Here is a 72,089-nt window from a genome sequence, read left to right on the forward strand (position 1 = left end):
CTCACACACGATTATTTCATTTAAAGTGAATTATAAATATTCACGTAGTTGGATGTAATTCATCTTTTTTTCTGAAACGGCACCACCTGGTAATCAAAGTTACTAAATCACAAGTAACATTTCAACTGGACGAGTGCTGGACGAGTGCCTGCTCTTGCAAATTTTAGCAGTTTGCTGTAGATGCGATTTCCAGGTGAGATATGTTTTTTTCCTTTGAAACATAGAATTACATGTATTGTGTTAGAACAGTATGTTGTAAAGGGAAGTGCAGTGCAAACCTTGTAAGGAGAGAAGGCCTGTGCATAAGCTCTCATAATGAAGCGGGCCATTACTCGAGCAGAGGAGAACAGGCAATGGTGGTTGTTGTTCCCATACTAATAAAGGCCCCAGCAGCAGAGAGCAGGCCCGGCTGTGGTTCCCTCACAGAGGCAGGCTGTGCCCAAGCAGAGGAGAGAAGTCATGGCTGCGGTGGTCCCCAACTGAGGCAGGCAATTCCCCCAGTGTAGGAACCAGAGGAGGTCCCAGAGAAGGACCCGAATCAGGCCCTAACCGTAGACCCAGGGTCAGGACCAGATCAGGAGGAGGTGTTGGTGAGTCCAGGAAAGATGGTGGATCAACTTGGACCACAGAGCAGAAATAGGTAGTGCACCTGGGATATGACACTGGGTGGCGAATTCTGTGTGGTCAGCACTGGTGAGGCCGCTGTGTCAGCTCACAGTCACGTCGTGGGTTGAGTCCAGCGTTAGCAGGACAAGGACTGGAGGTGGGTCAGGTGGTGCATGCTGGAGAGAGGCATCCTGGACACCCCAAATGGGAACCAGGTCTGTGGCTGGGTCAGTTGAAGCTGTACTGTCAGTAGCTGGTGACAGTGGTGTGGGCCCAGATCAAGGCTGGACCAATCATCGGAGGTAGCAGCGTTCCGGTGCTGCTATAGGGTCTTCTAGTGCAGGAACAGGCTGAGAGTCAAAGGTAGACAGGGCTTCTGTCGCTGGCTACGGCTCGCCAGGTAGCTCTCGCTACTGGTGGTCTAGTCAGCAACATAGGCTCACTACCGCATGGAGTTGCTGCTGGAATCGCATAGGCCACCCGAGCCGGGGAGGGGGTCCCCCAGATTCCACAGCAGTGGAAGGGGAATCAGCAATGACATCTGGTGTGGGCTCAGTCTCCATAGCAGACAACTGCTGAGGTCCAGTGGGGGCCGAGGTCTCAGTCGCAACCGTCCCCGACAAAGGTGCCGTGGCTGGAGCGGCAATATAGTCACACCGAATGGTCACAGTAACACCTGGCAACACTGTCGGTGTCCAAAAGACAACTTATTGCTGCTTTTTCTCCATATGACTGTCCCATGTTTTCCACGCAACCTGTTGGAGAGGGTTCCACTGACAGGAGGAAGCCCAGGATCTGGTCTTCTGCTGCATAATGCACCTAAGGCTCTGTATATTCTGCACAATACGTACTCCAGTGGAGTATACTGCATATATGATATATGCAGCGATGTTCACGGTGCTGCAACTCCCTGGTACACTAATGTAGAAGAATAATCCACACGCTGGGATGTTGGGAATGCGTTACCACCAGGTGCTGAGTAGTATCCCAAAACAATAGGGTCCATCCTGCACCGTCTGCAGGCCATAATTTACTGGGCCACAGGTGGGTAGTGTTGAAAGCAATAGCAGTAAATAGGTAATTGGGTAATTTAGAAATACTGAAATATCTTATATACATAAATATACAGACATTTTGCTATGAGACTCGAAATTGTTTCTACAACTTGATTGGAGGCCACCTGTGGTAAATTCAATTGATTGGCCATGATTTGGAAAGTCACACACCTTTCTATTTAATGTCCCACAGTTGGCAGTGCATGTCAGAGCAAAAGCCAAGCCATGAGGTCAAAGGATTTGTCCGTAGAGCTCCAAGACAGGATTGTGTCAAGGCACAGATCAAGGGAAGGGTACCAAAACATTTCTGCAGCATTGATGGTCCCTGAGAACACAGTGGCTTCCATAATTCTTAAATGGAAGAATATTGGAACCACCAAGAGTCTTCCTAGAGCTGGCCACCCGGCCAAACTGAGGAAGGACAACCATCTCTGCAGCACTCCACCAATCAGCATCTTGCTGTGGGGATGTTTTCAGGGACTGGGAGACTAGTCAGGATCAAGGGAAAGATAAACAGAGCAAAGTAGAGAGAGATCATTGATAAAAACCTGTTCCAGAGCACTCTGGACCTCAGACTGGGTCGAAGGTTCACCTTCCAACAGGACAATGACCCTAAGCACACAAACAACACAACGCAGGAATGGAATTGGAACAGGACTCTGCATGTCCTTGAGTGGCCCAGCCAGAGCCCGGACTTGAACCCAATCGAACATCTCTGGAGGGTCCGGAAAATAGCTGTACTCGCGGCGATGCTCCCCATCCAACATGACAGAGTTTGAGAGGATCTGCAGAAGAGAATGGGAGAAACTCCCCAAATACAGGTGTGCCAAACTTCATACCCAATTAGATTCAAGGCTTTAATCGCTGCCAAAGGTTCTTCAAAAAAGCTGAGTAAAGGGTCTGAATACTTATATAAATGTGATATTTCAATTTTATTTTTGCAGAATTGTATAAAAACATGTTTTTTTCTTCGTTGTTATGGTGGATTGTGTGTAGAATGATTATGGGGGGAAAATATTTAATCAATTTTAGAATAAGGCTGGAACGTAACAAAATGTGGAAAAAGTACAGTAACAGACAGTTCCATGTCCAACAGCATAGTCAAGCAAGTACATTCTTCCCCCCATTTTCAGACCACTAAACAACTGTTGATTTAGAACCACAGAGAGTAGTCACACGTGGCATAGAAAACAGGAGCTGCCTCCACTATTCAACCACCATTTCGACTTCAACATTTCAACATTTCACATCACGTCTGCTTAGTCTAATACAGTGACAACTAAAAGATTTGAAAAATAATTTAGTCCAATCAACATAAGCCTAATATGATGTGGCTGTCCATGGTTCTGGTTTCTGTGTGTGTCTGGGGGGGTGCATGCTCATTCGTGCAAGTAGAAAAACTTGTAGAGAAACACCAATGCCATCCTCCTCTCTTGCATGTTGAGGAAATGATCTATCAATCTGCCATACAGTACATGCTTTTATTTATTTATTTGTCCTAGGCTACCTGGCTAGAATGCTTGCTCGCTAGCCTAACTTCCATTCTTGGGCAACGTTAACTTGTTAACATTAGCCTATTACATTTAACTATATATTGAACTTCCATTCTCTCAGGTACAACAATGTATGAATTAATGGTTGGATCAGAATCGCTCTTGTAATCATTGGCCAGTACGGAGAATTAAGAAAAACCACAAGTACATTCTCTGTTAAAATATATTACATTTCTTAACCCTTGTGTGGTGTTCGGGTCTGTGGACCCATTTTTTATAATTACTAATAGAAACATTATACAATAAATAATGTTTTCAACCTGAAAATCATTAGTCTGGCTAATTGTCTGTGAAGAACATGTAAAAGAACACATTTTCATTGAGTTCACACTGTGCACCCACCTACACATTTATATTACATATGTGGTGTTCGGGTCCACTGGACCTGAGGGTAATAAAAGTGTGGAATAGTGTGTAGGTGAAAACAAACTAAAATGAAATCAAAAGGTTTGCTGTGTGCATTCACTCTGTCTTCCTCCTTCCTGGGCCTGCTGTTTCAACATAGCACCAATAAAAACTACACAATGTTATTACAATACATTATTTTGATACATTGTAAAAAATGTAGTATATTCCAAGTGTCACGCCTTGACCTGAGTATTCTTTGTTTTCTTTATTGTTTTGGTTAGGTCAGGGTGTGACATGGGTGATGTATGTGTTTTTTTGTGTGTTTTTTTTGTACTGTCTAGGGGTTTTGTAGGTTTATGGTGTTGTTTACCATCTAGATGTTTATATATGTCTATGGTTGCCTAGATTGGTTCTGAATTAGAGGCAGGTGTTTATCGTTGTCTCTGATTGGGAACCATATTTAGGCAGCCATCGTCTTTGTGTATTACGTGGGTTATTGTCTATGTTATGTTGCATGTTTGCACTGAGTTTCCATAGCGGTCACGTTGGTCTTATTAGTTTGTTTGTTTGTTTTGTTTAGTGTACTTCGTGTTTTTTTTCGTCAATCATTAAACAATGGATTCACATCACGCTGCACTTTTGTCTACTCTATACGACGATCGTGACACCAAGACTCTACCCCAGCCAGGTGCAAATTGGGGGAGGGACACAACAAATAAATAGCTTTGCATGTGTAGCTCCTTACCACAATCAATTAGTATGGCAAAAATCATCTCTGCTCAGAGGGCCTTTGACTTTTTTTTTGCAGAGAGAAGCTCTGGAAGGAGGGTCTTCAATTTTGGAATAATCTTCAGAATATGAGGATGTCTCTGTCAATTCGGAGTCTGACAGTGAGTTGGAAGAAGAGGATGAGATTGACCCTCATCCAGCTCCAGGACCAGCCCGTCAGCAGCCAGCCCCAGGACCAGCCCGTCAGCAGCCAGCTCCAGGACCAGCCCGTCAGCAGCCAGCCACAGGACCAGCCCGTCAGCAGCCAGCCCCAGGACCAGCCCGTCAGCAGCCAGCCCCAGGACCAGCCCGTCAGCAGCCAGCCCCAGGACCAGCCTGTCAGCAGCCAGCCCCAGGACCAGCCCGTCAGCAGCCAGCCCCAGGACCAGCCCGTCAGCAGCCAGCCCCAGGACCAGCCCCTCAGCAGCCAGCCCCAGGACCAGCCCGTCAGCAGCCAGCCCCAGGACCAGCCCATCAGCTACCAAACTCATTTACATGCATGCTTTGGGGTTCTTATCCTTGCTGGTGTTTCCAGATCCAATGGGGAATCCACAGAATCCATGTAAGATACAGAAAGTAGCAGAGAACTTTTCCATGCAACAATGTCTTGGAACAATTCCACAATATTTCCAGGATTTTAACTTCGATAACCGAGACACCAGATCAGTGGCAGAGAGACACGCTAGCTGCAATCAGGTCAGTGGGACAAGTAGAGGCAGTAGAGAAGCTCCATAACAGACTGGTTGATGGTGAAGATCTCCTGGTTCACCAGGACAGAAGGGCCGTCCTCCACCAGCCTCAGGTACAGGTGTTGGTGACCATAACCAGGAGGCAATTTAACACCTCTGTTCCCAGGTAGACTGGCAGACATCTGGGCCACACCCAGCACCAAGAGTCAAAATAGTCAAACACCCAGTGTGGTTAAACCTGACGGGATGGGGGAAAGAGGAGTCTGGTTCCTACATTTCTACACATCCTCTGTTACTTTAGATTCTGAAGAATAGAAAGAGCTGTGTTCTGAGGGAGAGAGAGAGAGAGAGAGAGAGGGAGAAAACAAGAGGAGAGGTAATTAGTGGATCTGGAGAGGTTTAACACTTTTACACAGTGTAAAACAAGTTTTATAATCACAGGAAGTAAGCTAATATTCATGGATAGGCAATGTTATTATTACAAATTGATTGAAGTTACAGTGGTTTTTCATGACCAGGTAAGAAATGTAGTTGTAGTTCATTGTACCTTCTGCAGTTTCTTCTAATTGGGTGGGAATGTGTGTCTATACCTCTGTCCAGGGGTTAGAATGTGGCATCCACAGTATGGTTTGAAGAGTTCTCAAAACAAGATGACACTCATTAAGACTAGCATGTATTGACTTTTGAATTGACGTGCATCCGTCATTAAAATAGCTGATGCTAAAGAGAGAGTTCAGGAGGCTCTTTTTCTACTTCCTGAGCATTTGCATCCTATTTGAAGATTGGTAGAGGTAGTTTCGCAATCCAACGCTAAGTCGTAAGTCTTTGTGTACAGGTCTCAAGCTACCTACCTACAAATTCCTTCATACTGGATGCAGATACATAACAATGGTATCCACGGGTTCCTTTGACTCTCGATAAGTATATAAAGGGCATCATTACCAACATCCTGAACCATCCCTTTAACGTCAAGTGTGTCCACATTTCATTCCAGTGTGGATGGAGTCTAATGACTTTGTAGGAGTGTCCACTGTCAGGGCAAGAATGTTGTGTTTCAATAACAGCATTAACCATGTGTATGTGACCAATACAATTTGATTTGAGCATTAGCCAAATGTCATGCACAGTCCGTCCACACACATTTAATATCATAATGCAACCTTAGTGACAGACAAGGACCCTAAGTTCAAAGCATGTCATGTTCTGACCTTAGTTCCTTTGTTTTGTCTTTGTTTTAGTTGGTCAGGGCGTGAGTTGGGGTGGGCAGTCTGTTTGTTTTTCTATGTTGGTTTTTGAGTTTGGCCTGGTATGGTTCTCAATCAGAGGCAGGTGTCGTTAGTTGTCTCTGATTGAGAATCAAACTTAGGTAGCCTTTTTCCACCTGGGTTTTGTGGGTGTTTATTTTCTGTTTTGTGTGTACTCACAAGACAGGACTGTTTCGTTTGTTCGTTCTTCCTAGTTATTATTTTGTTTGGTGTTCAGTTTTGATTATATTAAATATCATGAACACGTGCCACGCTGCACCTTGGTCCTCACCTTCTTCCACCGACGACAGCCGTTACAAAGCAATTGATTAAACAAACCAGAATTCACTATAATGCTAAACAAGTGATGCAGCTTTACTGTGTTGTTTGGTTGCCCCTTTAACAAGAACTCTATTGCTACATGCCACCAAATTAAAACAATCCAAAGTATTTTAAAAACCTGTACTTTTAGTGCCTGCAACTGTAAGTCTAACATGTCTCTGGCCATCTTCAGCATGGTAGCATTCCTTCTCTGAGGCGTATCAGGGGTGAGAACATGACACTGAAGTTGTTAACAATTAGCAACAATGGGATGACATTGCAGTTGTAGTAAAGTCTGGATGACACAGTGGCGTAACCAACGACAACCGGGATGGAGTTCGCCAAGATGATAACAAGGTTGGTTAAGCTGATCCCAAAAGCCCTCATCTTATGTGGGTCTGTCGTCCCCAGTTTCTTCTCTCCCCCTCTGTCCCCCTCTACCTCTCCTGGACCAGGCTGCTTCAGCAAACGCAGGATGAAGAAGCAGCAGAGAGAAATGACGTCCAACCCAATGCAATAGACACTGATGAGCACATAAGCTGTGATTTTTTTTGATAACCCATTAATAAAGGGAGAGGAGAACATGCATAGGCTGACAGCAACACCCAGACCATGGTTGACCATGCAACACAGACCCAGCTCTGGATCAGGGGCCTGCAGGTCCAGGAGAGGATATAGAGGAAATAACCAGCCTTCTGTAAAATGATATTCTGGTTGAATAGGAAGCTGACCACATTAAGGAGACCCTGGACACAGAACACCAGCTCCACTGCATACAGGTTGATAGGGAAGACCTGGGTGGGTTTGAAACTTCCAGTGAGATTTCCACTCAGAAAGAACCAGAGGCACCAGACCAGAGATGGCATCCCCAGGAGGAAGCACGGAGCCTGGGCAGCACAGAACAGCACTGACCCATCATAGCCATGGTCAAAGCAAACATCCCAGTTGTCAAGGTAATTGTGGTTTACTGAAGAGGCATTCATCCTTGTGGAACAATATCCGAGCTCACTGAGATGTGAGAGAGGGGAGATGACAAGTTTCATGACTTTATGTTTTAATATATTGTTGCCAAAATACTGATACAATATACTGATGCAAATATTCATAAAAATACTTTGATATACATAGGTCTACCGTTGTCTATAACAACATTGCGCATTGTCTCAGAAAGTCTGAATTAAGACATGAATAGGAGATAATATACTCAGTGATGTTTAAATGTAAAAGAAAATACCCTCTTTTTTTGTGTAACTCGTACCTTGACGTGCAACTTTTCTCTCTCCTTCTCTCTTCAATGTACCTACATGTATAAGTGATTTCATGCAAAGCTCTCTGGCCTGTGTTCTTCCTAGCAAGTCACGTGTCGTGTTATTTACATACACACACCTGTGGGTGAATTGAACACCATTTTATTTTACTAGAAATCAAAATGTATCAGGAAGGAACAAAATAAAGATGTCTTTTTTTCTATTTAACCTTTGTTTAACTATGCAAGTCAGTTAAGGACAAATTCTTATAATTCTACCACGGCCAAATCCGGACGGGCCAATTGGCTGGGCCAATTGTATGCCGCTCTATGGGACTCCCAGTCACGGCCGGATGTGATGCCTATTGCACTGAGATGCAGTGTCTTCGACCAGATCAACAAAATGCAGATGCTTGCACACACACGTACACACACAGAGATGGAATTTCAACCTGCTCAGGGATTATCATTTTGGCCTGAGCAGAAATGGAGGCATCACCACTCATATCACTCATTGTCCGAATCCTATGCTTTCCCATAGCATAACCCTACAGCCACCATGGGACACACCTTGTTCACAACATTGACATCAGCAAAACGCCATACACTTGGTCTGCGGTTGGACGTACTACCAAATTCTCAAAAGTTACGTTAAAGGCTTATGGTAGAGAAATGAGCATTAAATTATGTGGCAACAGTTCTGGTGGACATTCTTGCAGTCAGCATGCCAATTGCACTCTCCCTCAACTTGAGACGTCTTTGGCATTGTGTTGTGTTATAAAACTGTACATTATAGAGTGGTCTTGTATTGTCCCCAGCATCACACTGTTAGATCAGCTTCTTGACCTGCCACACCTCTCAGGTGGATGGATTATCTTGATAAAGGATCAAATGCTTACTAACAGAGATGTAAACACATTTGTGCACAACATTTGAGAGATAAACATTTTGTGTGTATGGAAACATGGTACCAACAATTGACATGTTGCATTTGCCTTTTTATTCAGTTGATATAGAACATCACATAGAAGTAGAGGAGCAACTGCTATACAGGATGTAATACCAGTTCAAATATGACTAAGCAAAGTGAAAATAGTAGTATATGTTATTGGGGTTACATTTTGTCAAACCAAGCAAAACAGTCAGGAATAAGATGGAATGGTGAACATGAGTTGATAGTAAAATCTCACAATGTAACTCCCTAATTTCACCTACATTAACGGCTATACAACAATGAACATTTCACACCAATCAACCCCTTAATCCTCTTCCCCACTTCTCACACTGTTTAGTTTAACCAGAAACCACTTACTACAGATGTCAAGACCTCAAAATAGCATGACTAAAAGGAATGGAACAGAATGATAACCTGAGAAATGAAAGACAACCATGCCCCCACAGTGGTTATGCTTCTCTTTAACCCCCGATAAAGGGCAGTTTCCCAGCCCTATGGAGGTAGAGGAGGGGCTGAGTAAAGCTATCCAACACCCTGAAGGAGAAAGTAATGGGGGTCAGAATACACCTGAATGATCTCAAATAAATATGATCCTGAAGAATAGCCCTGATGATCGTAGGAGAGTAGTTCAGCATCAAGGTCAGCAGGATGATCTGTGCCCTCCCTCCTCTTTTTGACCCTTTCTCTCCATCCCTCCATCCTCTGGACCAGTAATAATGCTAAATGAATAGGCCTAATCTCCAATCTAGCCACCCCGTCCTGATACTAATTGTATAACTAATAAAACAAACAAACATTCACAAGTGATGACGCTTTAGTTAAAGGGGCAATCTGCCTTTGGGACATCCATTCTTGGACTTTCAAATTAATGATATATTCCCATTGGATCTTGAAATATATTACTTAGAAATGCCTCATGAGCTTAGTTCAACTGTCATACCCCATCAGAACCTAAAATAAGAGCTTGTGTAACTCCTTTGTTTGTCAAATAAAAAACAACATCAATGTAAACCAACATCTAAAAACCTGATGAAAACGATCATTTTGATATCATGGCTGGTCAGTCCTGGCAGCCATAGCTCTGTCTATGAATTAAAAGTTGCTTTTTACAAAAACAATGGTAGGGACTCTGACACTTTGTTGTTTGATTGCCCATTTAACAACAATTGTTAAGGTTATGCTATGTATCAAACAACACTCTATTGCTACAGGTCACCACATTAAAACAATCAGAACTGTTTATCAAATGAAATAGTACACAAATCCTTCTACATCTTTGCCATGTCTTTGTATGTTTAAACTACAGTTGCACTAAGAAGTTAGGCTGCGCCGCGGTATTGACGGAAGAATTTTAATTCAATGCGTATTTAACAAAACGCTTTATCATCTCCTAGCAATAGTGCCCACACCTGTAAGTCTACTGTGTCTCTGGCCCTCTACGGCATGACAGCTTCCCCTCTCTGTAGAGGTGCATCAGGGGTGAGACCAGGACACTGAAGATGTTAACCATCACCAAAATGTTGATGACATTGCAGTTGTATTCAAAACTGGATGACAGGGTGGTCAAACCAACAACCACCGGGATGGAGCTCGCCAAGATGATCACCAGGTTGGTTAAGATGATCTCAAAAGCTCTCATCTTAAGTGGATCTGTTGCCCTCTGTTTCTTCTCTCCCCCTCTGCCCCCCTCTACCTCTCCTGGACCAGGCTGCTTCAGCACACGCAGGATGAAGAAGCAGCAGAGAGAAATGACGGCCAACCCAAGGCAATATACACCACTGATCACAAAACCTGAGGTTTCTTCACAACCAAATAAAGAGATGATAGAACATGCAAAAGCGAGCGACAGCAGCCAGACCGTGGTTGAACACGCCACCCTGTACCTCCGGAGTCTGTACTTGAGGAAAGCTACAGGGTGAACCACCGCTAGGTATCTCTCCACACAGATGCAGCTCTGGATCAGGGGCCTGCAGGTCCAGGAGAGGCCATAGAGGAAATCTACAGCCTGCTGCAACATGATGTTCTGGGTGAGGTTGTTGACCACCTCAAAGAAACCCTCCACACAGAATACCAGCTCCACTGCAAACAGGTTAATAGGGAAGACCTGGGTGGGTTTGAGACCTCCAGAGAGACTTCCACTCAGAGAGAGCCAGAGGCACCAGACCAGGGCTGGCGTCCCCAGGAGGAAGCACATGGACTGGACAGCACCAGTAAGCACAGGCCCAACATAGCCCTTGTTAATGCAAACATTCCAGCTGAAGTGTGTGTGGTTTCCTGAAGAGGCATTCATCCTTGTGGAACAATATCTTAGCCCACTGAGATATGAGAGAGGGGAAATGACAAGTTTTATGACTTTATGTTTTAATATGTTGTTGGCAACATACTGATGCAATATACTGATGTCAACATACATAAAAAATACTTAGATATACGTAGGTCTACTGTTGTCATGTCAGTCAAAGTATTGTGCATTGTCTCAGAAAGTCTGAATGACAACATGAGATGTAAAACGGTTAGCCGAAGGTAACATGTTATAATGTAAAAATAACCTACCTTAGTTGTTTAAGTAAATCAGAGCTTTCCTTGTGATATTTGTGGTTCTCTCTCCTGCAGAAGGCTGAGTCCAACCTGATGGAAGAAAAAATGCATGAGTGATTATAGCTGAAGCCACTTGTCCTGTGTTCTTCTCAACAAGACATGTGTTATTTAAATACACACCTGTGGGCGTTCATGAATTGAGCACCATTGAATGATTAGTTGACAGCAGGTCATTTTATTTGACTAGAAATCCTATCAAAACATATAATGAACAAAACACACACACACACACACACACACAAACACACACACACAGAGATGCAATTTCAACTTACTCAGTGATTTGCATTTCGTGGCCTGAGCAGAAATGGGAGCATCATCACTCATATCACTCAGCACCTGTCTGTCCCAGCCACAGGTTAACCCAGCCACCTGCAAGGGCTGACTCTTTCACCTTACATAATCATATCATGTGGACTTCAGACATACACAGTATTAGTCTGTTTGGATTCTGGATCGCTCTGTAATTGCATAGCGAATACAGTGTAGGTTTGTACATTCTACATTTAAACACACATTATTTCTGAAACAAGTGAAAGATTTGTATGTCATGTATTCATCATTTAAAAAAAAACTCTTTAAAGATAATAGTAGAGTGTAAATACTATGTAACATATATAGAAAGTGTTAATGCTATGTAGCCTATATAGAAAGTGTTCATACTATGTAGCCTATATAGAAAGTGTTTGTACTATGTAGCCTATGTAGAAAGTGTTAATACTATGTAGCCTATATAGAAAGTGTTCACACTATGTAGCCTATATAGAAAGTGTTAATACTATGTAGCCTATATAGAAAGTGTTAGTACTATGTAGCCTATATAGAAAGTGTTAGTACTATGTAGCCTATATAGAAAGTGTTAGTACTATGTAGCCTATATAGAAAGTGTTCATACTATGTAGCCTATATAGAAAGTGTTTGTACTATGTAGCCTATATAGAAAGTGTTAGTACTATGTAGCCTATATAGAAAGTGTTCATACTATGTAGCCTATATAGAAAGTGTTTGTACTATGTAGCCTATGTAGAAAGTGTTAATACTATGTAGCCTATATAGAAAGTGTTCATACTATGTAGCCTATATAGAAAGTGTTCATACTATGTAGCCTATATAGAAAGTGTTTGTACTATGTAGCCTATGTAGAAAGTGTTAATACTATGTAGCCTATATAGAAAGTGTTCATACTATGTAGCCTATATAGAAAGTGTTAATACTATGTAGCCTATATAGAAAGTGTTAGTACTATGTAGCCTATATAGAAAGTGTTAGTACTATGTAGCCTATATAGAAAGTGTTAGTACTATGTAGCCTATATAGAAAGTGTTAGTACTATGTAGCCTATGTAGAAAGTGTTAATGTGTGTTGGTAATAGCTTCTACACAGTGAGTGAGGGGAAGACCTTAGCTAGGACATCCATCTCCCTTTCACCCCCTCCCTGTCTCTCAACCCAACACTGTGACAGCTGACTACCCTGAAGAAGCCCCCCATAGCCCCACCTTTCTTCCTCCACATGCCCCTTCCTCCCAATGCCCCGCATCCCACCATCCCACCCCCAGACCAAGGAAGTGCATCAGGGCATTCCTCCCCTGGCTGGTGTGAGGCCCCCTCTTCCTCCATGCTCTGTCAGCCTGGCCCTGACTGATGCACTTGTACCTCTTACTCAGCTGTCTGGCTGGAAGACGATACTTCACTTTCACATGGTTAAGGTCCCCTAGCCCTCTGCTTGACCTGGAATCCCCTCAACATATCCACATTGGCTGCCCCTTTGTAGCCACCAGTCCAGCAGCTTTTTGTCACATGAGGACATAAAGTGATGTCTATGTGTCTGTGATTATAGAATGAGGATGCAGTAGAGGGTCTGGAATGGTCTGGGTAGGTTCCCTGTACTAAGCTTACACACGGGGTCAGCATTGGGTCTTTATTAGTTTCCATCGAGCTCTGTATCGTATGTATGGTTGTGTCAACAGAGCTACGTAAAACAGCTGGGGCTGAGAGTGTGAACAGGAGGGAGGGAGGAAGGGAGTGAATGAGTGCCAGTGAGAGAGGGACATTAACAAAGAGAGCGAGAGAGACCAAGCAAGGAAGCGGGACGAACAGCGAACCATGGTCACTTCATCATGAACTGCTTTGGTTGCGCGCGGATATTTCTCAACGGAAATGTTGCAGACGGAAATCTCTGTTCTCCAAACATGAACTAACGTTGTTAGTTCTCATTTTACCTCTTTTGTTCTAAATGTCCTCAGAGGCTGGACAATTCAACTACAACAAGACGAACATGTGTTCCCGAATAATCTAATTCTGTCTGAAGACTCTGAAGACTCAAGATTCTGAAGACTCAAGATTCTGAAGACTCAAGATTCTGAAGACAGCTATACGGATTACAATTACTTTGATCTGCCTGTAGTCATTATAGACCCGTGTTAACTGGACCTGTCCTGGATCGGCCTGTAGTCATTATAGACCCGTGTTAACTAGACCTGTCCTGGATCGGCCTGTAGTCATTATAGACCCGTGTTAACTGGACCTGTCCTGGATCGGCCTGTAGTCATTATAGACCCGTGTTAACTGGACCTGTCCTGGATCGGCCTGTAGTCATTATAGACCCGTGTTAACTGGACCTGTCCTGAATCGGCCTGTAGTCATTATAGACCCGTGTTAACTATACCTGTCCTGGATCGGCCTGTAGTCATTATAGACCCGTGTTAACTGGACCTGTCCTGGATCGGCCTGTAGTCATTATAGACCCGTGTTAACTGGACCTGTCCTGGATCGGCCTGTAGTCATTATAGACCCGTGTTAACTGGACCTGTCCTGGATCGGCCTGTAGTCATTATAGACCCGTGTTAACTGGACCTGTCCTGGATCGGCCTGTAGTCATTATAGACCCGTGTTAACTGGACCTGTCCTGGATCGGCCTGTAGTCATTATAGACCCGTGTTAACTGGACCTGTCCTGGATCGGCCTGTAGTCATTATAGACCCGTGTTAACTGGACCTGTCCTGGATCAGCCTGTAGTCATTATAGACCCGTGTTAACTGGACCTGTCCTGGATCGGCCTGTAGTCATTATAGACCCGTGTTAACTGGACCTGTCCTGGATCGGCCTGTAGTCATTATAGACCCGTGTTAAATGGACCTGTCCTGGATCGGCCTGTAGTCATTATAGACCCGTGTTAAATGGACCTGTCCTGGATCGGCCTGTAGTCATTATAGACCCGTGTTAACTGGACCTGTCCTGGATCGGCCTGTAGTCATTATAGACCCGTGTTAACTGGACCTGTCCTGGATCGGCCTGTAGTCATTATAGACCCGTGTTAACTGGACCTGTCCTGGATCGGCCTGTAGTCATTATAGACCCGTGTTAACTCGACCTGTCCTGGATCGGCCTGTAGTCATTATAGACCCGTGTTAACTGGACCTGTCCTGGATCGGCCTGTAGTCATTATAGACCCGTGTTAACTAGACCTGTCCTGGATCGGCCTGTAACTGTCATTATAGACCCGTGTTAACTGGACCTGTCCTGGATCGGCCTGTAGTCATTATAGACCCGTGTTAACTGGACCTGTCCTGGATCGGCCTGTAGTCATTATAGACCCGTGTTAACTGGACCTGTCCTGGATCGGCCTGTAGTCATTATAGACCCGTGTTAACTGGACCTGTCCTGGATCGGCCTGTAGTCATTATAGACCCGTGTTAACTGGACCTGTCCTGGATCGGCCTGTAGTCATTATAGACCCGTGTTAACTGGACCTGTCCTGGATCGGCCTGTAGTCATTATAGACCCGTGTTAACTGGACCTGTCCTGGATCGGCCTGTAGTCATTATAGACCCGTGTTAACTGGACCTGTCCTGGATCGGCCTGTAGTCATTATAGACCCGTGTTAACTGGACCTGTCCTGGATCGGCCTGTAGTCATTATAGACCCGTGTTAACTGGACCTGTCCTGGATCGGCCTGTAGTCATTATAGACCCGTGTTAACTGGACCTGTCCTGGATCGGCCTGTAGTCATTATAGACCCGTGTTAACTGGACCTGTCCTGGATCGGCCTGTAGTCATTATAGACCCGTGTTAACTGGACCTGTCCTGGATCGGCCTGTAGTCATTATAGACCCGTGTTAAATGGACCTGTCCTGGATCGGCCTGTAGTCATTATAGACCCGTGTTAAATGGACCTGTCCTGGATCGGCCTGTAGTCATTATAGACCCGTGTTAACTGGACCTGTCCTGGATCGGCCTGTAGTCATTATAGACCCGTGTTAACTGGACCTGTCCTGGATCGGCCTGTAGTCATTATAGACCCGTGTTAACTGGACCTGTCCTGGATCGTGTAGTCATTATAGACCCGTGTTAACTGGACCTGTCCTGGATCGGCCTGTAGTCATTATAGACCCGTGTTAACTGGACCTGTCCTGGATCGGCCTGTAGTCATTATAGACCCGTGTTAACTGGACCTGTCCTGGATCGGCCTGTAGTCATTATAGACCCGTGTTAACTGGACCTGTCCTGGATCGGCCTGTAGTCATTATAGACCCGTGTTAACTGGACCTGTCCTGGATCGGCCTGTAGTCATTATAGACCCGTGTTAACTGGACCTGTCCTGGATCGGCCTGTAGTCATTATAGACCCGTGTTAACTGGACCTGTCCTGGATCGGCCTGTAGTCATTATAGACCCGTGTTAACTGGACCTGTCCTGGATCGGCCTGTAGTCATTATAGACCCGTGTTAACTGGACCTGTCCTGGATCGGCCTGTAGTCATTATAGACCCGTGTTAACTGGACCTGTCCTGGATCGGCCTGTAGTCATTATAGACCCGTGTTAACTGGACCTGTCCTGGATCGGCCTGTAGTCATTATAGACCCGTGTTAACTGGACCTGTCCTGGATCGGCCTGTAGTCATTATAGACCCGTGTTAACTGGACCTGTCCTGGATCGGCCTGTAGTCATTATAGACCCGTGTTAACTGGACCTGTCCTGGATCGGCCTGTAGTCATTATAGACCCGTGTTAACTGGACCTGTCCTGGATCGGCCTGTAGTCATTATAGACCCGTGTTAACTGGACCTGTCCTGGATCGGCCTGTAGTCATTATAGACCCGTGTTAACTGAACCTGTCCTGGATCGGCCTGTAGTCATTATAGACCTGTGTTACCTGGACCTGTCCTGGATCGGCCTGTAGTCATTATAGACCTGTGTTAACTGGACCTGTCCTGGATCGGCCTGTAGTCATTATAGACCTGTGTTAACTGGACCTGTCCTGGATCGGCCTGTAGTCATTATAGACCCGTGTTAACTGGACCTGTCCTGGATCGGCCTGTAGTCATTATAGACAATTATTAACTGCAGCTTTTCACTGGGATCTGGACCCATTGGTCTGTGAGTCCCAGCCAGTCCGGCCAGGAGATGCAGAAGAACAATAAGAAGAACCTGGTCCAGAACATGGGCCAGCAGCAGAGAGCTCTAGCTTGCACAGCCTTGACAAAACCAGGCAACAAGTGAGTCAGGTCAGGGTTCAGGGGTCCGAGGATATAGTACAGGGGGTGAAGGGTAAGGGGACTCAGGGTCAAATGGGTGAAGTGCATTGTAAAGGGGGGGATGCTGTTTTGGTGCGCTCTGTAAATAATGCAGGCATCCGTTTGCTTTAGGCGTGTGTACACGTGTTTGTTGTGGGATGGCATTTGTGCTGAATACCAGCACAGCTTTTTAGAATGGTCTTCTATCGTGTTTGTTTGTGGTCTAGAATGAAACACTACCAGTACTACTCTACCTTTATTGCTACCTTTACTACCAATCACAACTGGTACTTGATTCATTTCTGATCCTTGAAAGAATGAAGTTTGCACAGAGTGTTTAATACAGTGACTTGGCTGACAGCGCGGGGTCGGCGTACTGTGACTCAGCTAGTAATTCTATACTCAATGACTGTGGTAGTGCAACGCTTTAACTCAACTACTAGAGTAATACTTTGTGGAATTCCTGCTGAATCTTCTATCAAAGTGATCAGGTCAAATTTAGCCCAAACCTTTTGCCATAACGTGGTGTAAAGTGTTGACGGGGTGGTTTATTACCAACTTTTTAATGTACTGCTTTTCTTTTATTTAAGTATTTTCTTGTTTCTGTTTAGAAATGACAAATACTGTATGTATATATTTATATAATAATAACATTTAGCATGGCCATGGCTGTCGTAATTGTAACACAAACATTGGGCTGTTTTGAACAGTTGTAGGGTGGTATGTCGTGAACTAGATGTTTTTATTTACTGCAGACAGCTGCGAGCCGAGGAGCCGTCCCCATAGGCTCCAACTTGTCATCACCCTTTTATTGTCAGTCCGACAGACAGTAAGTTCCTAATGTTGCCCCATCCAACGGCTTAAGTCAGTACATGCTTAGTGCGCATAACAGTAAATGCTTAGTGCGCAGTCAGAGGCGCATCACATAACAGTAAATGCTTAGTGCACAGTCAGAGGCGCATCACATAACAGTAAATGCTTAGTGCGCAGTCAGAGGCGCATCACATAACAGTAAATGCTTAGTGCGCAGTCAGAGGCGCATCACATAACAGTAAATGCTTAGTGCGCAGTCAGAGGCGCATCACATAACAGTAAATGCTTAGTGCGCAGTCAGAGGCGCATCACATAACAGTAAATGCTTAGTGCGCAGTCAGAGGCGCATCACATAACAGTAAATGCTTAGTGCGCAGTCAGAGGCGCATCACATAACAGTAAATGCTTAGTGCGCAGTCAGAGGTGCATCACATAACAGTAAATGCTTAGTGCGCAGTCAGAGGCGCATCACATAACAGTAAATGCTTAGTTCACAGTCAGAGGCGCATCACATAACAGTAAATGCTTAGTACGCAGTCAGAGGCGCATCACATAACAGTAAATGCTTAGTGCGCAGTCAGAGGCGCATCACATAACAGTAAATGCTTAGTGCGCAGTCAGAGGCGCATCACATAACAGTAAATGAGACCACTGACAGCCAACCCAGTCAGTCGGTGATGAAGGACCAGGGGGGGTAAATAAATAAACAGACTGGCAGAAAAACAGTTTTAGTACCGTGACCACATTCAATCAAATATCCAGATGTGGGACAACAGGAGGATTTTGCAGGACATTCACAGTTTTGGCCGCGTATGATATTTTATTTTTTTGGCTATTCAGCTAACCATCCTAAAGTCTGATAAGACATATGGTGGTGTGTTTGGTGTGACAGTAACGTTGTACTATGGTTGTGTTATGTAGAATACTAACTGATCATTATGTGATCTTCCAAGACATTGATTCAGCTTTGATCTAACTTGACTAAATGAGCACCATTGTGAGAAGTGGCTGAGCGACACTCTGGTGTACTCAGGCAGCACTACAGCCCTGGTGTACTCAGGCAGCACTACAGCCCTGGTGTACTCAGGCAGCACTACAGCCCTGGTGTACTCAGGCAGCACTACAGCCCTGCACCTAATGAGCTAATTGAAGCGAAGCTACTCTTTTGCCTCGTGCAAAATGTAGTGATGCAGAAACAAGAAACCACATGTGTTTTATGAAAATCTTGCAATATGCGGCCAAGGAAATTCTGGTTGGTCTCAGGGAATGTAAAACGGGATTGAGTGAAGTAGCAGTAAATATGAAAGCAACACAAATGTGAAATGACCGTATATCCTTGCAGTCTGATACAGCTATTTGCTTACTTTTGTAGCTCTTCATCGGTAGCACACTTTTTGTAAGTAGCATAACTGTCCTCTCCAAGTTTAGCTGGAATTTAGCCCCAAATCGTTTGAGAATTGGTTGATGTTAGGTCTATGACATTGGCTCAACGTCTGGTCTTGCACAGAATATCAGATCCCAACAATGCCTGGAGAAGTGTTTGACGTCAGCAGTACCACATCCAGATCATATACAGTGCATTCGGAAAGTATTCAGACCCCTTGAATTTTCTATATTTTATTATGTTACTATGTTATTCTAAAATGGATTAAATTGCTCCCCATTCAACCTGACAGAGCTTGAGAGGGTCTGCCGAGAAGAATCGGAGAAACTCCTGAAATATAGGTGTGGCAAGCTTTTAGAGTCATACCCATGGATGGGGAGTGTCGCTGCACAGCTATTTTCAAGTCTCTCCAGAGCAGTTTGATTGGGTTCATGTCTGGGCTGGGCCACTCAAGGACATTCAGAGACTTCTCTCAAAGCCACTCCTGCGTTGTCTTGGCTGTGTGCTTAGGGCCGTTGTCCTGTTGGAAGGTGAACCTTTGCCCCAGTCATGACAAAGTACAGATCTCTCTGTACTTTGCTCCGTTCATCTTTCCCTTGATCCGGAGTAGTGTCCAATTTCCTGCCGTTCTAAAAACATCCCCACAGCATGATGCTGCCCACACTACGCTTCACCATAAGAAGGGTGCCAGGTTTCCTCCAGATGTGACGCTTGGCATTCAGGCCAAATAGTTACATCTTGGTTTCATCAGACCAGATAATCTTGTTTGTCATGGTCTGAGAGTCCTTTACCTGTCTTTTGGCAAACTCCAAGCGGGCTGTCATGTGCCTTTTACTGAGGAGTGGCTTCCATCTGGCCACTCTGTCATAAACACCTGATTGGTGGAGTGCTGCAGAGATGGTTGTCCTTCTGGAAGGTTTTCCCATCTCCACAGAGGAACTCTGGAGCTCTGTCAGAGTGACCATCGGGTTCTTGGTCACTTCCCTGACCAAGGCCTTTATCCCCCTATTGCTCAGTTTGGAAGGGTGGCCAGCTCTAGGAAGTCTTAGTGATTCCAAACGTCTTCCATTTAAGAATACTGGAGGCCACTGTGTTCTTGGGGACATTCAATGCTGCAGAAATGTTTTGGTACCCTTCCCCAGATCGGTGCTTCGACACAATCCTGTCTCGGATGTCTACGGACAATTCTTTTGACCTCATGGCTTAGTTTCTGCACTTACATGGAACATTATAGAGACAGGTGTGAGCCTTTCCAAATCATGTCCAATCAAATGCATTTACCACAGATGGATTCCAATCAAGTTGTAGAAACATCTCAAGTATGATCAATGGATTCAGGATGCACTTGAGCTAATTTTGAGTCTAATAGCAAAGGGTCTGAATACTTATGTAAATAATGTTTTTCAGTTTTATGTATATATATATATATATATATATATATAATGTCTAAAACCTGTTTTCGCTCTTTCATTATGGGGTATTGTGTGTAGATTGATGAGGAAAGAGAATAATTTAATGCATTTCGGGCTGTAATGTAACAAAATGTGCAAAAGGGGAAGGGGTCTTAATATTTTCCGAATCTTTACATAAGCACAAAGTGACTGCAAGTGACTGACTGAAATTCTTAAGGAAATCTATAAAAAAAAATCTAAATGAGTGACGTTTGAATTTGTTGATCAAATGCTGGACATGATTGCTTGGTTGCGGGACGTGGGACAAAATATGGGACTGTCCCACACAACTAGGACAACATGTGGTCACTCTATAGTGTTAAGTCTAATTGAGGACGGATCATTTACTATTGTGTTCAAGTCAAAAGTGTTTTGCTTTATTTGTACTATTTTCTACATTGTAGAATAATAATGAAGACATCAAAACTATGAAATAACACATATGTATAGTAGTCACTAAATACCATGTAAACATTAGCAGCATTAGCGAGGTATTAGGGATTGATTCTGGTATAATAGTCTCTAAGGACCGCGAGCACAATACTGTAACTCAATAAGACAAAGACTCATGACATCCAATGTATCATCCTATCATCATAGGGTTGAACACTAACGAAGGTTTAAGCTTAAGTAAATCAGCTGTTTAATGTTCTTGGTCCTGTGGGAGGTGGGAGTTGAGTATGCTAAGTTGGAAACGTATGATGCTTCGTCTTGTTCTGGTAGACTCTCTGAGGGGGATATGGGGGGGTAAAGGTTTTACGACTGGCAGCCGCGAGTTTTGTGATTGGCAGCCGCGTTAGCTGCCTGAGTCACTCACAGACACTCGTCAGAGAGCAGTCTCACCTGTCGCATTCCTTTTTTTAAAACCCCTGTCTGGTCTTATTGCTTTGGCATTGGATTTGTTTGCTACATAAGTGCAATAGCATATTCAAGTTTGTAGAGGCCTGTAAGAACAAAGTAGATTTGATAGGGTTTGTCCATGGCTGTGATAGTGACTGTTCTGGCTTGACACGGCTTGGCACTTGACATGTGTTTGCTCTTGACACAACTTGGTGCATGACACAAGTTGGAGCTTGCTGAGCGCTATAATCCACTGTTTTCCATGCTAACTCCCCCTGGGATTCCACTGTTTTCCCTGCCAACACCCCCTGGGATACCACTGTTTTCCCTGCCAACACCCCCTGGGATACCACTGTTTTCCCTGCCAACACCCCCTGGGATACCACTGTTTTCCCTGCCAACACCCCCTGTGTTTCCACTGTTTTCCATGCTAACACCCCCTGGGATACCACTGTTTTCCCTGCCAACACCCCCTGTGTTTCCACTGTTTTACATGCTAACACCCCCTGGGTTTCCACTGTTTTCCCTGCCAACACCCCCTGGGATACCACTGTTTTCCCTGCCAACACCCCCTGTGTTTCCACTGTTTTACATGCTAACACCCCTGTGTTTCCAATGTTTTCCCTGCTAACACCCCTTGGGTTTCCAATGTTTTCCCTGCTAACACCCCCTGGGTTTCCACTGTTTTCCCTAATTACACTGTCTCACTTCCCTACTCTCTGTGGGTGACCCTTTAACCTTCACATTAACCTAGTTCTAGGGCTGTTTCCCTCCTCTCTGTGTGTGACCCTTTAATTCTCTCATTAACCTAGTTCTAGATCTGTTTCCCTCCTCTCTGTGTGTGACCCTTTAACCCTCACATTAACCTAGTTCTAGGGCTGTTTCCCTCCTCTCTGTGTGTGACCCTTTAACCCTCACATTAACCTAGTTCTAGGGCTGTTTCCCTCCTCTCTGTGTGTGACCCTTTAATTCTCTCATTAACCTAGTTCTAGGACTTGTAAGAGTCTTTAAAACCTGCTTGATTAGAGGTTCAAACAGGGTCTTAAATAAGACAAATGATCAGATCATGACCTGTGGGTGTGATCTTCTCCTAATTTGGCCAATTGTCTATTTCACCGCAGTCAGAATGATCTCTCAGAAAGATTGTGAAAACACCACAGTAAGTACGTGCATAACCTATACCTCATCAAACTGTGTGGCATTCCACTGACACATCGTGCCACGGGTTGCCGAGGATCTAAAATAACGCAAGAGAAAACAATAAAATACATTTATACACATGCAATGTGACAGTCACAGGTGGCCACTGTGGGTCATGGGGGCCATATAAATGTACTTTAACTGTCCACAGAGCTAGAACCCGGCCTGCAGCTTTTCACAATGTTGGGCTTGTGAACTAAAGGTGTAAATCAAAGTGTTTATAACAGTGGCAACACTGTCTTTCAGGCACGTTGTTTGACTGCTTTGTGAGTCAGGGAATCAATAAATGCCCCACAAACACTCGTGCCCCACAAAACATCACAAGGCATTGCCCTTGTTAAAAGGTCAAGACTGGTGACTTTTATGCCAGGACAAAGTCACCAGATTAAGAGTGAAATATCCAGATAAACCTTAATTATGGGTGGCCACAGCTGGAATTGAATCCACGACCCATGGCGTTGCAAGTGCCATGCTCTACCGACTGAGCCATAACACCAAACATCTCTTCACTGTTATTACACGTGTGCTGTTGTGCTGCATCCATTGCCTTTGTGCGTAGTTTTACCTAACTGAGACTATTTCAGCCTTCAGTCACTTGAGGAGATTCATATCACACCTCACGATTACTGATCTCATCTGTTGGAAGCAGTTTGAAGGGTCAGTTTATGTCAAGGGGGATCTGAGTGGGGCACTCTAAGTCTGAGTAAGGGTTCTGGGGTCTGCCAAGTAACAGAGGCCGAGAGGACGTCCCTCCTCCCCTATTCCTCTCATTATTCACACAGCAAGACACACTGGACCCATGCTCTGTAGGACAGGGATGGGCAATTTCAGTCCTCGCGGGACGGAGTGGTGTTGCACTTTTTCCCCATCCCTAGCAAACACAGCTGATTAAACAAATTGCATTCTAAACTGAAGATCATGATTAGTTGATTATTGAAGTCAGGTGTGTTAGCTGGGGCTGGGGCAAAAGTGTGACACCAATCAGGCCCCTGAAGACTGGAGTTGGCCATCCCTGCTCTAGGACATCGCTTTGAATGTGTCACGCTCAGAGGAAACACAAATATCTGTGTGACTGAAATTAGATGTAACTGAATCTGAATACATCATAAGATGCTTGTCAATGAAACACAGTCTGCATGGCCTTTACGATGCCTACATGCGATGGGACGGTGTAACTAAATCACATTGTAGATACAGCAGAGAATAAAGTGTCAAAACATGTGATGGTCTATAACAGTGGTTCTTGACTCTGGTCCTCGAATACCCTCAACAGTAGATATGTTTCTTGTTGTCCTGGACAAGCACACCTGATTCAACTTGTCAACTAATCATCAGGCCCTCAAGGAGTTGAATCAGGTATGTTTGTCCGCAGCGACAACAAAAATGGGTGCTGTCGGGGTTACACAAGGACCGGAGTTGGGAACCACTGGTCTATAATGTTGTCCCTTAGTAACGGCTTGGCCTATTTTGAGGTGCTTATGAAACACAAGTTACCTATATCCCATTGCCTGTAGGAACATAAAGTCATGCAAATGGGCATTATCAGGTTCCTCTGGGTTGATTTTTATTTGGTGGTGCGCCCCTCTGCACAGAAATGTCACGCCGTGTACCTGCCTAGCACAAATTAGCGATGTGCTAGATGGACAGGATGGCCACAGTTCACTACCAATGCTCTAGTAGATTGGTTAAAGGGGGAAGGCGATATCATAAATCATTGTATTTATCACTTGGAACTGGCCGCTGCCCAACAGGCACTACGTAACCTAGTTATTAGCATCGCATATCATCCATTTATAAAGCTTTAGCTCATGCACTTTTAGCTTAAGGGACACATTGTTTGGGCGTAACAGTAGGTAGGTTCTGACTGTAGCAGTCTCAGCAGTGACCTCCTTCACCCTTGGGAGCGAGAGGAGTCTTAGTCTGCATCCCGAATAGCACCCTATTCCTTAAATAGTGTACTACTTTTGTCCAGAACCCTGTGGTCATCCCTGTGGGCCCTGGTCAAAAGTAATGCACTGTGTGCAAAAGGCTGACATTTGCGACGTTGCCTTAGAGTGATCGCCACTAGCCTATGTCCACCACTCTTGGGTCTAAAAATAGGAGGAGTCCTAAAAAAGATTTATGTCCTAAGCACTCGTGATGGACACTTGAGAGAGATGGTGTCAGAGAGAGAGGGAGAGTGTGAGCTAAATGAACTGCTAGTGAGCGAGAGAGGGAGAGAGGAGAGAGAAAATATGGTTTAGTTGGTGGTTTGTTTTTTCGGTCTCCTCCTTACTACTGGAATTCTGCAGCCAAATTCATTACTTAAACCCCATGATCCATTTTAATTGCTACAGTGAGACATTATCTCATTGAATCTCCATTCTGCATTTCTATTGCCCAGTGATTTGCATGGAGCTGTTGATGGCTCAGCCACTCTGGGATGTTTGAGGGCGTGGAACGGAACGGCTGGCGACGCTGTTAATTTACACCCCCGACTACTGCGTTCCGCTCAAAGTCATGAAGACTACACCTGTCATGCATTACTGCCACACTGCAGAGAGGGGTCGGGGTGGGAGACCAACAGGGCAGTTCAGGGGTGTTTCATCCTAACAGTTCAGGGGTGTTACATTCATCCAGTCCAATCCCCTTGAGTGTAATAGATATGTTAGCGGTCCTCTAGGCAACAGTGTGGGCAGATTCAGTTAATCTACTGAGGAATATTCATGATGTGCAAACAAAGCTAAATTTCCCTATTGATTGTGTTGTTCCTTTGTTTAACTACAGTATGTTCTGTTGTAGGAGTTGATAGGAGTTGACCTTAACCGCTGGTTCCAGGGTCAGATATGTTCTATCCTAATGAGGATTTAGGCTGAGGACATCCGATCCTAGGTCTGTGTTTAGGGGCCAGTTCAACCTCAAGGTTAGGGGCCAGTTCAACCTCAAGGTTAGGGGCCAGTTCAACCTCAAGGTTAGGGGCCAGTTCAAACTCAAGGGTAGGGTCCAGTTCAACCTCAAGGTGGATTGCTGAGATAACCTCTGTGCTAGAGAGGTTTCAAACCTCTCCTCTGGGACCCCAGTAGTTTCACAATTTAGTTGTACCCCTGAACTCGTTCACCTGACTCACCTATCATAGGGCTTGATAATTACATAGTTGACAAGTTGAATCATGTGTGTTAGCTTTGGAATACATCAAATACATGGAGCGGCTGGGGGTCCGGAGGAGAGATTTTCTCTAGCATGGAAGTCTGACTTCTGAATTCAGTCAGCCTAAATCCTCTCCAGTCCACCACCTGCTCTTAATTAGTCCCACACTGTAGTACTGTATTACACATTAATGATATCACAAGCCAGACTGAAAGCCAATCTATTATGCAGCACTGTTAACACCCAGGCTGTCTTCCGCTGGCTTTGACTGATGATGATACAAACCCCATGATGGGAACTAATGTTAAGGTGATGGGTTCCCCTACAGGAACTCCACCCCCCCCGTTCAGCTGAAAAGGTGGCGCAGGGAATGCAAAAATATTCTTTAGAAATATTTAACCTCCACACATTAACAAGTCCAATACCTCAAATGAAAGATAAACACCTTGTTCATCTACCCAGCGTGTCAGATTTTTAAAATGTTTTACGGCGAAAACACAACATATATTTATGTTAGACCACCACCAAACCAAAGAAAAAACGTAGCCATTTTTTTCCAGCAAAAGATAAAAATCACAAAAGCAGGATTAAAAAAAAAATCGCTAACCTTTTGAAAATCTTCATCAGATGACAGTTATATGACATGTTACACAGTACATTTATAATTTGTTCGATAATATGCATTTTATATCCATAAATCTCGGTTTACATTGACGCCATGTTCAGAAAATCCTCCAAAATATCCGGAGGAATTATAGAACGCTACGCCAGATAACAGAAATACTCATAATAAACTTTGACTAAAGATACATGTTCTACATATAATTAAAGATACACTGGTCCTTAATGCAACCGCTCTGTCACTTTTTTTTTTACGTTACGGAAAAAGCCTAACATTGAGACGGCGCTCAGAAGTAACAATATTTCTCCGCCATGTTGGAGTCAACAGAAATACAAAATTACAACATAAATATTCCCTTACCTTTGATGATCTTTCATCAGAATGTAGTGCAAGGAGTCCTAGTTCAACAATAAATCGTTTTGTTTCATAATGTTCAATTCTAGTGTCCAAGTAGCAGCATTTGCTACCACTTTCAGCTCAAATGCCCAAAAAATGACTTCTGGTCCAGGATAACTTTGCATCAAAACTTCCAAATGACATACTACAGGTTGAAGAAACTGGTCAAACTAAGTGCAGAATCAATCTTCAGGATGTTATAATCATATATATCCAATAGCATTCCAACCGGATCATTCGTTTTCATCTGGGGCTGATTGGAACAGCCGAAGCACTCAAAGGCAAACGCACCACAACAAAATGGCATCCTTTTGCGACACCAACTACTTTCCTTCCCATTAGGTCAAAGTTCACAGCAAATGCTCCATTACACTTTCTACTGAATGAGGATATCTAGTGGAAGACGTAGGAAGTGTTTCCCGATCCATAACTTGTTGGGAAGGGAGGGTGCGATGACTTCAAAGTTGCCCCAACTTTCAGGATTTCAAAACTTGTTTGGAAGATTGCCTGCCCTGTGAGTTCTGTTATACTCACAGACATAATTCAAACGGTTTTAGAAACTTCAGAGTGTTTTCTATCCAATATTAATAATAATATGCATATATTAGCAATTTAGGACAGATTTTGATGCAGTTCACTATGGGCACGCAATTCATCCAAATTGGAAATACTGCCCCCTATCTCTAACTGGTTGAATCACCCCATACCACTCTGTTTGTCCCACCTGGGGCATCTGTATCATTTTCCTCCTTTCTGCACCAAATCACTTCAGTGTCTCCTCTCATCGTTCCGAGGTTGATTTTAAACACCACGCACGTGCCTTCACAACCCAACTCCCCCCACAACCCGCCACCTTTGTCCCAGCACCTAGGGTAGGCTTACGACAACAACGACAACCACACACCATGCATCAGCAGTAGTAGTTGGGGCTCTGTAATCTGAGGACGCGTGCGGCTGATATAAGAGAGTGTTGGGTCTACGGAACAAGATGGGCAGTGAGAGTATACTTATATTCTGGTAGCAAGAGCACATGATCATCTTATTAAGTTGAGACTGGCGAAATAGAGATATGTTATCTTCTCAGTGTGGTCAGTCATGAGGTTTGATTAACAATTTGATATGATTATTATATAAATGCACTACGCCACAGAAATAGCCTGGAAATAAAAAATGGTAGGTCCCTATTTGATTTGAAATCGTAATCACATGGTTTATGGAATGCCTGGAGGATTTACAGACATGTTCTGTCCCCCCCCAACAATAACCATATTATTACCTGTGACAGTAACATGTCACATGCATCACCATCATCATCTTCTTCTTTTCCCTTAGAATGGGAAAGTAACTGAACACACCATCCACTGTCATGGACAGACAGTAGTCACTGGCTTGTCTTCACATGCTCATGCAGCACGCCTAGCAACAGCATACATCTTGTCATCTGTGATATGGTTGGTATTTGTTTTGTACACATACAAGATGGCATACGTACATCTCCATGAGCTAATGCTGCCTGCCCATGATCCGCGTATCTCCCTGCCTACGTTTGCTAGCCGTCCCGTCCATTCCTTACCCTATCCTGTCAACATTGTAAGCACTTGTTTATCCATTCAGACAGGTGTTTGAATAATGTGCATCTCTGTCCAATAAAAAATGATTGTCATGAGGTTGAGGGGTGAGGCGCGGGGCTAAGGGGTAAATTTACGACAGCCAAATGTATCTTCACCTCATTGATCATGAAACATGAGTGAACTCTGCGAACAGGTGTGGTGGGGAGGGGTAGGGGCCCTGGGGCGGTGGCGAGGGGTAGGGGCCCTGGGGCGGTGGCGAGGGATAGGGGGGAGACGAGAGAGAAAGAAAGGGGGGAGTGGAGTAAGAGAGAGAGAGAGAGAGAGATGGGACACAGCAAGGGAGTCAGGCAGGTTGGGTGATGGGAATTTGCATGATGAATAAATAAAATCTATAATCTGACTCAGAGTTCAGAGGTGAGGTGGATTCCAATGGCAGGGGTTGTGTGTTTTTCATCCCCACGACATGTCTCCAAATCTAGCATCGGCCTCCGTGGGGTACGGGGGACATTGCCCACAGGTGCACTTTGGTGACGCAAACAGCAACCAGTTATGTCAGGAAATATGATTGAGAGGCAAGTCATTCGGACCCCCACCACCACCAAACCCACTGAGAGAGATAGCGCATACAGTACATAATGTTGTCAGATAGTTCATCCCCATATCGATTACCAGGCCGGCCTGGATGGATCATGTGTTACTGTGTCTGTTTTTAAATGTTTCTGGTATCGAATACATCGCTTGGATCAGATGTCTGTGGCATGTTTAAATACACCGGCACGCTGTCTCTCATTCCTTCTCTCTCTCGTCCCCCCTTCTCTCCATCATTCCCTCTGTCTCTCAAACGTACAGCTTCTGTATCTCATAAACACATGCACACACACACACAAAACGCCCATTCTGTCGGACCTAGGCCTATATCTCACAAACACACTATTTCTCTTTCTCACACGTACACAGCCTCTGTCTATCAGTGTGTGGATGACAGCAGTTTAATATGACCCAGGAGGAATGAAGACAGCTGCCGTTACAAGCCTGATAATTTGTCAAGTGATGAGCTAATGAGAGGGTCATGGGAGCTTTGGCCACAGACACACCGGAATGTTGGGAACAGCCATTCACAGGACACAGTCAACTTTATTTAGTCTCATCAGGAGTGACTTTAAAAATCTATTTAGACATGTTTGCATTGTTAAGAGAAAGAGAGTGTTGAGGTTGATGCAGTCTCAAATCCTAATTTAGCCTCATCCCGAATGTACAGTACATGACACTAACATAACAGTAGGTATCTAAAAACAAAAGTTTGCCATAACAAATGTCTAATATCTCAATATTGACCAAATATGCAATCTGTCATAATTTCACAAAACAATTGCAAATAGGAGCACTAAATAACTCTGATTTATGCTGGTAGAGTGGTAGAAACGTTGTTTGTAGTTTACATAAATTATAGCGATGAATAAACTATAATTTACACATTTTGATAGAAAAGAAGATACTGTATGTGTGGTGTACGTCTTTTTTTGAGCAGAAAAAGCGCAATGAAATTCGATTTAATGCCTAACATTTAATCAGTGGTTCTGCTCTCGATTAGTCAGCCTGTTTTCATTGTAGGGCTTTTTGCGCAAGCGGTTATATCCTTCTTCACAGGGAAGAGAAGAGCCGATTTCAACAGGTCCCACGAAGACAAACAAAGAACCACACCCGGTATTGTATGACAGGTAGCTATGTCTAAACAGATTATTTTGAAAAATAGCATCTTCACGGATATTAATCACCGTTCGTTCGGGGATAAAATACATTCATGCTTCCTCGTTCTGCTACTGGCATCGCAGCAAAAAAACAAAATGGCTTTACAATGCAGCTAGCTAGCTAACCTAACGTCAGGCCTGGAAAGCTGCATTTATTCGGACACTGCAGCTAGTCAATGTGGAACGAGTTTATCCGCAAACCTATGTTATAAAACGACAGGAATGTATTTGCACGAGTGCACAGCTGGTTGGTACTAGCCAATAAAATGGCCATTACAGGAGCTTGCTGATTAGGTTAGCTAGCTAACTTAGCATTGTAACTAACTGTCCTCATTTTAACTGGATAGCACCAGAGCGAATCAATGCGTTTGTAATTAAGCGGCATTTGACATCTTGTGCAGTATGTATATAATGTATATGCTAACTTTACAGTACAGCTAGAGAACGTATGTTTATATTAGCGATCATGTAAATGGATAACCGGCCACCTACAGCTATGTTGCTAGTAGCCCAATAATGGACTAGAAGCTAGAAGCTAATAGTGCAAGGGCCTTACCGTTACATGTTCTTTTTAGAGGAGAATTGGCTCTGTCAGCCAAATAATCTAAATATGAATCGAATTTCAATTGCGTTATGGTTCTAGAAATATATAAGGTTTTCTACTTTCATATCACATCAAAACAATTTCACAAATGGAAAATATACAGTTACTGTTTTAAAGATCGGCTTTGGGCAAAAATAACGTATTCAAACGGTATAACTGATCAATGCACCATCATACCAGGTAATTTAATGCTTAAAAATAAAGTTGGATTAATACGATATTTGACCAAAGTGCCATTTCTCCAAAAGCAAATCTTTTGAAATGACGTCAACGCATATGTAGTTACTGGCTAAGGAACAAGCTACGATGGTTTCGGGGCGCATGACCAGAATGACGCATAACTAACCACCAAAGGCACACCCCGTTTCTCTTTTCAAAATTGAGAAAGGGGCGGAGTTGGACCGGGTTAACGCAGTTGCAGCTGATAGTATCTTTATGTGACAACAGGTTTGTGGCGTCCGTCTTCTGTTAATACTCAGGTGTTCGGAGATGCAGATAGCTAATTAGCACAGAGTTGACTCTGGCGGTTTCCGTAAACAAGCACTGTAACATGGCAGACTCTGATGATAGTCTATCTTGTAATTGAGAAGTCCATCATCATCCTGCACAGATTTAGTACACCGGTCAAGCAAGCTTGTGTGGATATTAGCGATAGGTTAGTTAGAAGCTAATCTGGGTTGGCATCATACATCAGTCTCAAAGAGCAGAAGGTTAAATTACTACACAGCTTTATAGGGTTAAGGTGTCAGCATGCTTCAGTTCGACTGGCACCTATGCGAACCCAACAAGTGTTCTCACATACTCCCTTAAAATACCTTCTCTTTAAAAATTTGAAAAAGGCAGCAATAGCACTTTGAAACTCTGGAGCCAGTATACACTTCCTCAAAATAGTCAGAATGAATCTAAGATAACTCAAGAAATCCGTCATTAATTGTGATGTTTTTGCAGAAGACCTTAGTCGCCCAATTTTTACATCTAACTAAGATGTGGTGCAGTATTTCCTAATGAAAAGAATGTGCGTGAAAATGAGCAGTCTCTCATTGAATGAAAACAAAGACTTTATTGAAAAATCCCTACTGTTGACCAGGCACAGATGAAAGGGGCGTAGACTTTGGCTACTACTGACTTCGGCTTGCCTCGAAAGAAAAATGTCTGTGCCCGAACAACCGAAGAAAACTTTACTGAAGTTCAAAACTAACGAAACGTCACAATGTCATCGTAATACATTCACAAACCCTTCTGAACTGTTTCGGCTGAGAAGCATGCGGACGCCATTATAATTGAATTGGTCTGTCATCTGAAAACTCTGTTATAAAATACTGCTGTTTGGGCTTCTATTGAATTTATGTATAATCATTTTTCCCTTAATATTGTTGTTTCAGGTAAACATCATAGCAAATTATACATATATTTGAATACAAGCAACAATCAAGATTGCATAAAACATAACATAAGCAACAGAAAACAAAAGTGTCAGGGCTGGTTGGTATACCGTATTTTACATTATAAACTGAGTGGTTCGAGCCCTGAATGTTGATTGGTCGACAGCTGTGGTATATCACTGTATACAACGAGTTTGGCAAAACATTATTTTTACTGCTCTAATTATTTGGTAACCAGTTCATAATAGCAATAAGGCACGTCTGGGTTTGTGGTATATGGCCAATATACCATGGCTAAGGCCTGTATCCAGTCACTCCGCATTATGTCGTGATTAAGGACCGTCGTTAGCGGTGGTATATTGGCCATATACCCCACCTCCTTTTCCCTTATTGCTCAAATAAACCGTTATTTGGTGTACAGACCGGTTTGGGTTTTTACTTTACCTTCTATACCGGTATTTGAATGTTTGGTTTGTTAAATATGATATGCCATGTGTAATGTCCATTTTTATAGTTTACTCCACTACTTGAGTCATCTCTTTCCACTCTCTTTCTGTGCTGCTTTCCACACATACCTAGCCCCGTTAGCTAATAAATGTACTGAGTCAGAGAAAATTGAACTAGCTATACAGCCTGATAATACCAGTGATGGTGTAGACTTAAATCAGAATGTTTGTGCAACATTATCTTCTAAATCAGAGGGATACGTGAAGCCTGAGTATGTTCGCTACATGCAGTAGCTAAGAGAACATTACATGTAGCCAAAGATTATACGGTCCCCTAAGAAACACTTATCAACACTTTGGTTGCTACCCTATCTGCATGGTAAATACCAAGAAATACACAGCCATTCTGAGTGAGTGATCACCATCAACCTATGGTGAAGAATTTCTATCCTGATGGGAGTGGTCTCTTCCAAGATGACTATGTCCCCATCCACATGGCACGAGTGGTCACTAAATGGTTTGTTGAATGAAAACGATGTAAACCATATGCTATGGCCATCTGTCACCAGATCTTAACCCAATTCTACACCACCGTCAACAAATCCCCAAATGATGGAATTTCTTGTGGAAGAATGGTGTTGCATCCCTCAAGTAGAGTTCCAGACACTTGTAGAATCTGCCAAGGCGCATTGAAGCTGTTCTGACGGCTCGTGGTGGTCCAACGCCCTATTAAGACACTTTATGTTGGCGTTTACTTTTTGACAGTTACCTATACATTACTTCTTTAAAAAAAAAAAAATTCATTAACAAAAATAAACATTCTTTCTTATTACCCATGACATTTCTCAGGGTATCTGCAAGATTAGGGGAAAGATAGCATGAAGGGGTCCCATATTTCCCCCACCTTTGTTCTGAAGTATGGAATTTGTTTTCTCCAGCGGCAGCCTTTTAAATATCTCACAATACCACTGATTTTTATAGTAGGTTGCTGGTCTTTTATCCAAATCAGATTGAGTTGTGTAAGTAAGTAATGGTCTGTTTTCTGTGACACCTGATGCAAGTAGCAAGGGGTCCATTCTTCTAGGACATCTTAACATGCCCATTAGCTCAGTTTAGTTTTTCTCCCAGAAAATGGTTAATGTGGTGGGTAGGTCCAAAACAAGTGCCATTGGGTACGTTTCGTTGTTGTACTTATTTTTGTACTTACACATGTTATTCTTTTATTGGCCTTTGTATCAAATTGATGGTAAGTCTAATGGTGTTGAATAGTTAACATTTCTTTGCTTTTCCACCCTGTAAAAGAGCATGACTGCAAGATGTTTAAGAGAAGATGATGGAATTTTCCCTCCCCTCAATTTAAAAGGAAACAAAAACGGTGAAATCATAGACATTTCTCACTACATAGGGACCCCCTCCTGTAAGAATACCAATAAGAAGAAATAATTCAAGCAAATCAAAATTGAGGAGGCCCAGCATCTGTAATCCTGTTTCTGCTTTCCACCTCTCAGCTTCGCGTTGCTCACAGAAAGTCCATCCCAGCTCTACCCTCTATCAGCTTGGGCAGATAGGGCAGCCAGTGCCTTTGGTACCATAGGCCGGGGAACCCCGTTCCTCTTCGGACCGTCCGCGGCTATCCGCCTGGCCCAGATCGAAGCCCAGCTAGCCCTGCACCAACTGAGCATCATCGCCGCTGCCAGTAACCACGGCAACCAGCAACGGGCCCTGCTCAACCTTCTCCAGCAAGCAGCTGCCAACAACATCGCTCAGCCGCTCGCCCCCGTCATGTACCAGCCTCAGCAACAGGGGGCACCCTTCAACAGGCCCAGGAACATGCCATACCATCAACAACAACCGGGCCACTCTACGGGCGGCAACAACATGGCCCAGATGAACAGCTACCAGGCGGGTCAGTTCCCGCCGCAAACACGGCTACCCGAGGAGCTGGAGTCAGCTATCTCTGTCCGTGTTCAGGGTGGGAGGGATGAGGACCACCGACTACTCAACCAGAATACCCAGATCCCCCGGCAGCACTGTGTAGATCCCCGCATGCACGGGGACGGTCGGGGTGGGAGTTCAGAGACTGCCTATTCTAACAGCAACAACCTTGTTTCGCTCTCCTGCGATGACCAGCAGAATCAGATGCAAGATGTGGACTGGTCCAACTACCAGACTCCCAGTAAACTCTTTGGTCTCAATCAGCAGCAGCACCTCCAGCAGTCCTCCCACTCTCATGCTAACCCCAACAGCGGGCATTCAGGAGGGGGCATGCAAAGCTGGAATGCTCCTGTTTCTCAACCGGCTCGTCCACAGGGTGGAAACATGCAGGGTCTGTACGTACCTGAGAGCGCAGGCAGTATCCTGGCCGGCTTCGGTTTGTCAAACGATGACCTGGAGGTTCTCAGCCACTACCCTGATGACCAACTAACTCCAGACACTCTGCCCTTCATCCTACGTGACATACAGATACACAAAACAAACAGAAACACAGGCCCTCCTGCGTTCTCTCAAACTCTCCCTGCTATTCCTAACCTGCCGCCACCGCTGCGTCTTTCTCCACCACGGCGGCATCCTGCACATTCATGTCCGACCAACATCCCAACTTTTCTGAGTGTGACGCAAACGGCGGGTAAAGTTATCGACTACGGCCATGCGAGTAGGGCGGCGGAAGAGGGTAGGGACTCTTACAAACGCGAGCTACCGTCCAAGGAGAGAGCGACTAAACCAGAGTCAAAGTCCACCGGTTCGTCTTTGAAACGTAAAGCTGAATCCCCAAGGCGGCACGACGACTCTTCCGACTCAAAGAAAGACAAAGACTACAGGAGGCATGCTCCAATCCCCGACACTCACAAGCACAAAAGAACGCCCGTCAGAGAGCCGCCATTGAGATCTCGGTCGGAGCGCGAAGGGTCCAGATCAAGACCACAGTTCGAAGCCAGGAGTGAGTCGTCAAAATCAACCAGACCCTCCGGTGCCAAACGCAGCTCTAGCGCAACCAAGAGGCTCCCAACACCCACCATGATAGGTGATTTCTCGGCGGACCCTCCGAAGGTGTACCCCCACACCTGCTCCCTGTGCGACATGCAATGTGAACGGGCTAAGGTGAGTACCGTACCTGTACCGCACACGTTGTTCGCCAAGCAGAGATTTTGTTTTTGTTAAACGGATACTTCAGGATTTTGGAGTCTGATGAACTCGTGGATACCATTTGTTGTCTCTGCGTCCAGTTAGGACGTTGCTAATTAGCGTTAGCGCAATAACTGGAAGTCTTTTGCAACTGCTAGCATGCTAGTAGATACCATAGACTTCCAGTTGTTGTGCTGATGCTAGTTGGCTTTGGCTTGCAAAGCTACTTCTAACTTCCATCATTCTGGATACAGAGAAATGGTATCAATGAGTTCCCCTGGTTCTGGGGAAGTAGATAAAGGGCTTCATTGCCCAAATCACAAAGTATCCCTTTAAGCTTTTATAAAGGCCCAATGCAGTTAAAGGAAAAATCCACTCAAACTATATTTTGGAATTTGTTTCCATTAGTCCACTGTTGATACAGTACCACAGCGTTTTGAATGTCAGCAGTCAAGTTTTCAAGATATTGGACTTTCAAGAAGCAAAGTGTCACTTGCCACATTGTCATGGTGATTCAAAACCTTTTGGGACTATCAACAATGGACTAATGAAGAAAGGAGAAAAAAAAGAGTTGTGGGTTGGATTTTTCCTTTTAAACACCATAACCACTTTTACATACACACCAGGCATAAAACACAGTGAAATACATCACATATTTGATTCTACTTACAAAAAGAAACATATTTTAAGCAATGGTTTAACAGTTCTGATTCACATAAACAGTTTGTACGTTTGGTGAGCTTACGCCGATTGAAGCACCAGGTTTTCTGTACAATCTTTCATTTTATTTGGACATATAAATACCTTAATTGTCATTCCAGCAGTGATCTGTTGTGCTAGCACCAGCTGAGCGAGCCTCTGTCTTTAGCGAGAGTGAAGTGAATTCGGAACAACAATGTATGCATCTTTAAAAATAGTTTTCACATACAAACTTTATATGTCCGAAATCAGAATCAAATATGCTTCCCAAAAATAACATGGTCGCTGTGGGAGAATGTATATTTTGATTGGCAATTTTCTGCATTTGTCAGTGCCATCAGGTAGCCTGATTCCAGATGTGTCCATGTAAACAGCACTATTAAGGAAATTGTTCTTCTGGCAAAGCATGGAAACGTTTTTATTAAACTACTTTATTGATCTATCAACAATAATCGCATTATTGTGTGCATCTAACCGTACACGGTGTCTTCTCCTTTCAAACCGTTCTTTTGTAAATCCATATATGGTTGGTGTTACTGTTGAGTTGTTCAACAATCAATTAAAACTAAACAATAAAGGAGAAAAAAATAGAAAAAATGTGCTCCTGAAAAAGTAGCCTGACCCGTACTCTGCTAATGACGAAGAAGATGAAGATTACAGAAGACATGGATATAACTGCAAAAGCTGAATCGTATTTGTGGTGAAGAGGACTAACTTGACCCAGTATTCACTCTTCTGCAGTGTACAAAAACATTATCAATGCTGTTTTAATACCAGAAACACCATTTTGCAATTTACATGTTTTTTTACAGGTTGTTGCCAAAATGTCTCTTGATAACTTCAAATCTTGATACCTTCTTTAGTACTTTGCCATTTGATTTGATGCCTCAAACTTAAACAAGTAGTTTCAATACATATATTTTTGATAGCTTGTTGAGGCATGCATTCAAGATATGGAAGACCTACACATATCAACAATACCCCTAAATATACATAATACATTTCCACCACTCTCCTTAATGCATACATACGCATAGGCACTATGGTGGTGTAAATGTGATCCTACCAATCACATCTCTGCTGGACTCTGGTAGATATCTAACCATTATTTCTTTATTTTGTTTTTTTCCTCCCAGGACTGGATCGATCACGTGAACACAGTCAACCACACAGCTAGCTGCAGAGATCTGCGCAACAAGTGGGTGTTTACATTGTTTTTGTTGCTAAAACTATGCTGGCAGTTAAAATCCTTATGTCTATTGAAGCACCCATCAGTCTAAGTAAAAAATTTAATAAATCCCATCAAAATCCATGATATCAGATATTCTTTTTTTTGCATGGGCTGTCTCAATCCATCACATCTGCCTATGTCAGCCTTCCGCGTCCATGATAGTTGGCCGAGCCACAGCGGTGTTTATCAGACCATGAGACATCCCGAAAATCAGTCTTCTCCCGAAGATGTCTGTAGGGTCCCGAGCGGTTTGAGAAGTGTCGTGACTCGTCTGACGTCGTTAATGCTGATGTGCCAACTAGAGGTCCACCGATAATTATTTTTCAACGCCGATACCGATTTATTGGAGGACCAAAAAAAGCCGATACTGATTAATAGGCTAATTTTATTTGTAATAATGACACTTACAACAATACTGAATGAACACTTATTTTAACTTCAATCAAATCAATTTAGCCTCAAATAAAATGAAAGATGTTCAATTTGGTTTAAATAATGCAAAAACAAAGTGTTGGAGAAGAAAGTAAGTGCAATACGTGCCATGTAAAAAAGCTAACGTTTCAGTTCCTTGCTCAGAACATGAGAACATATGAAAGCTGGTGGTTCCTTTTAACAGGAGTTTTCAATATTCCCAGGTAAGAAGTTTTAGGTTGTAGTTATTATAGGACAATTTCTCTATACGATTTGTATTTCATATACCTTTGACTATTGGATGTTCTTGTAGGCACTTTAGTATTGCCAGTGTAACAGTATAGCTTCCATCCCTTTCCTCGCCCCTACCTGGGCTCAAACCAGGAACACATCGACAACAGCCACCCTCGAAGCAGCATTACCCATCGCTCCACAAAAGCTGCGGCCCTTGCCGAGCAAGGGGAACAACCACAAGTCTCAGAGCGAGTGACGTTTGAAACGCTATTAGCGTCACCCCGCTAACTAGCTAGCCATTTCACATCGGTTACACCAGCCTAATCTCGGGAGTTGATAGGCTTGAAGTCATTAACAGCTCAATGCTTGAAGCACAGCAATGAGCTGCTGGCAAAACGCACGAAAGTGTTGTTTGAATCAATGCTTACGAGCCTGCAGGTGCCTACCATCGCTCAATCATACACATAATTATAATCTAATAACACACAGAAATACGATCCTTAGGTCATTAATATGGTCAAAACTATCATCTCGAAAACAAGACGTTTATTCTTTCAGTGAAATACGGAACCGTTCTGTATTTTATCTAACGGTTGGCATCCATAAGTCTAAATATTCCTGTTACATTGCACAACCTTCAATGTTATGTCATAATTACATAAAATTCAGGCAAATTAGGCGGCCCAAACTGTTGCATATACACTGACTCTGCGTGCAATGAACTCAAGAGAAGTGACACAATTTCACCTGGTTAATATTGCCTGCTAACCTGGATTTCTTTTAGGTAAATATGCAGGTTTAAAAATATATACTTCTGTGTATTGATTTTAAGAAAGGCCTTGATGTTTAGGGTTAGGTACACATTGGAGCAAGGACAGTCCTTTTTCGCGAATACGCATCACATCGATTATATGCAACGCTGGACACTAGATAAACTAGTAATATCATCAACCATGTGTAGTTAACTAGTGATTATGATTGTTTTTTAATAAAATAAGTTTAATGCCAGCTAGCAACTTACCTTGGCTTACTGCATTCGCGTAACAGGCGGGCTCCTCGTGAGGCTGGTGGTTAGAGCGTTGGACTAGTTAACTGTAAGGTTGCAAGATTATATTAGCCCAAATCGGTGTCCAAAAATACCGATTTCTGATTGTTATGAAAACTTGAAATCGGCCCTAATTAATCGGTCGACCTCTAGTGCCAACTACTGTCTGTAGCGTCCGAACCATTTGAGCTACATACTATGACCCCACTATGGAAAGGGGTGACTCACGAACACGATGGTGTTCTCCGTTTAGCTTCCTTCTGAAGCTAACCCTTACAAACAAATGAACTATGGAGGAGTTCGTTTTGTTCCAACAAAAATAAGGGGTTAAGTAAAACAACATTCTGAGCTTTCTTATATCCTAGATATAGGACAGACTCTTCAAAACCTTAGTCTTTATGATAAAAAAATTACTGCCTTTTTGTTGCCATTTCTGAATGTGTTATTCAATGCATTTCTATGGGCTATAGGAGGCCAAATTCAATATTTCCTAAAATATAGATTAAATTATTATTATTATTTTAGCTTTTTGGGAATCTTTAAATGTGTACTAGAAATTTGAAATCAAATAGCTAAATGATCCATGGTATGACCATCTTAAAAAACAATTCCATATGTTAGCCTCCCCTGCAACGGCTTAGACTTTTAGAGTTAACTAACCCATCAATATGCAACAATAACCCATGGATGATGTACTCATGTCTCTTCTTTCCCCCCCAAAGGTATCCCGAGTGGAATCCAAATGTCCCAAGGTGAGAGATGTTCCTAAAATGTAGGACTACCTATTTTTCACCCTGATTGTCCAACCATACCTTTTTTAGATTACAACTGTGCAACTGACAAACCACCTATCATTTTCCTCTGGTGGTGTTGTATGTCACTGGGTCTTTGAATCACATATGATGTCATATTGTTCTTCTGACTCCTCTCTCTCCCCTCTTTGCCCCAAACCAGGAGGGACCCGTCTCAAGGTCAGGATGCCTGTGCCACCTGGCAGTCCCTAGAACGCTCCCCCTCCCGCTCAGTCTCCCGTTCCTTGTCCTGGTCCCCCTCTCCCACCCCCCCTCCGGACCGAAGCAGAAGGATCTCTCCGCCCACCTCCCATGGACACGCCCCCCACACCTCTGGCCGGCACAGCCCCTCCCAGTCCCATCGGGGTTCTGCCTCCAGTGCTCACAGGCCGGAGAAGAGAACCAGTGAATCCTCAGGTAAGCCACTTTGTCTAGATGCTAATCTGGGCTAGTGGTTGACATGGTTTCCCAGACCCAGATGAAGCGTATTCCTGGAGTGCTAGTCTGTTGGCACTGTATCTTCCCTGTGCTACATCGTCATAACCCAGACGTCATTTGTTACCCCTATCTACTGTAATATATCAAATCAAACTTTATTTGTCACATGCGAAAACCTTACCGTAAAATGCTTACTTACAAGTCCTTCTTATTCTTATGTGTCAGATTTTAAAAAAACTTTACTGAAAAAGCACACCATGCAATAATCTGAGTACGGTGCTCAGACACGAAAACAAGCCATACAGGTACCCGCCATGTTGTTGGGTCAACAGAAGTCAGAAATAACATTATAAATATTCACTTACCTTGGATCTTCATCAGAATATACTCCCAGGAGTCCCAGTTCCACAACAAATGTTTGTTTTGTTCGATGTCCATGATTTATGTCCAAATACCTTCCTTTTTGTTGTAATATATCTATGTCATTATAGCCCAGACATCTGTCACCCCTACATCCAGGGATATCTACTGTGATATATTTACGTCATTATAGCCCAGATATCTGTCACCCCTACATCCAGGGATATCTACTGTAATATATTTACGTCATTATAGCCCAGACATCTGTCGCCCCTACATCCAGGGATATCTACTGTGATATATTTACGTCATTATAGCCCAGATATCTGTCACCCCTACATCCAGGGATATCTACTGTAATATATTTACGTCATTATAGCCCAGACATCTGTCGCCCCTACATCCAGGGATATCTACTGTAATATATTTACGTCATTATAGCCCAGACATCTGTCGCCCCTACATCCAGGGATATCTACTGGGAGCTCCTCTCGAGAAGGCCTGAAGCGTTCCAGAAATGACCCCGCCAAGTGTGCGACTGGCCACGGCAACAGAGCAGGGGTTTCTGGGAAACACGAGTCCGGGAAACGTGAGTCCTATTTGTCGTCCACCAGCAAGTTTCCGGCGTCCATGTCTGAGAAGTCACATCGCCCATCTTCCTCTGCTTCCTCTAAGCCAGGCGCCAAGCCAGCGGCTGGGAAGGAGACCGCCTTAGGACAGGACTCAGAGGTGTGCCCTTCGCAGAGCTTTTGGTTCAATCTGTTGTTTGCTATGCAGTGTCATTAGGGCTCTTAAGATTAACCTCATTATCAGTAATAATTACTTTCAGTAGTAATATCATTAGGGAAATTTCGCAAATTGAATTAGAACTAACTTATAAGCAGCTTCTTCACACTCCCATCCAACCCAAGCAGTGCTTGTAAACCTTCCTTCCTTGATTTTAGCTCAAGTCCTCCAGCGCGCCACAGAAGAAGCCAAATCCAACGCAGCAGAAGAAGAATCCTCCAGGTTCCTACTTGCGCTATCTGTCAGGCCTCCCTGTAGATGCCAAGTACCAGGAAGTGGTGTCACTGGTGCAGTCCTTCGGCAAGGTCACCAACGTCCTCATCATCAGGAACGAGGAGGGGGATGAGAACCAGGGGCAGCCGCAATACAGTAAAGTGAGTATAAATAACTGTGTGGGAGTGTCAAGTTAGGCATCATACCCTTTAATGCTAAGTGGTGTCTTTGATAAGTATGAAGACATCTTGTTTACCCCCTGGAGTCGATTTCCCCGGCCCTGCATAATAAATAAAAAAATACCCATCAAAATCTCTCAGTTTAAGCATTGTTGTGGACTTAACATCCAATTTGTTTGTTTTCCTGTTTATAAGTGTGATTTTTCAGAGTGAAAACAGAAACCTGGGAAAACTAAACAAAACAGAGAAAATAGAATTGGGGTAAAAACTGAAACTGATTTTATAGGACTCAATAAATAGGCTGAAGCATGTTGTTGCCCCTCTGCATTTATCATATTAACTGGTTAGCTTCCAAAAAGTAAATGTGGACTGTTGTAACATCTTCAAAGTGTGCCAGTCAGATATATTAGTAACGTCTTCCTGAAATCGTCCATATTGTTTTGTTGTGGCGGGAGTGATTTTTGCCGTGGCACAGCACTACATATAAATGGCTGCAGCGGAAACACTGATACACTATATATACAAAAGTATGTGAACACAACGTCAAATGAGTAGATTCGGCTATTGCTGCCACCCGTTGCTGACAGGTGTATAAAATCGAGCACACCGCCATGCAATCTCCATAGACAAACTTTGTCAGTAGAATGGCCTTACTGAAGAGCTCAGTGACGACCAACATGGCACCGTTATATAATGCCACCTTTCCAACAATCTAATTGGTGAAATTTCTACCCTGCTAGAGCTGCCCCGGTCAACTGTAAGTGCTGTTATTGTGAAGTGGAAACATCTAGGAGCAACAACGGCTCAGCCGCGACATGGTAGGCCACACAAGCTCACAGAACGGCACCGCCAAGTGCTGAAGCACGTAGCGCGTAAAAATCGTCTGTCCTCGGTTGCAACACACTACTGATTTTCAAACTGCCTCTAGAAGCAACGTCAGTACAAGTACTCTTCGTCTGGAGCTTCATGAAATGGGTTTCCATGGCCGACAGCCGCACACACAAGCCTAAGATCACCATGCGCAATGCCAAGTGTCGGCTGAGGTGGTGTATAGCTTGCTGCCATTGGACTCTGGAGCATTGGAAATGCGTTCTCTGCAGTGATTAATCACTTTTTACCATCTGGCAGTCTGACGGATGAGTCTTGGTTTAGCGGATGCCAGGAGAACGCTACCTGCCCCAATGCATAGTGCCAACTGTAACATTTGGTTGCAGAGGTATGTTCTGGGGCTTTTTTTCATGGTTCGGGCTAGGCCCGTTCTAGTGAAGGGACATCTTAACGCTATAGCATACAATGACATTCTAGACTATTCTGTGTTTCCAACTTTGTGGCAACAGTTTGGGGAAGGACCTTTACTGTTTCAGCATTACAATGCCCCCATTCACAAATCGAGGTCCTTACAGAAATGGTTTGTCAAGATCTGTGTGGATGAACTTGACTGGCCTGCACAGAGACCTGACCTTAACCCTATCGAACACCTTTGGTATGAATTGGAACGCCCCCTGTTGAGCCAGGCCTAATCGCCCAAAATCAGTTTCTGACCTCACTAATGCTCTTGTGTCAGGGACCTCACGATATGTATTGCATTCAATATTGTTATTTTGTTGCGATTCAATGTTCCAAACATAATGCTCATGGTATGTCTGCTGCAAAGGTACAAGAGAGAGCCATGATAAAACAAGTTTTGATTTGTCATGGAATTAAAAGTGCAAAAAAAATGGCTTCCTATTCAGAAAGAAGAAACAAGCTATGAAGCAAGAGTAATGGTGCAGGTACACCCACTGGCGCAATTTTTTTTCCAGATATGTAACTTCACTAGTTCTGTATCCATCTGTCTAACATCTACCCCTCTTGGTGTCTCTGTTCCTCCAGGCCACTGTTTGCATGCAGAAAGAGCAGGATGCTAAAGCACTGGCTGAGTGCCTCACTCTCACCATACGGGAACACCCCATCACTGTCTCCGACCAGGTTTGTCCCTCCCTGCTTACCGTACCAAAGCCACCTCGGCTCCCAGCTGGGTATTCATCCACTGGATTGAATATCATAGAATTGGCACATGACAGAAAGAGGAGAAAATTAAATATAAAGAAAGGTGATGATTGATCAAATTGAAACTTTTTTTTCTTTGTTTTACAGAATGGCGAGGAGGAGCTTACTTCCTCCATACCTGTCATTATAAAGGGGTAAGTATTATGCATTACCTGTGTATACTAGGGTTATCTTTGACCCCTGAACTTTGCCACTTGTGTGTTATTACGGAGGCAGTTGTTCACACATTTCACTCATCTCCATAGAGAAGTGATCGGTGCTCCCAAGACACCTGCAGCCCCCAACGAGGCCAACTTGACCGTCAGAGACCCAGGTAAAAAAAACATACACTTAATGTTCTTTTGGAATGCATCCCAAATGGCACCCTATTCCCTATATAGTGCATTGTGTTCTGCTCAAAAGTATTGCACTAAATAGCAAATAGGGTGCCGGCCTTAGATGTCTTGATTAATATACAACTAATGATGTTTGATAGACCTGATCAATAAGAGTTGTGAAATGGAACATTATACTTTTTTTCCCCCCACAGAAGCCAGCGTTGGTCAGAAGAATTCAAATGAGGTGCTTTATTTTTGTTTATCTGTCTCTTATTTGCCAGTATGTCCATTACAATTGTATTTCAATCTTGTATATCACATCTACAGAAATACAAGTGACGGCTGTCCCGTGCCGAATGCAGCAGGTGTAGACTTTACTGTGAAATCTCTTATCCAGCAATGGAGTTAAGAAGAGATTTACTACAAAAACAAAAGTTATAAATTAACAGAAGGCAATTCTGTAACAGATCATAAACATCGAGTGGCAGCAGTGTAAAAATGAGAGGGGGGTTCAATGTAAATAGTCTGGGTGGCCATTTGATTAATTGTTCAACAGTCTTGTGGCTTGGGGGTAGAAGCTGTTATAGGAGCCTTTTATTCCTTGACTTGGCGCTTCAGTACCGCTTGCTGTGCGGTAGCAGAGAGAACAGTATTACTTGGGAGATTTTTTTGGGGGGTGGTGGGGGCTTCCTCTGACACCACCTAGTATATAGGTCCTGGGTGGTGGGGTTCTTCCTCTGACACCACCTAGTATATAGGTCCTGGGTGTTGGGAAGTTTAGTGTTCCAGCATATAGTGTTTCAGTTAATCTTTAACACTTAAAACAATAAAAAAACAGCCAGCCAGCCAGTCAGCGGTGTCTGAGCTGTAAGATTAAATGGGTTTCCCAACAGATACACAGGGAGCAGGTGAAGCCACAGAGGAAGAGGAAGAGGGGCTGTAGAGCGGGACAGCTCGAGAGACTCAAAAGACTACAGAGGGAAAACAAGGTGCAGAACTGAACTGATATCTCATAGGCCCAGGCAGGGGATGCTACATTATGGAACGTTTAGATAGAAATCTATCATGTAGATTAGACTTGATTTGGCCCCGTCAGGACAGGTAGAATAGGAAATTGTGTGACTGTCAGCTCTATTCATGATATCTCTGTATACAACGTTCTGACCGCTTTCTTTTGTTACCTCACTAAATACTCCACGTCTTGATTATGACGGTCTTTGTCTCCTGTGGTTTGACCTTTTTAGAGGGGCATGGTCAAGATTACTGGACTTCCTGAAAGCGGCTGCTCCGAGATTGATATCGCAAAGCTGGCCCAGCCCTTCGGTATACCTGTCAAGATTCTCCTCATCACCAAGCCCAGTGAGGTAGGCACGCTATCCGCAATAAATCACTCACTTTCACATTATGTCACTTAGGGCAGTGTTTCCCAACCCTGGTTCTCCAGTACCCCAACAATACACCCTGTACAAGCACACCTGATTCAACTTGTCAACTAATCATCAGGCCCTCAATGAGTTGAACCAGGTGTGTTTGTCCAGGCCTACAACACAAATGTGTGCTGTTGGGTGTACTGGAGGACCAGGGTTGGGAATTTGATTCCAACGTAGAACATGCTGAATATATTGGCAGGGTCAATGTTCTGTCAGATGCTTTGGGTAAAATAGTCAGTATAATGGCAATATCATATGATTTTCACATTGATTTTTCAACAATCTAACTTGTGTGCCCAATATGACTGACTGTCTGTGGTCCTCGCCAGGCTCTGGTCACCATGCAGGATGTGGAGACAGCCCAGGAGATGGTGAAAGTTTACACCGACACGCCTGTCTGCATCAACGACTCTGTTCTGAACATGAGCCTGCTTCCAAACCTCCTGGTGGACTTCAACAGACCGGTAAGATGCTGTGGCTTGACTGACTGATCCCTATTAGGGCCTCAACCGTGCATCTCCAGCGTCCTCTGTTCTGGGCAGTTTTCTTCACTTAATTCCAGCTGGTTGCTGCAAAGTATGATAAATGTCCACTATGAAAAGGGTGTTTATGTACATTCAACTTATTCTTCTCTGATCAGTGACGACATGAATAACTTTTCATTCCATTTTATTACCACAGGTGGCACTTTTCCATTCATTGATGGGACCCAGGAATCCTGTTAGTGTGAGTATTTTACTGTTGCTTCAGCTAACCTAAAAGGCTCTTAATAATAGCATTGTTGCCACCTCAAGGAAAAGGTAGAAAAACACAGACAATCCCAACTGATTTAAGACCTGCATGTTAAAACATGATTTAACCTAATGAAATGAATCACACCCAAGAGCATATATTATTGCAGAGTCCCTTTACAATTTCTAACAACTATTTAGGAAGTTGAGCTTCTAATAATTGATACAATTAAAGTTGTTTGTAATTGATGAATACATTTCAATGTTTCCAATACGTCCTGCAGAAGGCGGAGGTGGGAGGTGATGATGATGATGATGATGACTGGAACCGTCTCCTGGTTGTCAGTAACATCCCGGCCACGCCCTCCGGCCCAACAGAGATCCAGAAACTGGTCCAGCGCTTCGGCACAGTCCAACAGACTCTGGCACTCAAGGACAAGGTGAGGGACCTGTGGGTGGGGAGGGGTGTGTTGGGGGACGGGACGGGGGGTCTTTGTGTGCTTAAGTGTCTCTACGGGAGGGACATCTTAGTGAGGAACGTTTAACTGTTTGTGTGTTCAAGTGTCTTGCATCTACCCTGCCTACAGTAATTCCACGCCATCCATCCAATCCTGTTTTTCTTTACCCCATGCAGATCATCTTTGAGATGGGAACAGCAGACATGGCCAAGAGTGTCTTCAACCGCTTCCAGAAGTTTCCCTGCATAGTTCAGAACAACAAGCTTGCCTTCTCCTGGAAACCTGATCCCAAGACTGATCTACCTAAAGTCGATATCTCCTCTGCCGGCTCAACAGCTTCAACTGATGGCAATGACTCCCAGACTGCAGAGACCACTATGCCCCCTGGTGGCCAGGAGGACTCACTGTCTCAGTCAGGATTAAAGATGGAGTCAGGAACCGGGGTTGATACTAAGGTTGAAGGACAGGAGGTTCAGCCAGGGAATGAAGGGATGAATGTTGAAGAAGGGGTTCAAGCCACAAAGTCTCCAGCATTAGGAGGAAAGGATCAAGAGAAGGAGCCTGATGCATCTCCCTTACAGCCAGCAGGAGTGAACCAGAGAGAACCTAGAGGTCAGGATGGAGAGGTCGTCACAGAGAAAGTTGTAGACATTTCAACAACGGAGTCCGAAGAACCAGTCTCCTCAGATGCTACCTCCGCTCCTCAAGCTGCTAAACCAGAGACCGAGAACATGTCTGTTTCCAGTTCCACAACGGCCACCCCAGCCCCAAAAGTGATGGCAGCCATCATAGAGGCCTTACGACAGGAGAGCAGGAACAGATCCTCTACCAGGATTACCACCGACCAGGCTGCAGCTGAGAATCCTCCAGGTAAACAGCCAAAAGATAAGGAGACTCCAAATGTTCAGGCTGCCCCCGCTCTACCCAGAGTGACCCCAGAGATCCTGAAGGTGCTGCTGGAGGAGTGCAGGGTCCGGTCCACCAGTAGGGCCGGCGCTGAGCAGGCCAGGAAGGAGCAGGCTCAGGCGCCCCCTGCAGGCCAAAAGCCATCCACTGGAAACCGAAGAGACCACAGTGGAGACGGGGAGCCTGGAAGAGAGCAGGCCACCAAGAGGAAGACCCGCGAGGAGGAAAGGGAGGAGAGGGAGAGAGTGAGGAGGGAGAGATGGCTGAAGACCCAAGAGGAGGAGAAGGAGAAAGGAAGGAGGGAGAGAGAGAAGAGGCGGTCCCACAGGGAACGGTCATCAGGATCACCGGGGTCCAGGTCCTCTATGAGGTATGAGGGGAGCCGGCACAGTGGGAAGAGCGGCGCCAGGTCTGAGTCCAGGAGAGGAAACGGAGAGGAGAAACAGCAGGTAGGAGAGAGGCTAGTGTGTTGGTATTCACTCTATACAGAGAGGACAAAACATTAACAACGCTTTCCATGATAGGCTTTCCTCTGGACAGTCTATGATCCCTTATTGAGGCCACTTGTTAAATCCACTTCAATCAGTGTAGATGAAGGGGAGGAGACGCTTTAAATGATTTTCAAGCCTTGAGACGATTGAGCCATGGATTGTGTGTTTGTGCCATTGGGCAAGACAAATATTTGTGCCTTTTGAACAGGGTGTGGTAGTAGGTGCCAGACACACCGGTTTGTGTCAAACTCAGCAGCGTTGCAGTTCTTTCCATGCTCAACAGTTTCCCGTTGTGTATCAAGAATGGTCCACCACTCAAAGGACATCCAGCCAACTTGACACAACTGTGGGAAGCATTGGAGGCAACATAGGCCAGCATCCCTGTGGAACGCTTTCAACACCTTGTAGAGCGGGGGGCCAACTCAATATTAGGAAAGTGATCCTAATGTTTGGTGTACTCTGTGCATGTATGGATGGAGAGAGAATCTCCAGTGAACCAGAGTGTCATATACCCATCATGAATACAGAATGCCAATATCAACTTTCCAATCATTTTGGGGAATGACTTGCCATTTTGAAGAAAGCGGTGGTTTTAAAGTTCCCTGTCATGTGTTCTTTCAGGAAGAGGAGGAGTTAGGTGAGATGCACGTCCCCTTCGACATGGAAGACTTTGTGACTGTGGACGAGGTGGGGGAAGCAGCTGCGGTGCCCTGTCCTCTCCCCGAGACAACCACAGAGGTGACTGAGGTTACAGAGGTGACCGTCAACGACCCTGTGACCACAGCCTCTGAGGCGGAGCAGCAGGCACCAGATGACACTACATCGATGGAGTTGGAGGGTGAGCCTGGGACAGCCAAGGTACGGGAGGAAGCGCTGGACAAACGAGAACAGAAGGAGGAGGGGTTGTCCCCAGCAACCACAGAGGGGTCGGTGAAGACTGCAGAGGGACCTGGGGACGTGACAGAGGAGACATTTCCAGACTGTCAGGATGACATCAAAGAGGTCAGTGTGTCCAGTCACATTCCTATTTGAGTAATCCCTTTCCTAAAAGGAAGGCTTCAACTCTATAGCATTCAACAACGAGCAGGTCGGTGATAGAACTACTTCAACCGAGGAAGGAAAATATGAAGTGTTTCTAAAGTGTGAACACGACCCCAATCTTATCTAACATTCCTGTCCTTCAGCCTGTGGTCACTGTGCCGAAGACAACCTGCGACGAGGTCACTGAGGAGTCCACTACCACAGACTCACCTGGCGCCGCTGGCGAAGAGGAACGGGATGGACGAGTGGAGGGCCTCAACATGGGGACGTTTCTGACAGTGGACGAGGTGGGACAGGTGGAGGAGGACGGGGAGAAGAGGTCTGCTGAGAACGGTAAAAAAACATACTGTATATCACTGCTTGTCTCGTGAAAGCCCGTCATTGTAAATAAAATCTGGTCTGCTGTGCTTACCTGTATAAATAAATGTTTTTTTTTATGAAGATGTGGTAGGAAACTGGCCAGTGGAGATGAGAAACCAACTTTATGTTAAGTCAATCTGCAACATATTTGTCTGAGGAGACTGGATTGTGTTCAGTAGCGGAATGTTCTGAAATGGAAAATAAATGAGTGGTTTGGTCAAGTTTAGTTAGTCCCTACCTGATCTTTTTTTCCTTAGGTATATATCGTCTTGTTTGCCACAGGAGGGAAAAGACTACAGGGAGAATGTTGTTTTGAGATATGGTAGCCAGCCTACTGTATGCATAGTAGTGGTTGAGTTGGCCACCCGCCTTTTTGTTAAGTGGTCAATGAATGGTAACCTGGTTTACATAGATTAGTGGTTGTGGTCATTGTAGAGGATTGGTGGTGGCGAGGTCAGATAACCAATTGTATGTAGTAGAGGTGTAATGGTACAAGCATTAGTACTGAACCGTTTGGTATGGACCTCAGATCGGTCTGCACTGTGAACCCAAATGAATAGATAAATAAAACATCTGTGTGTTCACAGTACATGTCAAGTTTACACACCGACTCATTCCAGGGTTTTTCTTTATTTGTATTATTTTTTACATTGTAGAATATTAGTTAAGTCATCAAAACAATTAGGTAACACATACAGAATCATGTAGTAACCAAAAGAGCGTTAAACAAATCAATGTTTATTTGAGATTCTTCAAAGTATCCAACCTTTGCCTTGACAGCTTTGCGCATTCTCTGAACCAACTTCATAAGGTATCACCTGGAATGCATTTCAATTAACAAGTGTGCCTTGTTAAGTAAATTTGTAGAATGTAACACAATATGACACGTGTTGCACAAAATGAGGATTTCAAAAGAGAAAGAGTACACGAGAGAAAAGCACACTTGGGTACATTTGTAAACTATGCTTAGTTTAACCCTAACGATAGAGGCAGGCAGTGTTTCTCAGCCAGTCGAATTCATGAATCAGCCGGCATCACTTTTATGGATATAAACTTGGGAAAAAAAGAAAAGTCCCTTCTTCGGGATCATGTTTGAATGAAGAAGAAAAATCATCCAAATAACTTCAGATTTTCATTGTAAATGTTTAAACACTGTTTCCCATGCTTGTTCAATGAACCATAAACAATTCATGGACCTGCACCTGTGGAATGGTCATTAAGATACTATCAGTTTACAGACGGTAGGCAATTAAGGTCACAGTTATGACAATTTTAGGACACTGAAGAGGCTTTTCTACTGACTTTGGAAAAACGCCGAAAGAAAGCTGCCCAGGGTCCCTGCTCATCTGCGTGAACGTGCCTTAGTCATGCTGCAAGGAGACATGAGGACTGCAGACGTTGCCAGGGCAATGCATTGCAATGTACTGTGGGACACCTAAGACAGCGCTACAGGGAGACATGACGGACAGCTGATCGTCCTCGTAGTGGCATACCACGTGTAACAACACCTGCAAAGGCTCTGTACATCCGAACTTAAGAAAATATATATATTTCTCCTTTATTTAACCAGGTAGGCCAGTTGAGAACAAGTTCTCATTTACAACTGTGACCTGGCCAAGAGTGATACATGTGCAGATGATGAGTTAGCTGTGTTGTTGGCTAGCTCCCCTAAACAACAGTGCCCTGAAGAGTGAAGCAATCTTATTTAATAAAAATTAGTGTTGGTATTCCAGATTCCATATCTGTTCATTAAGTGAATGCCAGAGAAGCCTGTATTGAGGATATATTGGCATGGGTGTTGTTAGGCCTGTGACAAACACCGGCTTGAGGGCATTATAACCTTTTATAAAACAGGTTACCAACATATTCAAATAATGATTTACATGTTAATTAAAATGTTATTTTGATGGATTTATTCATACTAATTTTCATTCTTCCACAACATATAGTCCCAACACAAATCTGGGGTTTCTACCCAAGCCGGCTGGTCGTTCATTCTATCAGTTCAGTTGCCAGAGATGCGATCCAGTCGTTCAGTCTATTTGTTCTGTATCTATGGACACAACCCAGTTGTTCGCTCTAAAATGTTCCATTGCCATACTGGCTGGCAACGTTCTTAGCCATAGGTGGCTAGCTTGCAAGCAAGGAAAAACTTAGACACGTCAAAAAGTGCAACCAGAAAAACAGCTGCAGTATGTAGCTGCATTTGCATAAACTGATTTCTAGTGACATTGATTTGGATACATTGATAACAATGAGCTAATGAGGCGCAATTTCACCTGGCATAGAAAATATGTTACAGTAACGTTTGTCATTTCATTTTTCCACTCTACCAAAAACTGAACCGTGGCCCCAACACCGCAATATGTACCTAACCGTGGGTTTGGTGAACCGTTACAGCCTTAGTATGTAGATCAATGGTGGCTATGGTAACCACTATACGGCTAGATGATCAAATGTGTTAGAGGTGAACTCAGCCAAATCAATGGTGGTAGCAAGCTCATGTTAACCTGGTTACCAGTCTGTTTTGTGTTATGCCACTCCTCGTCATCGCAAACATAGCAGGATGGCACGAAAAGCTGGGTTCTTTGAGAAGTTGTAGAAAAAATATGGTTGGTTGACGGCCTGAAACCACGTTAGTTTGGTTGTTTTTAAGGTGTCTGATTTTTATTTAAAGACTTGAATTATAATTTCTTTCCTTGTAAGGACATTTTGGTGACTTGTCAGGTCTAGGAAAACTCAAACAGAACTGTTAAGGTCTCAGTGATGACCCTGCTCCTTCCTCCATCTTCTCTTTCATCTCAGTGGAGTTGAAGCGAAGGAGGACATCTCAGGAGGAGAGAGAGGAGGAGACGGCGAGGAGGAAGATGAAGATGGAACCCCTCTTTTATAAAGACTACAGCATCCCTCCCTTCAACCCTGACAGCCCTGTCGGTGAGACTCAAATGCTGCTGTGTTTGACAATGAACCAGTTGTTGAAATTGATTAGGGTAGCTCTAATGATACATTTGTCAAGCTTATCGATTGTCAGAATAGTGTGTGTGTGTTTACATAGGTCCCATAGTATAATCACATGTCGTTTGTATATGTTAAAATAGGTTTTGTTTCTGGTCTGTTTGATCACTATCAGGCATGGAGTTTCTGGTCCCCAAGTCAGGCTTCTTCTGTAAGGTGTGTTCTAAGTTCTACAGCGGAACTGACGAGGCTGAGAAGAACCACTGCAAGACCCTCAAACACCATCAGAACCTGGAGGTGAGAACCCAAAACAACCAATCAGCAACAACACTGACAAATCAACAACCAATCAGAAATAACATTTTGACAATCGGGGAAGGGGTCAATTCCATTGAGTAAATTCCTATGGCAAAACAAATTTGGAATTTCAGTTTGCTTCCTGAATTGAAACTGTTTTAATGCTTTTATTGTCCTGGTGTTACGTGTTTGATAATTAATACATTGATACTCAGGAGTGGGGAGGAGATGAAGGATTGTGTCCGGTCATGGAAACCATCAGCTTAAGATTGGCAGCAGTGCCGGTGTCTCATGGAACCCATATGTTCCACATAGAATCAACATTATCTAGTAAGTAAGATACTCATGATTTTCTTTTTATTCTTCTACAGAAATCCCTGGAGAAGTGGAGAGTGAAGAAAGACTGACTCCGTGATGAGCTGAAGAGTTAAATATTGACTGTCTGTGTCCCAACCACGGACTGATTCATTCCTGTCTTAACTCTTTTCCCACTTCCTTGTTTTTGTTTTTCTTCCCCATGGGTCCAATCTCACTCACTCACTCACTCACACACAACTATAACTGTTTCTTTATGTTAGTTATTTTCCCATGATATAGAAGAGAAGTGACTCAATAGAGAGAAATTAAAGTAGAAACCAGTGTACAATGAAAATAAAGTGTTTTATTCAATCGCCGTGTCTTTGTTTTGAAATTGAAACCATCCTTTGAAGACATGTTTACCAGAGTCACCTTTTACCCTTATTCAATACATCTTTATTCATCCCCACCAGGGCAATTCTGTCTATATACTTCCGCATTATCCTGATTTGAATACGGTTAATTCAGCAGTGTGGTGTCCATGCACACAAAGGGAAATGTACTGATTTCCATGTTCAAGTCATGCATGGACCATTAGCTTCCCCTAGCTAGCCACTGTGCTAAAACGGCTAACCTCCTGTTACCATGGAAATATTTTAGACTTGGCTTTAGTTAAGGTATCGTTCTCTTTTATATACTGTAGCTATTTCAAATCCATACATTCCAATGACTCACTACTTCACTGCAACAGTTGATTTCTGTAAAAGAGAATTCTGTCAACATAAAAAAATAAAAACAAACAAAACATGTTTTTTATTGTTTCTGGTCACTGACAACGATGAGACAGCCGATCTCCTCCCTATCGGCTAACTGTCAGTGTGGTGCCAGGACAACAACCTCTCTCAATGTGAGCAAGACAAAGGAGCTGATAGTGGACCATAAGAAAAGGAGGGACGAACAGGCACCCGTTAACATCGACGGGTCTGAAGTGGAGCGGGTCGAGACTTTCAAATTTCTTGGTGTCCACGTCACCAACAAACTAACATGGTCCAAACACACCATGACAGTTGTGAAGAGGACAGGACAACACCTTTAGTCCCTTAGGGAACTGAAAAGATTTGTCATGGGTCCCCAGATCCACAGAAAGTAATACAGCTGCACCATCGAGAGCATCCAGACAGGTTGAATTGCCTGATAGTGATCAAACAGACCAGTACATCACTGGGACCAAGCTTCCTGCCATCCAGGACCTATATACAGTTGAAGTTTACATACACCTTAGCCAAATACATTTAAACTCAGATTTTCACAATTCCTGACATTTATTCCTAGTAAAAATTCCCTGTCTTATTAGTTCAGTTATGATCACCACTTTATTTTAAGTATGTGAGATGTCAGAATAATAGAACGATTATTTCTGCTTTTATTTCTTTCATCACATTCCCAGTGGGTCAGAAGTTTATATACACTCGATTAGTATTTGGTCGCATTGCCTTTAAATTGTTTAATTTGGGTCAAATGTTTCGGGTAGCCTTCCACAAGCTTCCCACATTAAGTTGCGTGGATTTTGACCCACTCCTGACAGAGCTGGTGTAACTGAGTCCGGTTGTAGGCCTCCTTGATCGCACACGCTTTTTCAGTTCTGCCCACACATTTTCCACACAAAGTAATTTGACTTTGTTGTCCTTAAGACATTTTGCCACAACTTTGGAAGTATGCTTGGTGTCATTGTACATTTGGAAGACCCATTTGTGACCAAGATTCAACTTCCTGACTGATGTCTTGAGATGTTGCTTCAATATATCCACATCATTTTCCCCAAAGCACAAACATCCCTGGTCGCTCGTGTTTTCAGTTCGCTGCAGCCAGCGACTGGAACAAGCTGCAACAAGCACTCAAACTGGACAGTTTTATCTCAATCTCTTCATTCAAAGACTCAATCATGGACACTTACTGACAGTTGTGGCTGCTTTGTGTGATGTATTGTTGTCTCTACCTTCTTGCCTATTGTGCTGTTGTCTGTGCCCAATAATGTTTGTACCATGTTGCTACCATGTTTTGTTGCTACCATGCTGTGTTGTCATGTGCTGCTGCCTTGCTATATTGTTGTCTTAGGTCTCTCTTTATATAGTGTTGTCTCTCTTGTTGTGATGTGTTTTGTCCTATTTTTTAAAATTTTAATCCAAGCCCCCGTCCCCGCAGGAGATCTTAACTGACTTGCCTAGTTAAATAATTTAAAAATATATATATTTTTGAAGTAGGTGACCTCTATCAAGACACCCATGTCGACTGTATTCCCACTGTGAAGAGGAGCAATGCTGCAGCAACATCAGTTTCTACTTCTACTACTTTATCATGTTCCATATTTGAAAGGAGACGTCCCTCAGTTATAGAAGATGGTTGTCATATACTGTGCTTTGATCAATCTGGATGATTCTGTTGTGCCATTTCAATAGAGAGCACCTTCACCTTGTCATGAAAGTGCCCCATTAAACCTTATGAATATGTTAAATGTATACTGAACAACAATATGCAACTATTTTAAATATTTTACTGAGTTACAGCTCACAAGGAAATTGGTCAATTGAAATGAATTAATTAGGTCCTAATCTGGGAATGCAGAGATAATGTATGTACAGTGGGGCAAAAAAGTATTTAGTCAAGCCACCAATTGTGCAAGTTCTCCCACTTAAAAAAGATGAGAGAGGCCTGTAATTTTCATCATAGGTACACTTCAACTATGACAGACAAAACGAGAAAGAAAATCACATTGTAGGATTTTTGATGAATTTATTTGCAAATTATGGTGGAAAATAAGTATTTGGTCAATAACAAAAGTTTATCTCAATACTTTGTTATATACCCTTTGTTGGCAATGACAGAGGTCAAAGGTTTTCTGTAAGTCTTCACAAGGTTTTCACACACTGTTGCTGGTATTTTGGCCCATTCCTCCATGCAGATCTCCTCTAGAGCAGTGATGTTTTGGGGCTGTTGCTGGGCAACACAGACTTTCAACTCCCTCCAAAGATTTTCTATGGGGTTGAGATCTGGAGACTGGCTAGGCCACTCCAGGACCTTGAAATGTTTCTTACGAAGCCACTCCTTCGTTGCCCGGGCGGTGTGTTTGGGATCATTGTCATGCTGAAAGACCCAGACACGTTTCATCTTCAATGCCCTTGCTGATGGTAGGCTTTGTTACTTTGGTCCCAGCTCTCTGCAGGTCATTCACTAGGTCCCCCCGTGTGGACAAGAAGTACACAACCTTTACCACACGATTGGACTTTTATGAGTACAAATTGCATGCCACAAGGTCTGTGTAACAGCCTGGCCTCTTTCATGAGAATGATGTTAAGTATATTTGGGGACATACATTTCTCAAATCTCCTTTGTTACCTAGATGACTTGTTGGTCTTTGCACCCACCGAGGAACAGGCTCTACAGCGACTTGGAAGTTGTGTTTAGCCGTCTAAGAGCCAACAATCTCAAACTGGCACCTAAGAAATGTCACTTCCTACGAAGTACAGTGAAATTCCTCGGACATATCATTAAAAAGGACGGTGTGTCAGTGGATCCTGAGAAGGTGGAGGCCATTGACGGATGCACTCCCTCTGCCCGGGGGCTGAAATCCTTCTTGGGTATGGTATTATATTACCAGTACTTCATTCCTGACTGTTACACCATAGTCAGACCTTTGTTTGCACTCACTGGGGGTCAAAAGAGAAGAGGAAGAGATGGGAAGAAGGGCAAAAGTGGGATTTTCCGTAAACTGACACTATCGGATTGGACTGAGGAGTGTGCTGTTGTATTCCAGAAGCTGAAGGATGGTCTTTTGAATTGTGTTGTGCTAGCTCACCCTGATTTCGAGAGGCCGTTCAATCTCTTCACTGACGTTTCTTTGGATGGTCTCAGGGCTGTACTTTGTCAAGTGCCTGAAGGTGAAGATAAAGCAAGGCCCATAGCAATCACGAGCAAGACCCTGAGTAAGTCGCAGAGAAGGTATCCGGCACACAGACTTTAATTTCTAGCACTGAAATGGAGTGTGTGTGAGAAATTCACTGTCTGGACAGATAGTAACCCGTTAACGTACATCATGACAAAACCCAAGCTGGACGCTTGCGAGCAAAGACGGGTTGCCAAGCTGGCACTGTACAACTTTGATTTGAAGCGTATCCCAGGCAGCAAGAATACAGTAGCAGATGCACTGAACTGCGACCCCTTAGCAGTGACTGTCGCGCAGAGACTGATGAGGGTGTCCTGCCTTGCACTTCTGTCTGAGGCTGTTGGGACGTTGAATGATGATGTCCAAAATGCCTTCTGTTGGTCTTCTTATTCTCAGGAGATAACCTCCTTGACCACTGCTGAAGTGAAGGCCATATGTCAGCTCCATATCGACTGGAAATGTTCAACGGGGATGCAAGCAATCCAGCTTGGTTCCAACACCCAACAGCTGCTTTCTCCTGGTATTGACACTTTGCCTGAACTCTCGCACGAGGAACTTCGAGATCTTCAGCTGCAAGACTCTGATTCCAAGGTCATCCCTTTCGTCTTCAATAAGAAACGGCCCACCAGAAGAGATCGATACAATGTTTCTTCTAATGTGTTGTTGCTGATGAAACAGTGGGACTGCTTGATTCTAAGAGAGGGAGTTCTGTACCGTGTCATTAAGGAGAGTCACACTAACCGGAGACTGTTCCAGTATATCTTGCCAGAGGTGTTGAGACTCAAAGCGATGACTTGCATTCACGACCTTGCAGGACATCAAGGCCAAGCTAGAACTCTAGCCCTGGCCAGACAGAGGTTTTTCTGGCCTGCAATGGAGAGAGGCATCAAGGAGTATGTGCGCTGCTGCCAGAGATGCGCTCTAGCAAAGACTCCAGAGCCAGCGGCTAGAGCCCTGTTAGAGAGCATCAAAACCTGCTCTCCCATGGAGTTGGTGTGTTTGGATTTTTGGACAGTGGAAGACAGTAAGAATAACTCAGTTGATGTTCTGGTGGTGACTGACCACTTCACTAAACTTGCCCATGTATGGCCATGCAGAAACCAGACAGCCAAGCAAGTAGCTCGTAAACTGTGGGATCATGTCTTCTGTGTACGGATTTGCTTCAAATATCCATACTGATCAGGGCGCAAATTTAGAGAGCGAGCTAATAGCAGAACTGCTTAAGCTCTCCAGTGTCCAAAAGTCAAGAACCACGGCATATCACCCAATGGGGAATGGAGAAACTGAAAGTTTCAACAGGACTTTAGGTAGTATGCTCAGGAGTCTGCCCTTAAAAACCAAAGAACATTGGCCTGAACAAATCCAGTCATTCTTTCTCATGTTTGGTAGGGTCCCTCGGCTACCAGTGGATGTGATGTTCCGCAATGTTGTGGACGACTCCAGTGTTGTGGATTGCAACAAGTATGTCAAGACTCTGATCACTGTCCTGAAGGAAGCTATGAGTGTTGCCCAAAGGCACACTGACAAGCAACAGAGACGACAAGGTTGGGAGTATGACAAGCGGGTTAAAGGCATCAGTTTGTCCATGGGGGATCGTGTCCTCATCGCCAACCAGGGTGAAAGGGGCTGTCGCAAATTGGCTGACAAGTGGAAACCCGAGATTTTCACAGTGACTTCAGTCAATCCACAAACCCACACTTACATAATCCAAGACCGTTACCGCAGAGAGAAAGTGGTTCACAGGAATCTACTGCTGCAGGTGAATTTCCTGCCATTTGAAATGGATGATTCAGTGCACTTCAATGACAGTGATGCTGCAGGAACGTCAGTCAATGTAGCTGCAGGAGAGGCCACCCACTCCGGCGATGGACTGGTCAGGGAAGACATGGAGGACTCTGGGGTGGAAAGTGCATCTTGGTTGGCGGAGGATTCAAGCGATTACTCCGAGCTCTGGACATCGATGGAAAGTCAGAGCCAGAAGAACCTTGTTTGCTTGAGGAAAAATACCTGGGAAGCACCTCTGAGAACCTGGAGCTGATTCCTTCAACCCCTCCTCTGATCAATGATCTAAGGCCAGAGCCACTGTTAGTCACCATGGCCAATAGCCCAGTGGCAGGTTGCACAAGGGCGGGGAGGGTAGTTAAACCAGTCAAGAGACTAATTGAGTCAATCCACCAGAAGGTGCACGTTTAACATAGTACAGAGATATAATTTAGTACAGAATAACATTTTTTTAAGGCTAAGACGGTAGGTATAGTGTAAGAGGCACTATACGTCTAGGGGCAGTTGAAGGCCTGTATTCAGAATTATGCCTTGAGCTTGGTAGATAATTTTGTTCAGTTTTGCAAGGTTGGTGAAATTCAAGAGGGGTGAATGTAACAGTTGTTAAAGTACTGTGTTAATTTCACCAGGTAGGGGAGTGTGTACTTATGTTTTGCCCTGCGTGCCCGTGCTCAAATAATTTTGATGCACTATCAGAGGTAGGCACGCCTTTTCTGTCTTCTTCAGAAAAGTTAGATTATTTTAAGCACAGTCATACACAGTGTTTTGTTCAAGAATAATGTTGTATATTTAGAGGTTACTCGTAAGTGGATGGTATTGTTAAGATGCACTTGTAACTGTACTTTTTAGGAGGATACTAACATTCTGAATTCAACATGTGGTTAATAGCTAGCTAAGGTATTATAATTAGCAGGCTATTGTATGTGTGAACGATGGCTAGCTCCCCAAATGATCCCAGTCCTTTGTATTGTGCATCTGTTGTAGAAAGAGGCGATGATTCGCAGAACACATGTGATCTACAAATGTTTATTTTCTTTTGGATGCAGATGCAGAGAGTGAATTCTGCTTAATTAAAACAACCTGATCTCCAAAGTCCACGTCTATAGTCTCAATCAACCACACATAACGTGGTGCAGTACAGCACCGGTTACACAGTCTTGCTAATTATAGCTCCATAGTTTATCATTTACTTACTTGAATAAGTTATCCCCCCGATGTTTCCGGTGGTAGCAAAACACAGCCAACCATGTGGACGATTGCATGGCTTCCACCAGACTGACTCTGGTCTTCCAACTGGTACGGTTGCTAGGTGTATTGTGATGCAACTGCAAGCCCTCTATAGGTGCTGTCACTTAGGCCTGGTTTACATTGGCAGTTTGAAGTGATTCAAATCTCTTCTTTTTTACTGCAGTCTGAACCGCCAAAATGAAAATGTAATCAGATGTTTCAAGACACATTTCAACCGACTTTTGTAGGTGGTTTGAAATCAGATACAATTCTGATTCCTGGCCTTGCGACTTCAGATTTTTTTTGCCGTGGAACCGTGGTATCTAACTGGCTTGTTAATTGTTTACAAACAAATTAGTGAATATGCAAGAAATGTGACTGTTGTGGCAAGCCCCCCAAAAAGTTTTTCAAGTTGGATCATCCTATCCTTTGATCATTTAAACGGGTTCTTACACTATGATTTTGAACATTCAAAGCAACTGGGAAGAGTCCATGGAAGGCATTGTTGTCACCTTAGTTTACTGCTTAACTTCTGAGATATAGGAAGCACATGCACCAATCAACCTACACCACTGCGCACACACCAGTCATTATTATGACAACAAGTGTAGCCATGTCAGCAAATGACTACTGTCTGAACACACACAAATCCAACTTGGTTACTTCTATAACTTGCTATTTTGACAGTCAGTAAAAACCAAACTGATTTGAGCATCAAGGCATGCAGTGTGAACCTGGATTTACAAAACATCCTCAATCAATCTTAAACTGTGTATCATTAGGACCCGTCAAACACAATCATTTGCATAGGTGTAATGACCTGCTGCACCTGTTTGTGACTCAGGTGCAGCAGGTGTACAAACTGGGACTAATAGACTTGACTTGTATTCAGGTCAAACCAAATGGAAATGGTTTTGAATGGGGTTAAAAACAAAGATGAGCATTCTCATTGGATAAGGGTAGGCACGTCCTCCATCCGTTTTGCCACTGTTATGTTGTGTCTGTTGTGTATGACCCAACATTCAGTTCTTGATGGACACAGACTTTCCAATACCAAGAAGAACTCCATCAGTCAAGGTTTGAAAGGGTTATTTTTCCTCTTTAATATCAGTATTGTTGCTGTAGAAGAAGTTTTCAGTTCACTTCTGAGGTTTTCCCCTTTGTTTTCTGTTCAATATCTGGAATTCTTAGACATTTCAAAGCAGGAAAAAAATTCTGCATGGGATAGTTTATGCATGTTTGTTATGAATATCTTACAGTAATTAGTATTTTCAGTTGGTATTTAAAAAAACACATGAAACGCTATTTAAATGTACTTGTATATTGCATGAGATTTATACATGTATCCCTCTGTCTCTCTCTCTGTCTCTCTCTCTGTCTTTCTGTCTGTCTGTCTGTCTGTCTGTCTGTCTGTCTGTCTGTCTGTCTGTCTGTCTGTCTGTCTGTCTGTCTGTCTGTCTGTCTGTCTGTCTGTCTGTCTGTCTGTCTGTCTGTCTGTCTCTCTCTGTCTCTCTGTCTCTCTGTCTCTCTCTCTGTCTCTCTGTCTCTCTCTCTCTCTCTCTCTCTCTCTCTCTCTCTCTCTCTCTCTCTCTTCCAGTGATACTTGGAACATCAAAGCTGGTACTTCCAAACTGAGATTGGTCAAAATAAAAAGATGAACTCTTCTAACCATTCTTCTGTCCTCTCCGGCTATGCGGAAATCGATTCCTCTATCGGCACTGCCTGCTATGCAGTCAATCTCATCTTCGGTCTCCCCACCAATGTCTACGTCCTGTGGCTGATAGTGACTGGAGCGGGAGAAACAATGACCTCAGAGTTCTTCGCTCTCAACCTGGCCATCTCTGAGATCCTCTGCTGCCTGTGTGCTGTCTTCTTCTTTGTCTACATACACCTCCCTATTCCCCCTCTCCAAGCTCTAGTGTCATTCTGTGGTGGTTTTCCCATCTTTGGTCGGACCCTGTTCCAGTGCTGTATATGTTTTGAACGCTACCTAGCGGTGGTCCACCCTGTTGTCTTCCTGAAGTACAAACTCCTCAGATACAAGGTGGCGTGTTCTGGGTTAATCTGGTTGGTTGTGACTGTGTTCTGTCTTACTTTTATGCTGGCAAAGAGCCTAAATGTTATATATTTTGTGTCTTTGAGTGAAATTCTGTTCTTCATTTCATTCATGTTATTCTGCTGCCTCTCAGTTCTCAGGGCTCTGAAACGTCCAGGGCCGGGGGAAGGGGAGAGGGAGGGGACAAACAACATGAAGATAAGGGCGTTTAATATCATTTTGATTATTATGGTGACTATGATGGTGAACTGCCTCCCATGGGTATTGATTTTACCTTTCATTGGAGTCTTAGATTTGGGGAAGTTCATATCAGCCATATATGTTTGTGTCTTCATCGGTGTGGTCTGTGGGATTGTGCAGCCCCTCCTCTACCTCCACAGGGCTGGGAAACTGCCCTGTATCAGAGGTCTTTAAGAGAGTTGATACTCAAAGTTTCACCTTATACAGATGGCCAGTTGTAACCTGTTTGTTTCCACCTGTTAATTGATAGCTTGTAAAGAGGTTGATAGTTGTTGATTCTCTGGCAAAAATATGTATGTGTTTTGATAAGGGTTGCAAAAGTACGGAAATGTCCCCTAAATTCCCAAGTTTTCCCGAAATCCTGTTCAGAAGATTCCTGGCACGAGGAAAGAATAAGCAGGAAATCTGGAATTTTACAAGTCTTGGTTTGATGTATTCCCTCGTATATGGGTAGATTACCTATCAATCTTCTTGCTTCACATTGCACCTTCATGTATGAAAGCTATTCATTAGTGAGATGGAATGATAAGACTTACTTTGTTTGGTTAAAACTTGTTTTCATGTTCACTACATCTTTTTTTATATTTTGAATCCTTCACATTTAATAAATATGTGTGCAGAACTACTCATGTAGCTGTCGTTTTTTAAATGTAGAGCAGAGAAATTCAGCCAGTGATACAGTCAGGAAATGTAAAAACAAATGTCTCTTAGCTGTCTCTGGGTCCAGTCAGAGAGGAAACAGGCTATTTACATGCAGTAGGGGTGCGTGGGTAAAATCACTGGGGATGACAAGTAAGTAAGCCATTTTACAACCTGTGTGTTGTGATAATTGTGTTGTTTGCTCTATAACCTGTTAGTTCATATGCTTTGTGACTGTGATATATAGGCCTAAGGCCGAGACAATAAGAAGACACAGTTGCAGAATACATTCAACCACACCTTTGATTCATCACAAAACCGGAGAGCAACATCTGTCCGGTGAAGTCCACAAAGCATAATGCATGTAACAAACAGTTACAAGACCTAGAACATGGTCAAGCAAGTTTATGTTTCCAACATTTTTCGGACTACTATATCATCTATTGATTTAGAACCACAGAGAGTTACCACAAGTCACAAAGAAAACAGGAGCTGCTTCCACTATTCCAGCACCATTTCAACTTCAGCTTGTCAACATCATCAAAGCACCTCTGCTTAGTCTAATACAGTGATAACTAAACAAGACTAAAAACAATTTAGTCCAATCAACGTAAGCTAAATATGATGTGGCTGTCCATGGTTCTGATTTCGGTGTGTGTGTGTGTGTGTGTGTGTGTGTGCGTGTGTTCATGCAAGTAGAAAAAACATGTTGACTCACTCTACTTGTAGAGAAACCCCAATGCCATCCTCCTCTCATTCATGTTGATGAAATGGTCTATGACTCCGTCATACAGTACACTTTTAGTTTTTGTTGTCCTAGGCTACCTGGCTAAAATGCTTGCCCTGTAGCCTAACTTTCTTTCATGGGAAATGATGACCTAGCTTTTTAACATTAGCCTACTACATTTAGCTACAGCACATATTGAACTTCCATCCTCTCAGGCCAGGGGAACGAAGTTTGAATTTATGGTTTGATCAGAATAGCCATTATGATCATTGGCCAGTACGTAGAATGAAATAAACCCGCAAGTACCAATCACTATATCCATTGCTAATGTATGAATGGGCCAATGTTAGCTAGCTAGCTAGCCAATGGAGGACAACAACTCAACGCACTAATTCAAGATGTTTCTGTCAATTGACTTTTTGCTCAAGATGTGTTGTGATTGGTTCGAAGCCAAATCCAAACTGGCTTCCCTTGACACTTTTTTTTAATGCGCCAGAACCATTCACAGTGAGCTTATTTAGTTTAGTTTTTATCATGGGAGGCCAAATGCTCACTGGCTTCCCTTGCATTCAATGCTACGGGCTGCAACAAAGCCGAGATGGTCTACACATACAGAGTCGGAGGTGCGCTGTTTCGCTTGCTCCAATGCTTTTCCGGTGAGACGCATTCAGCCTCTTGCGAATTGAAGGTAAATTATAAAACAGAAGAGGTCAAAAGATCAATTACATTAGGTTTTTATTTTTATTGGTTAGTCTTTTGGGGAAGCCTAGCTTCTCTTGGCATCCATGAATACACGTTACTGTTTGAATGTCAGGTCGAAGGCAATCTGATACAGCACACAGATGTGCAGGCAGGGGGACAGGCAGGGGGACAGGGATGGTAGCAGGCAGGGGGACAGGCAGGGGGACAGAAGGGGGACAGGCAGGGGGACTGGCAGTGGAACAGGCAGGGGGACATGCAGAGGCACAGTTAGGGGGACAGGCAGTGGGACAGGGATGGTAGCAGGCAGGGGGACAGGTGGGGGGGACAGAAGGGGAACAGGCAGGGGGACTGGCAGTGGGACAGACAGGGGTCATGCAGGGGGACATGCAGGGGGACAGGCAGGGGGACAGGCAGGGGGACTGGCAGTGGGACAGGGATGGTAGCAGGCAGGGGGACAGAAGGGGGACAGGCAGGGGGACTGGCAGTGGGACAGGCAGGGGACAGAAGGGGGACAGGCAGGGGGACTGGCAGTGGGACTTGCAGGGGGACAGAAGGGGGACAGGCAGGGGGACAGGCAGGGGGACTGGCAGTGGGACAGGCAGGGGACAGAAGGGGGACAGGCAGGGGGACTGGCAGTGGGACTTGCAGGGGGACAGAAGGGGGACAGGCAGGGGGACAGGCAGGGGGACTGGCAGTGGGACTTGCAGGGGGACAGAAGGGGGACAGGCAGGGGGACTGGCAGTGGGACATGCAGGGGGACTGGCAGTGGGACTTGCAGGGGGACAGAAGAGGGGGACAGGCAGGGGGACTGGCAGTGGGACTTGCAGGGGGACAGAAGGGGGACAGGCAGGGGGACTGGCAGTGGGACAGGCAGGGGGACTGGCAGTGGGATAGGCACGGGGCAGGCAGGGGGACAGGCAGGGGTGATGTACCATTCTTGAAACACACGGGAAACTGTTGTGCGTGAAAAGCCCAGCAGCATTGCAGTTCTTGACAGAAACCGATGCACCTGGCTCTTACTACCATACTCTGTTCAAAGGTAATTCAATAATTCTCCTTGCCCATTCACCCTCTGAATGGCAGACATACACAATGTGTGTCTCAATAGTCTCAATGCTTCAAAATCTTCTATAACCTGTCTCCTCCCCTTCATCTACACTGATTAAAGTGTCATCAATAAGGGATCATAGCTTTCAACTGGATTCACTTGGTCAGCCTGTCATGGAAAGAGCAGATGTTCATAAAGTTTTGTGAGCTCAGTGTATATGACTCTGGTGAAAAGAAGGGCTCTAAATAGGGAATATCAGCCATATATGTTTCTGTCTTCATCGGTGTGGTCTGTGGGTTGGTGCAGCCCTTCTTCTACCTCCACAGGAGTGGGAACCTGCCCTTCTGCCCCAGGGGCCAGAGAGGGAGAGGTGGCATAACACTAGAAATAGAATTGGATACACTCAGGATGGCCGCCGGTCCACCCATCTCACAACATTCACTTGAATCTAGCTATTCTATTTATATTGGGCACTTCTTTGTATATGTTATTGTATATTTAAAGGGATAGTGCAAGATTTTGGCACATATGCCATTTTTCTACTTTCCCAGAGTCAGATGAACTCATGGATACCATTTTTATGTGTCTGTACCCAGTATGAAGGAAGTTAGAGGTAGTTTTGTTAGCCAACACTAACTAGCATTAGTGCAATGACTGGAGGTCAGATAACGCTTGAAGCAACCTGTAATGTCCTTCCTACTGGAAGAGGTAGTTAATATACTGTATATGACTGGCAGATTTTGTGTGGTTCCGAATGGGGGTTCCACTAAACATCAACCTTTAAGCTAAACTTAAACACAAACCTAAACCCAAACTTAGCCCTAAAGTTAACCCCTTACGTTACACCAATCCCCCTAAACCTAACCGTAACCCTTACACTAACCAAAAACCCAAACCTAACTTTAGCCCTAAACTTTAGCCCTAAAGCTAATCCCTTATGCTACACCCATCCCACTACGCCTATCCTTAACCCCTAAACTTAGCTCTACATTTAACACATTTTGATCCCTATGCCTAATCCTACATTTTGGGTCTGCCTGGTCGAATATACAGTTCATAAACTACATCTGTTTTTGATGTGTTTCAACTGCCACGTCACATGGCTAGTATGTCTCCTGTCCCTAGATGCAGTCACTTACAACACCTCGTCAATCAATCATAGACTGTGTATGGCCATTAGGTCCTGACAAACACAATGTTTTGCATAGGTGTAATGACCTGATGCACCTGTTTGTGACTCACGTGTGTACAAGCTGGTCCCAATATACCTGACTTGAGTTGAGGACACACCAAATGGAAAACATTTTGAATAGGGAAAAAACTAAGATGAGCATTCTCATTGGATGAGGTTTGGAAGTACCTCCTCCATTTCCATGTTTTGGCCGTGTTATGTTGTATCTGTTGTAAATGAAGTTATGTTAACAGACACATACTTCCAGTAGAGAGAAGAGCTTCATCTGTCAAAGTTTAACATTGTTATTTTTTTCTCTTAACAATCTGAATTGTTGCTGAAGAAAAAGTATTCAGTTCACTTCCGAGGTTTAACACTTTTCTTTCAGTACATGTTCTGGAATTCTAAGATATTTCATAGCAGAAGAAATGTCTGCATGGCATAATTTATTAATGTTTGATTGAAATATCTTACAGGAATTTTATTTTTTATTTTTTTATTTTATTTTTTATTTCACCTTTATTTAACCAGGTAGGCTAGTTGAGAACAAGTTCTCATTTGCAACTGCGACCTGGCCAAGATAAAGCATAGCAGTGTGAACAGACAACACAGAGTTACAGATGGAGTAAGCAATTAACAAGTCAATAACACAGTAGAAAAAAAAATGGGCAGTCTATATACAATGTGTGCAAAAGGCATGAGGTAGGCGAATAATACAATTTGGCAGATTAACACTGGGGTGATAAATGATCAGATGGTCATGTACAGGTAGAGATATTGGTGTGCAAAAGAGCAGAAAGGTAAATAAATAAATAAAATAAAAAAACAGTATAAAAACAGTATGGGGATGAGGTAGGTGAAAATGGGTGGGCTATTTACCAATAGACTATGTACAGCTGCAGCGATCGGTTAGCTGCTCGGATAGCTGATGTTTGAAGTTGGTGAGGGAGATAAAAGTCTCCAACTTCAGCGATTTTTGCAGTTCATTCCAGTCACAGGCAGCAGAGTACTGGAACGAAAGGCGGCCAAATGAGGTGTTGGCTTTAGGGATGATCAGTGAGATACACCTGCTGGAGCGTGTGCTACGGATGGGTGTTGCCATCGTGACCAGTGAACTGAGATAAGGCGGAGCTTTACCTAGCATGGACTTGTAGATGACCTGGAGCCAGTGGGTCTGGCGACGAATATGTAGCGAGGGCCAGCCGACTAGAGCATACAAGTCGCAGTGGTGGGTGGTATAAGGTGCTTTGGTGACAAAACGGATGGCACTATGATAGACTGCATCCAGTTTGCTGAGTAGAGTGTTGGAAGCCATTTTGTAGATGACATCGCAAATCGAGGATCGGTAGGATAGTCAGTTTTACTAGGGTAAGCTTGGCGGCGTGAGTGAAGGAGGCTTTGTTGCGGAATAGAAAGCCGACTCTTGATTTGATTTTCGATTGGAGATGTTTGATGTGAGTCTGGAAGGAGAGTTTGCAGTCTAGCCAGACACCTAGGTACTTATAGATGTCCACATATTCAAGGTCGGAACCATCCAGGGTGGTGATGCTAGTCGGGCAAGCGGGTGCAGGCAGCGATCGGTTGAAAAGCATGCATTTGGTTTTACTCGCGTTTAAGAGCAGTTGGAGGCCACGGAAGGAGTGCTGTATGGCATTGAAGCTCGTTTGGAGGTTAGATAGCACAGTGTCCAATGACGGGCCGAAAATATAGAATGGTGTCGTCTGCGTGAGGTGGATCAGGGAATCGCCCGCAGCAAGAGCAACATCATTGATATATACAGAGAAAAGAGTCGGCCCGAGAATTGAACCCTGTGGCACCCCCATAGAGACTGCCAGAGGACCGGACAGCATGCCCTCCGATTTGACACACTGAACTCTGTCTGCAAAGTAATTGGTGAACCAGGCAAGGCAGTCATCCGAGAAACCGAGGCTATTGAGTCTGCCGATAAGAATATGGTGATTGACAGAGTCGAAAGCCTTGGCGAGGTCGATGAAGACGGCTGCACAGTACTGTCTTTTATCGATGGCGGTTATGATATCGTTTAGTACCTTGAGCGTGGCTGAGGTGCACCCGTGACCGGCTCGGAAACCAGATTGCACAGCGGAGAAGGTACGGTGGGATTCGAGATGGTCAGTGACCTGTTTGTTGACTTGGCTTTCGAAGACCTTAGATAGGCAGGGCAGGATGGATATAGGTCTATAGCAGTTTGGGTCCAGGGTGTCTCCCCCTTTGAAGAGGGGGATGACTGCGGCAGCTTTCCAATCCTTGGGGATCTCAGACGATATGAAAGAGAGGTTGAACAGGCTGGTAATAGGGGTTGCGACAATGGCGGCAGATAGTTTCAGAAATAGAGGGTCCAGATTGTCAAGCCCAGCTGATTTGTACGGGTCTAGGTTTTGCAGCTCTTTCAGAACATCTGCTATCTGGATTTGGGTAAAGGAGAACCTGGAGAGGCTTGGGCGAGGAGCTGCGGGGGGGGCGGAGCTGTTGGCCGAGGTTGGAGTAGCCAGGCGGAAGGCATGGCCAGCCGTTGAGAAGTGCTTAACATTTGAAATGTTTATTGATGAATCACATTAAAAGGCAGATTAAATGTAAATGTATATTGTATGATCTGGTGTTGACAGGTAATCTCTCTCTCTCTCTCTCTCTCTCTCTCTCTCTCTCTCTCTCTCAGCTTCCATCACACACCAGAACTATACCAAGTGAAGAGATGAATACTTCATCCTCAGTTGCAAACTCTTCCCTGCCTAGATATCCATTTGCTGCCTATTTGTCCCAAGACCAATCATTCAGCACTGCTTCCTATGCAATCAACTTTATCCTGGTTCTCCCCACCAATATCTACGTCCTGTGAAGGGCCGGGCCTGGACGTTCTGCCACCCTATGCGATATAAAAAGCTGAAATAAATAAATAAGTAACACAAGAAAATGACATAACAATAACGAGGCTATATACAGGTAGTACCGCTACCGAATCAAAGTGCGGGGGTGCAGGTTCGTCGAGGTAATTTGTAGATGTAAAGTGACTATGCATAGATAATATGCAGTGAGTGGCAGCAGCGTAAAAACAATGTACCTTACATAGTCCGCATGGCCATTTGATTAATTGATCAGCAGTCTTATGGCTTGGGGGTAGAAGTTGTTAAGGACCTAGACTTTGTGCTCCGGTACCGCTTGTTGCATCACTGCCTGGTATGACAACTGCTCAGCCTCCGATCGCAAGGCACTACAGAGGGTAGTGCAAACGGCCTAGTACATCATTGGGGCCAAGCGTCCTGCCATCCAGGACCTCTATACCAGGCGGTGTCAGAGGAAGGCCCTGAAAATTGTCAAAGACTCCAGCCACCTTAGTCATAGACTGTTCTCTCTGCTACCACACGGCAAGCGGTACCGGAGCGCCAAGTTTAGGTCCAAGCGGCTTTTAAACAGCTTCTACCCCTCTTTAAATTACTTGTTACTTTTATATTTTATTCTTATCCATATTTTTTGAAACTGCACTGTAGGTTAGGGGCTCGTAAGTAAGCATTTCACTGTAATGTCTACACTTGTTGTATTCTGCGCATGTGACTAATAAAATTAGATTAGATTTTTATTTGACATAGCTCAGTTCTAAGTAGACACAATCGCTAAATGTCCAGGAAGAGAAGAGACACCAATCGCTCTCTCTCTCTCTCTCTCTCTCTCTCTCTCTCTCTCTCTCTCTCTCTCTCTCTCTCTCTCTCTCACTCTCCCACTCTCCCTCTCTCTCTCTCTCTCTCTCTCTCTCTCTCTCTCTCTCTCTCTCTCGCACTCTCCCACTCTCCCTCTCTCTCTCCCTCTCTCTCTCTCTCTCTCTCTCTCCCACCCACACATAGTTAAATAACTGAGCTTGGTAAAAGATGAACGCTTCCTACCATTCCTCTGTCCTCTCTTGCTATGCGGAGCATGGTCTTCTATCGGCACAGCCTGCTATTCATTCAACCTCATTCTCAGTCTCCCCACTAAAATGTAGGTCCTGTGGCTGATAGTGACCGGAGCCGGAGGGATGATGGAGTTCTTCTCTCTCAACCTATTTGAAACCCTATACTGCCTGCCTTCTGTCTAAGTATTTGTCTACATACATCTCCTTATTCCCTTTCTCCCAGCTCTAGTAACATTCTGTATTGGTTTTCTCATCTTTGTATATATTTCGAACGCTACCTGACGGTGGTCCACCCTGTGGTCTTCCTGAAGTACAAACTCCTCAGATACAAGGTGGCAGTTCTGGATTAGTCTGGTTGGTTGTGATCGGGTTCTGTATTCATTCTACGCTGGAAATATTATGCGTCTTTAGGTGAAATTCTTATTTGAATGTATGTTATACTTCTGCCTCTGTTATGAGGGTCTGAAATGTCCCGGACCGAGGGAGAGGGAGGAGACAAATAACATCATGATTCATCATCATAATATCTCCAAATTCCTAGGTTTTCCAGAAATCCCGGTCGAAGGCTCCTGAAATCAGGAGGGTATAAGCATGAAATCCAGAATCGTGCAGTGTTGGATTTGATTCATTCCCTCTTATCTGGGAAGATTACGTACCAATCGTATTGCTTCAGCTTTCACCTTTGTGTCTGTATCTAGTAGTGAGATGAGATGATAAGACTTAATTTGTCTGACAGCATAACTGTGAGTCGCTTTTGATACAATATTTGGAAAAATGGCATAATTATACAGTACATGGGTAAAAAAAAGTGTAATTCATGTTCACTGTCACGATCCTGATCTGTTTCACCTGTCCTTGTGCTTGTTTCCTCCCCCTCCAGGTGTTGCCCATATTCCTCACTTGTCCTCTGGGTATTTTTACCTGTTTTTTCTCTTTTCTCACCCTCCTGGGTTTTGACCCTTGCCTGTCCTGACTCCGAACCCACCTGCCGGACCACTCTGCCTGTCCCTGACGCTGAGCCTGCCTGCCGTCCTGTACCTTTGCTCCTACTCTGGATTACTGAACTCTGCCTGTCCCTGTCCCTGACCCTGAGCCTGCCTGCCGTGCTGTACCTTCGCTCCTACTCTGGATTACTGAACTCTGCCTCTCCCTGTCCCTGACGCTGAGCCTGCCTGCCGTCCTGTACCTTTGCTCCTACTCTGGATTACTGAACTCTGCCTGTCCCTGTCCCTGACCCTGAGCCTGCCTGCCGTCCTGTACCTTTGCTCCTACTCTGGATTACTGAACTCTGCCTGTCCCTGTCCCTGACGCTGAGCCTGCCTGCCGTCCTGTACCTT

The 72,089-nt window shown here is 44.1% G+C and overlaps 1 protein-coding gene across 1 annotated transcript; it reads left to right on the top strand.

The window, feature by feature from the left end:
* The first annotated feature begins 12,909 nt into the window (after positions 1-12,909).
* Positions 12,910-53,691, top strand: LOC115116038 (zinc finger protein 638-like). Its single transcript, XM_065003310.1, has 24 exons — positions 12,910-13,032; positions 13,221-13,255; positions 16,769-16,876; positions 33,986-35,576; positions 37,436-37,497; positions 39,943-39,972; positions 40,175-40,428; positions 41,279-41,538; positions 41,754-41,969; positions 43,860-43,955; positions 44,124-44,170; positions 44,282-44,349; positions 44,566-44,597; positions 45,247-45,342; positions 45,598-45,717; positions 46,113-46,247; positions 46,465-46,509; positions 46,799-46,954; positions 47,149-48,327; positions 48,991-49,371; positions 49,554-49,743; positions 52,576-52,704; positions 52,901-53,022; positions 53,394-53,691. Exons 1-24 carry the CDS (start codon positions 12,910-12,912, stop codon positions 53,427-53,429), a joined length of 5,511 nt encoding a protein of 1,836 aa, XP_064859382.1. The 3' UTR covers positions 53,430-53,691.
* The last annotated feature ends 18,398 nt before the right edge of the window (positions 53,692-72,089 follow it).

The sequence above is a fragment of the Oncorhynchus nerka genome, linkage group LG18 (assembly GCF_034236695.1).
Source record: "Oncorhynchus nerka isolate Pitt River linkage group LG18, Oner_Uvic_2.0, whole genome shotgun sequence".
Lineage (NCBI taxonomy): Eukaryota > Metazoa > Chordata > Actinopteri > Salmoniformes > Salmonidae > Oncorhynchus > Oncorhynchus nerka.

Coding starts and splice junctions, on each gene's coding strand:
- LOC115116038 (XM_065003310.1), top strand. CDS start 12,910: ATGCCCCGCATCCCACCATCCCACCCCCAGACCAAGGAAGTGCATCAG. Junction 16,877..33,985: donor TTGACAAAACCAGGCAACAA/GTGAGTCAGGTC, acceptor TCCACCTCTCAG/CTTCGCGTTGCTCACAGAAA. Junction 44,350..44,565: donor CTTGACCGTCAGAGACCCAG/GTAAAAAAAACA, acceptor TTCCCCCCACAG/AAGCCAGCGTTGGTCAGAAG.